General features: G+C 36.4%; 4 protein-coding genes across 6 annotated transcripts in view; 2 read left to right on the top strand and 2 right to left on the bottom strand.

The window, feature by feature from the left end:
* The first annotated feature begins 34,325 nt into the window (after positions 1–34,325).
* On the top strand, positions 34,326–38,325 carry LOC103952224 (beta-glucuronosyltransferase GlcAT14A). Of its 2 annotated transcripts, none has more exons than XM_048567774.1 (4): positions 34,326–35,249; positions 35,369–35,444; positions 35,556–35,671; positions 36,895–37,276. In XM_048567774.1, the coding sequence occupies exons 1-4, from the start codon at positions 34,538–34,540 to the stop codon at positions 37,128–37,130; spliced, it is 1,140 nt and encodes a 379-aa protein (XP_048423731.1). In that variant the 5' UTR covers positions 34,326–34,537; the 3' UTR covers positions 37,131–37,276. The 2 variants fall into 2 exon arrangements, with proteins under 2 accessions (XP_048423731.1, XP_009362054.2); XM_009363779.3 differs by lacking the exon at positions 36,895–37,276 and adding an exon at positions 37,567–38,325 and having other exon boundaries at positions 34,338–35,249.
* A 338-nt stretch (positions 38,326–38,663) lies between these two features.
* LOC103952225 (protein PAM71-homolog, chloroplastic-like) lies at positions 38,664–43,822 on the bottom strand. Its single transcript, XM_009363780.3, has 10 exons — positions 43,664–43,822; positions 42,802–42,955; positions 42,523–42,706; positions 42,097–42,144; positions 41,113–41,209; positions 39,828–39,991; positions 39,646–39,711; positions 39,265–39,315; positions 39,065–39,169; positions 38,664–38,968 (listed from the first exon to the last, which is right to left on the bottom strand). Exons 1-10 carry the CDS (start codon positions 43,761–43,763, stop codon positions 38,903–38,905), a joined length of 1,035 nt encoding a protein of 344 aa, XP_009362055.2. The 5' UTR covers positions 43,764–43,822; the 3' UTR covers positions 38,664–38,902.
* A 14,182-nt stretch (positions 43,823–58,004) lies between these two features.
* Positions 58,005–64,687, top strand: LOC103952227 (probable leucine-rich repeat receptor-like protein kinase At2g33170). Of its 2 annotated transcripts, XR_007252099.1 has the most exons (4): positions 58,005–58,495; positions 59,011–61,958; positions 62,646–63,138; positions 64,052–64,687. XR_007252099.1 is itself a non-coding variant. In XM_009363782.3 (3 exons), exons 2-3 carry the CDS (start codon positions 59,021–59,023, stop codon positions 63,047–63,049), a joined length of 3,342 nt encoding a protein of 1,113 aa, XP_009362057.2. In that variant the 5' UTR covers positions 58,005–58,495; positions 59,011–59,020; the 3' UTR covers positions 63,050–63,349. The 2 variants fall into 2 exon arrangements, 1 of the variants encoding a protein (XP_009362057.2); XM_009363782.3 differs by lacking the exon at positions 64,052–64,687 and having other exon boundaries at positions 62,646–63,349.
* Positions 64,688–69,887: 5,200 nt separating this feature from the next.
* The window catches only part of LOC103952228 (NADH dehydrogenase [ubiquinone] 1 alpha subcomplex subunit 13-B), a 3,017-nt gene continuing 1,052 nt past the window's right edge, over positions 69,888–71,852 (bottom strand). Inside the window, exons 2-3 of the mRNA XM_009363783.2 lie at positions 70,313–70,384; positions 69,888–70,197 (exon numbers count right to left, since the gene is read on the bottom strand). Coding sequence (XP_009362058.1) covers positions 70,053–70,197; positions 70,313–70,384 — 217 coding nt within the window. The 3' untranslated portion in view covers positions 69,888–70,052. The remainder of the gene's footprint in view (positions 70,198–70,312; positions 70,385–71,852) is intronic.

Below are 71,852 nucleotides of genomic sequence, written 5' to 3'. Positions count from 1 at the left end.
ATCAAATAAGAAAATACCAAGTACCAAAACTAATAAAATTATGCGAGTTTCTGGTCAAATAGAACCGAACCACACTAATTACGGTTTGATTCAGTTTATTAGTCCAACTGTTCAAGATTACACTTTTAGTGTTAACCACTTAGGTCTCATTTGGCACGTTGTATTAAACACCGGATAAGATTAATAGTACGATAGTAGTTGTTTGGTGCTCTCTCGTACTAAATAAGCACCCGCTTAATTATACCATCTATCAAATTTAGTATTGCTGACACCGGACAATTAATACAACCCAAAAGCTTGATATTAGTAGTCTGGGATGCTAACCAAAAACACGGTCGCTTCCCCTCTTCGGTTTCACGGATCTGCTCCTTGGCGAATTTGCTCCATCTTCACGAGTTCTCCACCTCGACCGCCACTCCTCTACAATCGGTCGCTGAGCAATTTCCCATTTCGTCCGTCGCTTCCTATTCTGTCACGTTTCAATCGTCGATGTCGAAGCACGACGACATAGATGAAGAGGTAGTTGAGATCAAGAAGCCCGATTGATCATCAACATCAATAGACTTAGCAGCTCAATCATCTTTTGCTGCTGACGGCGTAAGATCCAGCTCTGACGACTTTAGTTAACTCGAACCATGCCACAAATTGATGTCTTTTCTTCATCAATTTAGTTGGTGAATCGATGTGGATTTTGGGTGATTGAAGAAATGAGGAAGTGGATTCGTATGGGAGGGTGGAATTTGAAGCGTGGGCAAGATGGAGAAGAAGGGAAGATAGGTTGGGAAAGAGACCTGGATTTTTCACCTTCCTTTTCTTTAATTTTTTTTTTAATTTTGTCTTAATGATAGTTTAGTTACTTCTTCTTTTTCTTTCTTCTGTTTTTCTCCCCTTTTTTTCATTTTAACAACAATTATTATGTGATTGTTGCAGTCCTATTAGATTAGGAATGCGATTGTGCAAATCCTATCATATCTGGAATATCCTTGTAGGATTCTACCATATCTCTTAGACTAGATATTATCCTATTAGAGTTGTAATCCTATTAAGGTAAGGATTTAACCTATCCTCCTACTATAAATAAAGGCACAATAGGGTGAGATAACATACACCTCACAATTACACATCTCTCTTCTCTCTCTATGCCACACCCCTCTCTCTTTCTGGCCTCCATAATTGTTCAGTAAATTATGCCTACAACACGTTATCAGTACGTTATTGACGCTGCGCTAAAGAGAGTTTATTCTTCAATCAAGGGAGTATTACGTTTTAATAATTCTTTTATGGTTAATTTATTATTTCATTGAATTGATCTACATCCTATTGATTCAATTTAATTTTTTTTGTTTTTGTCGAACGTGATACAACACATTGGAGATGCAAATTCGGCTTTTAGAGTAGGATCTTCTATATATTCAAAGGCTCAGTTGTTTTCTGCCAATTAGGTTCTTTTAAAATAAATTAAGATATTTGAAACGACCATGAAGCAAGAAAACATTCTCCATGATGCATAAACCCCCTATATTTATATTTTCCTTTCGATATATATTTTTTATATGTTCATATACTTGTCAATATATATATACGTTCATGCATTACGTAATTATGAATTTACTATGTGGAATTTGTGAGTCAAATAATTGAAAGAAATTAGAAGCAATTAGGGTTTTTCAAACCTTAGGAATTTCGAAAAGAAAAAAAAAGGGAAATTTAAATTTGGGAAATTTGCGGCTGAGCCGCGACCTGGAGCTGTACTGCCACGTCAACCTGACACCAAGCCGAGCCTACAGCTTGAGGCTTAGGTGCTGGAATGACGTTTTATTGACGTCCCCGTGAAGTAGCAGCCCTTTAGGCTTTGCTGCGTTCATAAACAAAGCCCTCGGCTTGGGTTTTGAAATTTAATGGCTCGCAGCCCTCTAACACACATACTAGCATGTGATGGGTTTGTCCAACGCCTTCAGCCCACCAACCAACAAGCATAGCTTGCTAGGTTTATCTCGCGCACCAACCCATCAGCCAATCACTAAATGGGCTTCCTTCTACAATTGGCCCACGTTCCAACTGCAAGGCTTCAACTTGCTTTGCACGCTGGGTTTCTGCTTCCTGGCCCAACCTTGAAACCAGCACTGCTGGGTTTCCTCCACACCTGGGCCCGTCTCTTCCCTTCAGCCCAAACCTGCATCAAGCCTGCAGTTTGCCCTGCAGTGGACTGGGCTGTCTTGCAGTCGTGTTGTGACTACCTGTCCCAAATGTTACGATTTTATTAGTTTTAGAAGAGTGAATTGACGAATATGCCCTAGAGGTGAGATGGTTAACTTTGTTGACCGTCATTTTATGATGTGTACACGCTGCTATTTTAGTGTATTCTCGAAATACTCGATAGTACGAACGGGTAGGCGCAATTAGAATAGAAATCGGAGTTACGGTTAAAATTTTATGGAACTACAAATTCGAAAGTTATTTTTGAAGAAATTACTATTTTAATTATCTTATACTATTTTATATTTCTAAATTATTATTTTATTATTTTAGGATTGGATTTTTTATTACATTATATTAATTTATATTTAGCCGTGGGACCCATAATCACACCAAGTTTCATCTCCCCTCTCTTCCACGTGGCACTCTCATTACTCTCTCTGGAATCCTCCCGCACTCATCTTTCTCAGCTCTCTCTCAATTCACTCCTTGTTAACTTTCTTGTTTCCCATTTCCTTTGCAAACAACAACGAGGCACCACCTTGCCTCGCCAACTCCAGCATTCGTTCCCACATTTCCCATGAGCCAGTGCCACCATCGCCTCTTTCTTCCTTGTCTCGATCCCAAAATAAAAGCCTAGAACCTTGACAATGACAGAGGTTACTAACCTGTGTTCCTCTGACGAACCTACAACAGATTCTCGACGATTCCAACTAAAGTAAGCTTTGAAATGGATGGCAACCATCTTAGATCATTGTTTTTTACATGATCCTTGTTTTATTTGAGAGAAATATCGAAGTTTTGGAGCATATCAGTTTGGGAGAAACTCTCCCCAGTTTTTCGGTGACCCGAAGCCTTGCAGGCGCTTTCCCAGCGACTTTCCAACCACGGCTATGAGCTAAAATGGTATAAATCGAATCTCCTTCCTCCTAGCTTTATTTTGGCACTTAAATGGTGAAGTTTGGTTGAGAATGGAGCTCGGCTGGAGCTCTGGAAAACAAGCCCAATTCCGGCAGGTGCAACCTGAGGGTCCAATGGGCTTGACCTGTTTAAAAAAAAAGGGAAAGAATGGGGCTTCAGCCCAAACTCAGCCCAAACCATAAACCCAACCCTTTGGGCCTTTGTCCCAGGGCGACCCATTTCTGAATGGGCTTAGAATATTCTGAGAATATTCTTGGAATATTCTTTAGGTTGACTTTTCTGAAATTTTTTTAGGAACCTTCCTAGGCTAATTTCGACGCCTCGAGTCTATTTTTGATATCCATTTAGTGGAATTCTAAATTTTTAATGTAGTTGACCACCGAGGTGATTACTATCGGAGACTCCGGCTATCCTAGTTCGAACGGCTACGACTTCGCAAGTAATGTGAGTGGGTATTTTCTTTATATATATATATATATATATATATATATATATATATATATATACCAAATGGGGCGGAACTAATGGTAGGAGGCATAGCCTTCCATATAATTCAGAGTGCGGAAGTAAAGCATATAAAAACAAAGAAACATATCAATATATTGAATTAAAAAGAACAGCAGGAGGCATAGCCTTCCATATAATTCAGAGTGCGGAAGTAAAGCATATAAAGAAAATAATGAATTAAATGTAATGATGCAAATATATTTTTGAAAATAAGTTTTATTGAAAACTTACTGCAATGCAGATTACATACAGGTATTGCCTAATGGCAGATGAAACAAGTAAACAAGGTGGAGCTCGTAGGCATACTAAATAATATATGTATTACAAGTGTTTGGAAAATATTCTCTGTCATTTGTGGATAAGCAGAGAGATGATACTGAGCTGTTGAGTTAAAAAACTCGTTTTTTTTCTCTTCTGAAGATGAATTCCTCTTTTATAGAGGGAGGAGAACGAATGAGGAATGCAGTCTTGATCCGGGAATCCCGCTGGCATGAGGAGAAAGCTGGCAAAGCTGGCTGATTGAAGAATCCTTACTGTGGAGTCACGTTGTTTTCTTCCAAAAGTTGAGTGAATAGTAAAGATGCTTTGATTCTTTTACAAAAGTTAAATGAATAGTGAAGATGCTTTGATTCTTTTACAAAAGCTGGATGAACAGTGACCTTTTTGTTTTTCACTATTGGAGAATAATGCCTTGTCTTTTACGGAAGAGATGAAAGCAGCTACTGCTGATGATGTTGTTGGGCTGACACAATCATATGGGCAAAAAAGCAATTTCAAAAATCAAACGGATCTTGTGCGTCTTGAAGGTCCACTTGATCAGCCCAATTGGCGGGAGGTTAAGATCCTGCATCAGAAGCGTCAGAGTCCGAATCGGAACCTTTCTTTTTCTGGAGCATTGCTGCTTCGGCCATGAGCAGTTGGGCCATATCCAGAAGCTGGGTAGTCTTTGCAGATTTTTCTTTCTTCGAGCTCGAGGATTTGGCTGACTTGGACTTTCCTTTGAGGGAGGAGGATGGACTAATGTCTGATAGAGATTGAACTGGTTCTTGAGCTTTCGGGAGTTCAGGGAATTGCTGAGTGTCTGGCAAGGCCTGTGAAGAAGATGCAGCAATTGCTGGGGAAATTCTGCATGAACTAGATCAATAATCTTTTGGTAGTTGAATTTGTCCCACCATTTTACCCACCGGGTCCTGAAAATTCCTCCGTTGTCTAACTGGAAATTCCATTTTAAGATCCATGGAACTTTGTACTTGGCCATGAATAAAGAGAATAAGGAAACCCTGATGTCAAAACGGCTGCGGTCAAAACCAGTCTTGAAACTATTGTTTAGTGCTTGACGAAGATCATCAGGGACAAGAGAAATATTTGGGCCATGGGTAGCCCACCAGTCTGGAAACTATGCTGGGAATCTTAATCTGAAACTTTTATCAAAGGTCACGAACCATGAATGACTAAAATATTCCGTCTGATGAAGAAAAATATTAGTCCACGCTTGAATGTAATCATAATAATTATAATTGTTGTTCGGTATGAGAACATGCTGGGTGTGAAGGGGTTTGGTATGATAAAGGGGGAGACCCCAATCTTGTTCAATGAGAAATTTTCCAATATGAAGTGAATGGTATAAAATTTTATTTTGGTTAGTGGTGCTGTAGATTGGCTTAATAGCGATGCTTTCGGTCTCAGAAAGAATGGCCTGGTAGTATTTGAGGCTTTTGTATGGTGCTGCTGGGAGATAGTGAGAATTTGGGGGCAAAAGCAGTTTAGCAATGCGTTCTGGAGGTTGATTTTTATCAATGTCAAGAGGTATGCAAAAAAGTTTTTCAGTAGTGGAGTTTTGGATATATGGCGAGGTTTTAGCATAGCTAGGTGTTTTGGGTTGTGAAGGTGTTGGAGAGCGTACTGAAGAGTAAGGATCAAAAGGAGTAGCTAAAGCTGTTTGGTAATTTGGTCGGATATTTCCTAGTGTGGATCCTAATGGAGTGAATCTGTTTGTAATGGCGAGGGCCGATGAAGAGTCGGGAATAGACTCTTGTTTTACTGGTGCTGGGGTTTGGGTGAGAGTGGCTGGAAGCCTTTTTTGATTAGGATTGGAACTCATTCTTCCCCTGCAAAAATTCTCTGGTCAGAAAATCTGGTATGCAATTCTGGCTGCCTTTAATGTATTCAATTTCAAAATCAAAAATACTTAATATGGCTTGCCAGCGTGCAAAAATTTGTTTTGATGCAATATTTTGAACATCCTTTTGTAAAACATGTTTTGCAGATTTGCAATCAACACGAACTAAAAATTTTTGATTTAATAAATCATCTTGGAATTTGCTAATGTATAATACAATTGATAAAATCTCTTTTTTAATAGTACTATAGTTACTTTGAGCCGGATTCCAAATTCCTGAATGGAAACGAACAATTTGTTCAGGAGATTCGGAAGAAGTTTTTTGTTTGAGGATACCTCCATAACCGATATCAGAAGCATCGGTCTCGACTATTTTGAGAGAGCCGGGAGTTGGAATGCCAAGGCAAGGTAAAGTCTTGACATGATTCTTTATCTGTTTGACAATGGAAATATGATTTTGAGTCCATGATGGAGGATTCTCCTTGAGACGATCAAACAAAGGTTTACATTGTTGACGAAGATGAGGATAAAATTCTGAAACATAATTGAGAGAACCAAGGAATCTCTGAAGCTGGGTTTTATCAATAATTTGATCTGGAAATTTATCAGCAAACTGGATGACTCGATCAATTGGCTGAATGGTAGACCTGTAAATATGGTATCCTAAAAATCTAACTTTGGTTTGAAATAACTTAATCTTAGATGCCGAGACTACTAACCCATTAGACTTAATGATCCTAGCAAATGCATGCAAATGCTTCCAATGCTCATCTATTGATTTTGAGAAAATTAATACATCATCAATATAAACAATCGAAAAATGGCTGTATTGATTAAAAATCTCATTCATGATATTTTGAAATTCACTTGGTGCGTTTTTCAAGCCGAAAGGCATTACATTCCATTCATAGTGTCCGAAAGGAGTCACAAAAGCAGTTTTGTACTTATCAGATTCATGAATTTGAATTTGCCAAAAGCCTGATTTCATGTCAAATTTGGAAAAAACAGTTGCTTGAGAAAGTCTTTTTATCGAATATCTTTTGTTGGGGATTGGATATCGGATCCATTCTAAAACATCATTCAAAGGTTTGTAGTTAATAACTAATCGTGGAACGCCGCGTTCTAATTCTGCATTTTTCTGGACATAAAAAGCAGGGCAAGACCATGGAGATTTGCTTTTACGGATAATTCCTTTTTCTAAAAGTTGATTAATTTCGGTTTTACAAAACTCTAAAACTTCTTGGTTCATTTGAATCGGTCGTGCCTTGGTGGGGATTTTTGATTCAACAAAATCTTTAATATAAGGGAGTTTGACAATATGCTGTTTTCTATGCCAAAAAGCATTTGGAAGATCTGAACAAATTTCTTTGGTAAGTTTATCAGAAAAGTGGCGAATAGAATCTAATAAAGATTTGTTTGTTAACTGTTCTTCAATTCTTTTGTGAAGAATTTCTTCCTGTAAAAAAGCAATTTGTTGGGATTTTGCAGTAATCTGGTTGAGAGTTTTTGAAACACTATCTTTTTGTAGTTGTTTTAACTTTTTAAGATCTGTTTCTATGCAAAATTCAAAAGTAATTTTTTGGCCAAAAACCTTTGTTGAAATACAGTTGTGATGAACTTTAAAAGGATAAATTAATGCAATGAAAGGGAGTCCCAAAATAACTGGATCAGAAATATTTTTAATTAAAACGAATGGAGTTTTAAAACAAACATTTTGTTGACAAACATGGGCTTTGGAGATCTCATATTTTAAATTCATTGGGGATTGATTAGCAGCGCTAAGTACCTCAGTTGATTTGTGATAATACTTTGTAGGTATTAACCCTTCTTGAATGCAATTTAAATCTGCGCCTGAATCGATTAAAGCGATGGTTTCTAAGGAAAAATCGTCAATCATTATTTTGATTTTAGAATACCATTTTCTAATTCTAATTTTGTCTAAGAGACTTAAAACAAGGTCCTTTGAAGAGGAAGATTTTTTTGAGTGAGCGTTGGAATCGGAGTTTGAGGAAGAATTACCTTGTTCTTCTACAAGCGCTTGTGTACGTGTTCTACTGAGTTCTGAACGAATTTCGGTATTTTCTGATTTTAAAAACTTAATTTCTGATTTAATTTGATTAATTTCTTTTTGTAAATCCTTGATGGTTAAATCCTTTTTTGGTTTATTAAACCGTTCCAAAGTGGTGCTGAGAGAAATTTTTTGAGAAGAAGTTTGACTAGTGCCAGATTCATGAGAAGAAATCAAATTTTTGAGTTTTTTCAAATAAAAAGATTTTAAATCAGGATCATCGACTTTACTAATTAATTCCATTAAAAACTCTTCTTGTTCTTCTTGCTTATTAAGCACTGAAATTTTATTACAACAAGTGTCCGTGCACCCAAACTTAATGTTTGGCGAGGAGACGTCGCTAGAACTGCTAGAGTCAGAGACGGAAAAATCGGGATTTTTATCAGATTGACTGGAGTCGGTATTTCTAATTTCTAAAGCCTGAATAAGTTGAACCTTCTCCTCTTCAGAGATTTTTAGTTGGTTAATAACCTTTTTAGCTCTACATTCATTTGCATAATGACCAAATTTGCGACATTTGTAGCATTTTCCCTTTTTATTTTGAAAATCCTTTTTAGGCTTTCGAAAAGGTTTTTTGTTTGGAGATGGTTTTTCATAAAATTTATTTGTTTGAAAAGGTTTGTTGGAAGATTTTTTGTTTTTATAAAATCTGGATTGATATTTAGAAAATCTGCTGGTTTGTTGGGCTCTTTTCTTTTTATTCGAAGGAGCAATCGGAGGTAAACCATATTGTTCACAAAATGTTCCAAGTTCGTATTTAGCAATAGATTTATCCTTATTAACTTGTTTTGAAATCTTCATGTCAATACATATTTTCAATCCTTCCTTTTGTATAACATTAACTATGTTACCATAAGTAAGGGTATGATAAGGTATGACACCTTCTTCGTTTACTAAAACATTTCGGATTTTGTGAGCAAAAAGATTTGGTAAACCATTGATAAATTTTTCTTTCCAAAAGGGTTGATTACTATCTTCTCTAAGCATAACTCTGGATATGAAAACATCTTTATACCATCTGAAATCACTTAAGGTTGGACACCTTAAATTACTCAGTTGGTCGTGAATACGAGTAGTGACGTTGCTGGGTGTTCCTATAAAGTGTTCTATAATCGTATAAAGTAAAGTATTTACTCCGTCGGGTATTCCTTGTCCTATCGTTTCATCAAAGATGGGAAGTCCTTCCTCATCTTTTTTGACCGCAAAACGTATTTCATCTCTGGACTGAGAAGTTAAGTGCTTCTCCCACCAAGAATGAAGCATTTTAGTGAAACCAGTGACGAGAAGATCAACGATTTGTGTTTGTGTAAAATTGTGATTTGAAATGTAGCTATTAGCAACCATAGACATGTGTTGAAGTTTGTTCAAAAGTTCTTGTTCTGACAATCCATCTATATTTCATTCATAGAGTTTGTCAGCAGAGACTGAAAATTGATTTTGGATATTTCTTTCTTCAAACTGAAGATCAGGGGGAGTTGGCCTGGGATACCAGTTTTTTGTAAGAGAAGTAGGGTTGACAGGACGAGTATGAATGCGTTTTAAATCAAAAGTTGGCTGAAGATCAATGTTTTGAAAAGCATTTTCAATATTTTGGATAGCAGAACTAGTTTCCGTGTCCTGAGAAGAATCTGGGCCAGATGTGTTTTCTTCTTCAACAGAAACATCATTGTTTTGCAAAACATTGACAACTTTCTCTTTTTTGAGCTCAGTGAGCATATGATCAATTTTTTGTAAAGTAGTCATAGATTTTAAAGCAGTGGAACTTGAAGCGGTATCAGTAAAATTTACTAAAGGTTTTTCTTTTTGAGAAGATTTTGGTTGAGACAATTTGTCAATTTTTGTTTCTATTTTATCTAACTGTTTTCCAATAGTGTGAAGACTTTGGTTTGTAAAATTATTCTGCTCGAAGACAGGTTTAAAACCAGAATCCTCTTTTGGAATTTTGAAAGGGGTTGCGGGAATGTTGGTATTACCAGTGGAAATTAAAATAGTTTCTTTGGGAGGATGACTGGAAGAAATCAAAGTTTTGTCTTCCTTAACCCAATTTTCTTTGGTAACAACCGTAACTTTATTTTTGGTTTCATAATGTTTGTCAATAAAATCAAAGAAAGATATTTCAAACTGGTATTGTTCTACAAAAGCTTTCCATTCGGCATAAATGGCTAGCTTTTCTTCATCACAATACTTTTTTCGAAAAATATTTCTTCTGGGGATGTTTTCCTCAGAAGCGATGTCAGCTTTAAGCTTCCTCCATCGGATTTTATGTGGTTTATTTAAAACAAGTAATTGGTGATTCACCGATGTTGTTTCAAAATCAGAAGCAGTTGGAGAAGTGGGTTCTTCTTGGTTTGGAGGATGATAAACAGGATGTGCAACTTGTGAAGAAGTGTCGACAGACTTTAATTTGAGAAAATTATTGATTAAATCTTGTTGTTACCATTTTTGCGATGCGCTTTGATTTGTTCCGGAGAAAATAATTGACAAGTCTCATGTTCTTTGCTAAGAGCATAAGCCTTCTCAACTGTTTTGACGTGATGTTCTGATTTAAAAGAGGTCAAAGACCATTTTTTCTTGTAAATATTTTGGGTTGAAACCTTTGGAATGTTCCACTCAGAAAAATCAATACTTTCGTCTGTTTGAAAATCCAATTTTTGTTCTTCATTGCCAATGTCAGGTATAGTTCCTAAGTTGGATCTAGAGCTAGTGCTGGCTATTGAATTAGATCTAAATAATCTACTCATGATGCACACAAAAACAAATATGCTATATGCAAGACTTAAAAGATTCACCTTCCTCGTATGTCTAGACTCTTCCCCCGCTCATGCGCTCCGCTCATGCCTCTCCTGGGACTTATTGTTTGGACCACGTCTTTATATATATATATATATATATTGGTTAGTTCCATATATACATTTATTAAGAAGTTCTCTACGTGATTGCCATGATTAAATTAATGTTTATAAGGAATGCTTTATTGTTGGGAAATGATGAAATAATCCTACGAGATGCACATGTAAGCTTACTATAAGGGGATGCCTTAATCATAATTATGGTCATGAATAGTATGTTATTGATTTGAATTGTGGAATTGTGGTGGGATGATTATATTTAAGTTATTGCTCATCATTACTGCACCGATGTTAGTACTCGCCCGGGCCAGGGCCAAGCTTCACTTGTATGTTCACATCGTATCGCACGCTCAGCTTGGATCCATTGTAGGTGTCAGTCCTATCGTACAGGTTGCAATAGGCAAGGGATTACAATGTTTTCAGAAAGGTTTTTATATAACTTTATTTTAGGCCCATCACCTTTGTTTTTCGCCCCTCCAGGTTTAGTAGTTGAGCTTTCGTAACGATGAGGATTCTTGGCAAATCTCGGTATAGGTAGCTACCTTTGAGGGTATAATCCTTATCCTATCTTACTTACTTTACTTATACTCTGACATCACGAGTGATATGGGTTCATTCTTGCTCACCAGTGCATTCTTATACTTAGGCACTTTTAGGTTTAAATTTATTCACATTTTCCACATCACTACACCTTATGGCTTCATCACCTTCCATGTGTCAGTCAGCACAGCTCGATTCAGAGTCCTAGTGGACATTCTGGGTCGGGGTGTGTCACGTGTCTTTAAGCCCAAAGGCCTGCAACTTTTATTTTTTGCAGGTCCGTGTAATGCAACCAGCCTACATGTGCTAGGCAGCATCTTTTTTTCGATCTGATGCCATATTTTGACATCCCCCGCTTCTTAATCATGCCTATTTAATTTTTGGGATATTTGGTTAACACTAATCAAGCTATAATTTTATTGTCGCTTAGCCCAAAGCTAAATTCAAGGTAATACGACCTGAATGTCATTCTTTTGCTCCTACGATCAAACCTGGATGGTTACGTTGTATTGAATTAATTAAAGTGACCAGTAGTGCATTAATCTGACAAGACATCCAAAATTATTAGCCTGAAGCCCATTTTTGGACATTAACGATTCTTCTTTTCTTTGAACCGCTGACTCCCTTTCGTAGTCCCGAAGCACTCACACTTGAGTTCCTGAAGCTACCTAAATCTACTACACTTAATTGTATATTTTATTTTGTGTTCTTACAGGTACCTCCTTTTTATGAACCATAAGTTCATAACTAAACTCGAACCTGTAGTTTCAAATTTAGTGCCTTTGAAACCCGAAGTTTTCATAAAACAATACACCCATGAAAACCCGACATTTTTCATGTAAACCATGTCTTAGAACTAGAATGTTCTCACTTTGATGCTTATGGATATCTTATTTCCATAGCACCAATCACAATATTGTTCCCTCCATTTAGTGGATTATCGAACCGTAACAAGTTTGATTTCATTGATTTGGATGTTTCTTGACCGAAACCACTTTATGTGGGTATAAGACGTGAATCTCCACTTGACTATAAAGAAGCTAAGTAAGCATTGAAGCCAACAATGGCATGGAAGAGCTAAATAAGCCTCTACCATGATCTTCACTCGAAGACTTGTGCCTAAAGCATTACAAACGGAAATAACTCCCGAACAAGGATTCTATGGCTCTTTGGCTTACTCTACGAACCGTTTAATCATGAAAGACATTGCCTGAAGCACACCATAATTACATCCATGAATGAGTATAATTCTGAAGTTTATAAATCCGATTGAATTTTGACTAGAGAATATTTTTCTAGTCCTTCCATGTTTCTAACTTGCTCCTGAAGTAGTAGTGTAAAGAACGGACGTTTACCAAAATTCTCATATTTGATTACTATCATAAATGTGAGAAAACGGTATAGACTCAACTTCGACTGGAGTCTACTGAATGGTTGTGCCCTGCTTCAGCAGGGATGCACCGAAGGTCATGCTCTGATTCGGTAGAGGTGCACCAAACGGTATTGCTCTGCTTCAGCAGAGGCCTACCAAACAAACCCCTTCAGTTTTGGCAGGAGCTTATCGAACCCAAGTTTGGGTCTATCTTTCTCACAATCCAATTTTGAGGTTCTTTGTACAACATATGGTAGAATCAGGGCCTGGCAAGGTGTGGCATCACGTACGAAGCTTGATCCTTGGCACCTAAGACCTAAAACTTCAAGAATAAGGGATAATATTCCCGAACCTCAACCCTGTAGAATCTACTTCCCGTCTCTATGGAATAGATCGTTGGTTATGCACCTATTCGTGCCCCTACCAATGTTGTTGAGGAGTACCATTCTCGTAATTGGTATGTGAAACTAATTTTGCTCCATCGAACATTGTTGGAAGAGCAGAATTTTGACATGGATGGCCATGTTGGCCAAATCCCCTTAGTAACTTTGGTTTGCTTTGTGAACATTTTTTGTGTGTTCTTGGGCTCAAGTTTGGTGTTTGTTTTAGTTATGGATAATCTTATCAATAATGTCCTCAAATATAAGTTAATTGAATCATGTTTCTTGTATACATGTGACCGAATTCAATTAAACACGTGATTAGGTACAAATGTGGGAAAGTTAGTTGTTTGGATGAATGCGATACTATGCACACTAACTTTATACCTAAATCACCTCTCTAGCAACGACTTCAGGTCTATCCAACCTGATTAAGAGCATTAGCACACTCCTCGTTGTATGAATGGTACTAAATTACCCTTTAAAAGACCTTATATTCTCCCTGTTCCAGAAGAACATCGTTGAGTCTTAAGGATATTCGAGATGACAATAATCATGAATGAAACAACTAAAGAAAACAAAGTTAAATATCATTGCACCACCTCCAAATATGAGCCTGAAGCTTTATTTTAGGGCCAATAAGCTATTTCCCAACTGGGAACACGCCACATGTGGCCGGTCTGGAGCCTGGTGATTGAGCAGTTTACTTGCCTTGGCACGACCTTTTGGGACACTTAGGTCGAACAATGATGCGATGCCGCATCTCCTTACTCGAATTAAGGATCATGTGCTTATAAGCACACTTTGCCAAGCCTGCTTGTTAGGGAAATTGATTTTTTAAATCATCCCTAGTAAAGATACGAAACAACTCTTTTTTCACAATGGATCCAGGGGAATCTATATGGACTAATCCAACCAAAATGTGGACCATATAAATACCTATGGTTTTGGTTAATGAATCGACAAACTGGTCATATGTTTGTCCACACACATTGCTGCTAAACCTCCTGGCCGATTTTAAGGGTTCACCACTCTACTTATCCCATAAAGTCTGGAAGACTGGATAATGCCGGAGAGTTTATATTGAAGGTTTTCAATAAGTATTGCACGTCTTTTGGGTTTATAATTGAACATCGAATTCCCATGTTCACTCCAAAACAATCTTGCAAAGTGATCATAAGGCGCAATTTAAATGATCGGCCAGACCTTGATGAACGCACCAAGCTTTCAGTTTCTACCTAGGCCTATGCAATCTTGTATGCAGCTATGTTGGTTCACCTTGAGACCTATTGCCACCCAACTTATTCGACGTTACAATTGGTTCTTGGGTACGAACTTGATGTTACGTACTTACGCATTTGGGTGTGCATTCCATGTGCCAAGTTGCGTCGCCATAACGTACCAATATGGGTCATCAAAAAAGGATGTGAATCTTTGTCGATTATGATTTTTCTTCGTACTAGTTCTCTTAAAGCCCTTGCATTTGTGGATTATCACTTCAATGAGACAATCTTCTCGCCGTTAGGGGGAGATAAGAATATCAACGTTCCTGTAGAACACAGCAAATTTGCGTGAACGTTACCCACCATGTCTCATCTCAATCCCCGTACTGCACAAGTGTGATAAGCAAGTACGATGAATTCTAGCTTTCAAAATGTTGCTCTAGATGCATTTCTCTGATTTAGCTAAAGCGACAAGATCATATACCAGCTGTAAACATGCCTGCAAGGATAGAGGTACTTAACGAACGTCGAGTCAACATCCCTAAAGGATGTGTCGCCCATAGTGGATGGTTTGGCTGCCCTTGTTAGACGATCTGGTACACCGACGGATAACTAATCAATTTATCTCGGTTTGAAGCATGACAAATCACTCAGTTTATAAAATTCACCTCCCTAAAAGAGAAAGGTTACGGCACACAATGAATCCATACTCGATCGCTATCTCAAATCATTTTCATCTCATGAGATTAATCCGATTACTCCCGAGACTTGAAGTTCTTGGTCCAATATACTAGTTTGGATGAGATAATGGAATTGGAATGAGATTATCATCGATGATGTTTTCACTTATATGGTAGCTACTAACATAAATGAAAAGTGACAATATCGAACCGTGTTTCGTTGATTAGTGACAACGTATAACTGATTGGACAACCAAAATTACAATCCAGGTTTTAATTCCTTACCAAAGTGTGTTTGGATCTATCATTCCTACACTGTCCAAGGTAACCCTGTTGTGTTACAAGTGGGAAAGGAAACGTAATGAGATTAATGAAATAGTACGACATGATGGACGTCTTACGGCTTAAGGTTTCTCTTAAACACCCTGTGATTGATTGCAACGATATGAAATATGGTTAGTGTTTCTCCATGGGGATATTGATACGGAGATTTACATGTAACTTCCCGAAGAATTACATGGACTGGTTCAAATAGTTCCAAAATCATGAAACATCCTCCCAACTCGTTTTGAGGCGTTCACTTATAGATTGAAGCAATCCAGCGAATGTGGTATAGTCAGTCAGGGATATGAATGAATGCCCTTGCATGTTAAATTATGAAGTCTTATTCTAAATTGCTAGAGTTATAGTTTATGTTCATGACATGAACACTAAGACTCTAAAAGTGCTTAAGAAAACTGGCTCACACCTAACAACAGAATTTGAGATGTAGGATCTTAGGAAAACTTGTTTATGCCTTGACCTAAAGTTGAAGCATTGTTCTGATAGTACTTTGGTCTACTAGTCAAACTACACCCCAAAGGTGTTACCTTTGAGTATACCTATGATTTTCTAACGCTATATGCAAATGAGACCCTTAAAGAGGTTATGGAATCTGAAGTTCCATATGTAAGTTCAACTTTGCATTTTGTTGTATTTAGCTCATTGCATTAGATAGGACATCTCATTCATTGTTGATCTATTGGTAAAGATGCAATATCGCGCCTACACACATCCACTGAATTAGTATTAAAGATGTTTTTCTGCTACCCTGAAAAAGTACTACGAATTTGGGCTAATCCCAACGCATCCTGAACAGATATGATCCCTTTTGATCCTCTGAATGATGTTTGCCTTGTTTGTTAGGCTGACACTGGTTACTTATCAAACCCACATAAGGCACATGTATCAACCTGATCAAGACATGATACATCAACGAAGTCAACACCAAGAAATATTGTGTCTACATCACATCAACAAAGCATCAGGAGATCGAAGTCATGCAAGCCGATCCTAGACAACCTTGCTGACCTCTACACGATGTCACTGTTGAAGTCAACCTTCTAGAAGCTTGTCCAAGGAATTGGTATGCTTAACTATTCATATGCAATGCTTGTAGTTCTCATTTAGAAGTTTTGTCAAACTCAAGGGGAGTATCTAGAAGTATACTTACTTGACCTTAAAGTACTCTTTTTCCCTACACTTAGGAGCATTTTCCCCATTGGGTTTTTGCTACCTGACTAGGTTTTGACGAGGCACCCATCCTGAGTTGGTCATACCCTTGTGAGCTTTTTTACTTACGTCCAGAAGACGCATAATTTTGACTTAAAGCAACTTCTCACTTTTCTCCTTAGTCTATGGGTTTTTATTGCACCTTGGGTTTTACAATAACGAGGTTTTGTGAGTTTTACATTTTTTGCATTCTTCCATTGGTTTGAGACTCACATTCGTTCATTGTGCCGACGACTTCATCAACTGTACTTACTTCATCGCTGAAGACATGATGCACCATTTGTTTAAGTATTTGCACACTCAAGAGGGAATGTTGCAGTCCTATTAGATTAGGAATGTGATTGTGTAAATCCTATTATAGCTGGGATATCCATGTGGGATTCTACCATATCTCTTAGACTAGATATTATCCTATTAGAGTTGTAATCTTATTAGGGTAAGGATTTAACCTATCCTACTACTATAAATAAAGGCACAATGGGGTGAGATAACATACACCTCACAATTGCACATCTCTCTCTATTATGCCGCACCCACTCTCTCTTTCTAGCCTTAATAATTGTTCAGTAAATTATGCCCACAACAATGATTTAAAAAAAAAAATTATTATAGTCCGACATATTATTTGATGGACAAATTAATCTAACACAACACCAAACGCCCAACTAATTTAGTCAATACTATCCTACTTAAAATATATTAATAAAAAGGTAACAATAGAGAGACTAGAATCTTAAACCCAATTTGTAAATCAAATGATGTGTTATCAATAGGAACTAAGCACGTTAATTAATGCTAAAGTAATAATCCAATCATCAGCAACCACATCATTTGGTTTAAAACATTTAGTCTCTCTAGCATCATCCTTAATAAAAATGAGGTTTATTAGGAGAGGGAGCTAGGCGAAGGCAATTCGATAAAGAGCGGACTGGACAGGGGGATGTGTGTGGGCATTAGGGTAACTAGACGGGAAGGTGTAAGGGGCAATAGGTATTAGATGATCGATTGAAGGAGAACAATTTGTAATAATATGGGCTTATCGTCATGGTGATGTTTCGTGCCAATAACACAAGAATATGTAAAAAACAACTAACACATATCCTTATATATACTCTTGCCATGCAAGTCTTTCTCCAAGACAAAAATATGAGGAGACCCTTTTGGTGAAAAAAAAGGGATTTGCACTCTTTTCAGCTTCTCACGCACAACTCTTTATTTTGTAGTCATTAAATTGAGTAAATATAACAAAAACAGCAAACATAACAAAATAACAAAAAAGTGAAGCAATCTTCATGAATAAATATATTAAAATGAGTAAGTCGTGTGTAGCGCGCCGTGATTAAGAAAAGGTGTTTCGCATGTGCAGAAACGCATGTAGGAAGACTAATTCCTAGTAATAGCTCACAAAATTAGATTTATATTGAATTTACCATTTGGCTTCAAACAATTTGAAAATCTTAGGGAGGTAGGTTAGAAAACTAAAACCTCTTAACCAATATAAAAATCACTTTAAACTTTAAAAGTGTTAAATTGAGTTAGCCCAAAATTAAAATTGCGAGCAAACAGTGTTTAAAATATCCATGAAATTCGATATTTCCATCGAAATATTCAAAAAATCAAGGATCGATATGGAAAGCAGAGGTGAAATGCAAACTTCACCCTATATCGACGAGATATCGAAAAACTAATATATATCGACGATATTTACCGATTGACTACAGAAGTTTTGCCACAACTCATTGTAATTTTCAAACTTTTTATTTCTTTTGAGAAATTTTTCTCTAATTTTCGACTAAATCCGAATGAGTTGATTGTAAAACGTGAGTCAATGTTTAGGGAGAAAAAGGAATGTAAATAGGGTAAATACTAGGAATCCTTTATTAGGTAGGATATTGTCTATACCCTTTAAGGATTGTATATGTATATATTTCAAAGAAGTAGTACAAGAAAGTTAACCTCGTAAAATTCTATTTGGCACCAGAGCCTTGTTGCTGTAACCCTTGAAACTATAAACCCTATTTGTTCTTCCGCTGATGTGCTTGTCTGACGTGGTCCTGCGCTACCTTGGGCAGAAACTAGTTGGACTGTGACTGTTGGAAGTATTGCAACACCTTTTTTTTTTTTTGTTGCTGTGCCTATTGAAATTGCAGCAGTTTTTGTCTTATTACTGCTACCGTAAGTTGTGCTCATCAACATCATGGGAGTCGTAAGTTTCTTTCCTATTTGTAAGTTGAGATGGCGAATCAAGGAGAGTTTCTTTCCTGTTTGTAAGTTGAGATAGCGAATCAAGGAGACGACTCTACTTTAAAGTTGGAAGGTGGTTCCCGCAAACTAACCAACAATACGGTATTGAGTCCCGTAATCATTCAGAATGATGCATCTGTTGTACCGAACACTGTGCAGTTGAATGGATCAAATTACCCTCTTTGGTCCAAGGTATTGGAGATGCATATTGCTGGATGTGGTAGAAAGGGCTTCGTGATAGGGAGTACCAAAGAACCTGCTGAGGATAGTGCTGAGTATGAGCCGTGGGAGACAGGGAATGCAATAGTAAAAGCGTGGTTGATCAATTCCATGGAACCTGCTATCATGGTATTTTTTATTCACATGTGTACTGCTAAAGAAGTTTAGGAGGAGGTGGCTCGGACCTATTATGATGGTTCAGATATCTCTTAAATTTATGAATTGAAGGCTAAGTCGTTCAAGCTTCGTCAAGAGGGCCGACTTGTTGGTGTGTATTACGCTAACCTCAAGTCCGTTTGGCAAAAGCTAGATCAATGGAGACCAATTAAGATGGAATGTGCTGCCGATCTCAAGACACTTCGAGAAGAAATTCAAATTGATCATGTGTATGCCTTTTTGGCGAGTTTGGATGACATTTTTAATAAAGTACGTAGTGATATTCTCCGTACTCAACCATTACCATATGTCGAGGAAGTGTTTTTTGTTGTTAGGCGTGAAGCACAACAACATGCCACTATGATGAGTGAGAGTAACAACCAAGGGGGGCTGCAGTCCATGGTCATGGTCTCTCGGCCACCAGCAACTTCACGTCTCAACAATTCTTCTAGTTAATCTTTCAATTCTTGTCCCTTTACTCGAGAAAACAAAGATGATTTGAAGTGTACTTTCTGCGGTCAAACTTGCCATACTGAAGATACATGTTTTACCAAGTATGGGGTACCTGATTGGTTTCCAAAATTTAAGGAAAAATTGCGTGCCAAGGAACATGGAGCAGCCGGGTCTAGTGGAGGCCGTGCCTCCCTTATCGTAGCTACACCAACAACCCAGGAGGCCGGGGCTAGCTCAAGTGATCGTAGTCAAACTTTGTTGACTCGTACTACTCCTGGTGATTCGTCCTCTAATACAGGTACTATGGGGCGTGTTTTCTTAGCCTCCGAAAGTGAGCAACATACAGGTTGGATTCTTGATTCTAGTGCAACCGATCATATGACATATGATAAAAATATGTTTCAATATACAATGTATCACAGGAAAAGCATAGCAACTGCCAATGAGACTCTTGTACCCATGTGTGGCGCGGGCAGTGTGCAACTCTGCTCATCTCTCCCATTACATCGTTGCTTATTTGTTCCGTCTTTGTCCCATCATTTATTATCAATACCACAAGTTACTGAACAATTGGATTGTGTTGTTCTAATGTATCCGTCCTTTTGTCTACTTCAGGATATTCAGACCAAGAAGATAATTGGGCGTGGCACTAAGAGAGAGGACTTGTACTATGTGGATGATGTCGTTCCTAGCAGGGCTAATGCAGTTCGAGCATCATATGATAGTAATTTGCAAAAAGTATGGTTATTGCATCGTCGGTTAGGGCATGCATCTTTTGGCTATTTACGTCATATATTGCCTAGTCTATTTAGTAGAATAAATGAATCAGACTTACATTTTGAAGTATGTATTCTTGCTAAAAGCCATCATGCTTCGTTTCCTCCTAGTTTGAATAAAAGGTCCTTGCTGTTTGAACTTGTGCACTCTGATGTTTGGAGGCCTTCTCTAGTTATTGTCCCTTCTGGTATTAAATGGTTTGTTACGTTTGTTGATGATTATACTCGTATAACTTGGCTATATGTGTTGAAAAATAAAAGTGATGTTGGTATGGTTTTTCGCTCTTTCTCTCAGATGATTCAGACACAATATTCATCTGTGATTAAAGTACTTCGTTCTGACAATGGTGGTGAGTACATTAATTTTGAGTTGTCAGAGTTTCTTAGTGATCGAGGCATCCTCCATGAAACGACTTGTCCTAATACCCTGCAACAAAATGGGGTTGCTGAATGAAAAAACCGCCACATCCTAGAAACAGCTCGTGCTTTTCTGATTGGAGCCTCTATTCCTAAGGTTTTTTGGCCTGAAGCAGTCACTTATGCTGTATATGTGATTAAATGTATGCCATCTCGGTATCTGGATTTTCAAACACCTCTTTAAGTCCACACTCAACATGCTCCTGTGGTGTCGACTCATACTCTCATTCCTCAAGTATTTGGGTGTGTGGCTTATGTGCATATTCAAAAACTTCATCGCATAAAGTTGAATCCGTGTGCCCTCCGGTGTGTGTTTGTGGGTTTCTCATCTCACCAAAAAGGCTATAAATGTTATCACCCTGAGACTCGGCGTATGTATGTAACCATGGATGTGACCTTTTCTAAATTAGAGTTTTTTTATCATTCTGTGCATTTATCTTCAGATCACCAGGGGAGAACCTTATTGGTGATCTGGAGTGGTTGGATCTAGAGGGAGACACCATTTCAAATAATACTAGCACCGAACCTGCCACTGAATCGGTTTCTACCGAGAATACTAATGTTGAAGTTCATGCTAAGCATCAGGAGGTTCCTGCCGAGGAACTTAATACCCAAGAGACTGTTGAATTGGCTTCTGAATAGCCAAGACAGAGCTCTGCCGAGCCCAATACACAATTGCAGCAGCCACATGCAAAATCTACTCATGTGCCCCTCTCTCTCTAGCTCCAAAATGTCGCCCAATGCATCTTCTTTGAATATACCTGAGGTAAGTACCATGGATGATTATGTAATTAATCCAAGTGATAATGTAAATGCATATAGGTTGCCACCAAGACAAAATCGAGGTATGCCACCTGATAGGTTTTCTTCGGAAGGGAAGGTAAAGTATCTAATAGCCAACTATGTCTTATGTAGTGGTTTTGCACCGAAACGCCAAACCTTGGTGAACAATATGGAGTCAGTTCAAGTACCAACTCGAGTGGAGGAAGCTCTAAATGGTCCAAAGTGGGCAAAAGCAATGGAAGAGGAAATGTTGGCGTTGCAAAAAAATAATACCTGGGAGGTGTCGTGTTTACCCAAAAGAAAAAAGACAGTTGGATGCTGGTGGGTGTTTACAATTAAATACAAAGCCGATGGATCGATAGACAGGTACAAAGCAAGGTTGGTAGCTAAAGGATACACTCAAACATATGGTGTAGATTACCAAGAAACTTTCTCTCCAGTTGCCAAGATAAATACGATACGTGTTCTGATTTCTTTAGCTGTAAATATGGACTGGCCATTAAAACAGTTTGATGTGAAAAATGCTTTTCTCCATGGAAATTTGGAGGAATAAGTATATATGGATTTTCCTCCTGGGTATAGTGCTTATGGGAATACCAGAGTATGTCAGTTGCATAAGTCACTTTATGGACTTAAGCAATCACCTCGTGCGTGGTTTGACAGGTTTACCCAAGTTATGAAAAAGAATAGGTATCGTCAGAGTCATTTTAATCACACATTGTTTGTTAAACGAAGACAAGGTAAAGTGACAGCCCTAATCATCTATGTAGATGACATGATTATCACTGGAGATGATCGTGATGAGATTTTGAAGTTACAAAATAATCTGGCAGTCAAGTTCAAAATGAAAAACCTAGGAGACTTAAAGTATTTTCAAAGTATTTTCTTGGGGTTGAAGTTGCTCACTCTTCAAAAGGTATTTTATTGTCTCAACGTAAGTATGTTCTGGATTTATTAAAAGAAACTGGTATGCTGGGTGTAAGCCGGTAGACACTCATATTGTTGAAAAGTATCATTTGTGTTTGGATCCAAATCAGAAGTCAGTTGATAAAAGGAGATATCAAAGACTTGTAGGAAGACTAATTTATTTGGCTCATACACGTCTAGATATTGCCTATGGTGTAAGTGTGGTAAGTCAGTTTATGCATTCACTGAGTGTGGATCATATGACTGCTGTTATGCATATCCTAGAATATTTGAAGTCTGTGCCAGGAAAAAGAGTTCTGTATGGGAAGCACGGGCATTTGACGATTGAGGGGTTCACATATGCTGATTGGGCAGGAAATGTCAGTGATAAAAGATTTACTTCTGGGTATTTTACTTTATCACGGTCTTCAGCTGAGGCTGGGTATAGGGGCATGACCCACGACATTTGTGAAATTCTTTGGCTTCGAAAGCTTCTTTGGGGTCTTGGGTTCAAGCCAAAGGAGACCATGAAACTATATTGTGATAACAAGTCAGCAAGAGATATAGCTGATAATTCGGTGCAGCATGATAGGAGAAAACATGTGTAGGTTGATCGACATTTCATTAAAGAGAAGCTCGAGAAGAAGATTGTGTCTATACCGTTTGTGAAATCGGATGAGCAACTTGCAGATGTTCTTACTCATGCGGTGTGTAGCCGAAAGTTTGATGACTCACTTGTCAAGTTGGGCATGTGTGACATCTATGCACCAACATGAGGGGGAGTGTAAAACGTGAGTCAATGTTTAGGGAGAAAAAGGAATGTAAATAGGGTAAATACTAGGAATCCTTTATTAGGTAGGATATTGTCTATACCTTTTATTATTTGTTTCCTGTAAAATTTTATTTTGATATACCCACCCCTTATAAATTTTTATAATTTTCATCAAAGACAAACAATATCAATATATCTATAACTTTGCGTATCGATATTTTCACATGTATGCATATTTCAAATTAAAAAAAAAGAGGAAAAAAATAGGGAGTCTTAGTAAAAAGGGTCTAACACTATTCATTCTTAATCAGAAGGACATTTTGTGTATGAAAGGTCTTTAACAGGTCAAGTTCTTTTTTTTATTTACTCTTCTGCCATTATTTCTTTATTATAGCAGGGTCCACAATGATGTTGACATTTTTGTCTAATCAAAATACATATTTTGCATGATATTATTCAACTTATGCTAATTTGCTGCCAGTTCTTCATGCTTCCATCATGTTGTCGATGTTATGCAGCTCTTCTTCTGTCAAATTGTTCTAGTACTGTTCATAGCTCTGCATCTCTTTCTCTATCTTCTTTTATCTTGTAATACATATCTTCTGTTTCTCCTTTGAATTTTTGAGGCTTCCAGTATGGCTGATGACGGGCTTTTGACTTGCTGTAAATATACATTTCTTCTTCTTCTACTACTAATATCATAGCATACCTAAAATCTTCAAACTCGTCTAAGGCTAACATTTGAATCCCTCGAAATCTTAAAATATTTTTGTATGAAGGAGCCCACCTGTGTGGGGAGATAGGGGATAGTTTAAATGATTCTTCATTAATCATGGCTATATGCCTAGCTTTCTCCTTATGCATATATGTACATACCAATATGGAAAACTACTAATAAAAACTTATGCAAATTTCTTTCCACTTTTCTAGATAATCTTCTGCTAGTTTTATAAACTTTTCAGGAAATAATTCTAATTGGGAAATATAGTTGATGAATATTTTATCAAGATAGCCAAACTCTAATAGTAAGGCTGGGGTAACTTCTACTACATTATGCTTTTTCTTATGCTCATAACTAAAATTTCATGGTCTAAAATCTCTCATGTTAATTCTAGCCACAACTATGCTAACTTCTGGTTTACACATACAACTCTCTGTACTATCACTAAGACATTATGGATACATTTTTGTAATAATATCCATCCTTGGTTTTGGATCAAAGATGGACTGATACAAAGCACATTTTAATTGTAATTGTAACTCTTTCATGGACTGTGATGCACTGCTCAAGATCTTATTTTGCATATTTGGTGGCATTATTCTTAATTTTGCTTTTGAAATTTTTTCTAATAGGATGACATCTATAATTAAGTCTAAAGCTATATTCCTAAGAAAGCTTTCATATCTTTCTTGTTTTTCTTTGTCACTCAGATGTTGATGTTGCTCATTATTTTGATGCTGCTCCATTTTAATGTCTTATTCTAAGAGCTCAATCTTAATCTCTTCTATGGCTCATTAGCCTCTTGTTCTATGGGTTCAATAACTTTTTTTTCTTTATTCTTATGTTGATCAATTTTCAAACCTATTTTCTATTGGAAGTATACCCACAGAGTTACTCATTTGATGTAATAGCTTTTGGAATACTTATTGTGTTAAACTATTATATGTTTAATGAAGGGCAAATCTTATTGTTAATCACTATTTATTGTATTATGTGTTTAAACAATAAGGGAATCCAAGGAATGTATTTAATTTAAGAGAGAAGTGATCTAAGTAAGTTAGATTAACGAGATCTTTCTCTTATGTTCATTCCTAAAACATTCCTAACCATAGGATTGCCAATTGGGCATTGACAATCTGCTAAGGTTAGTATGTGTTATGTTAACTCAAGTATAAGTATGACTAGTCTCAAATCATTTAATGTTGGACACTGAGAGAAACATATAGGTGCTCAAAAGGTAATCAAGTACACTAAACTACGATCAAAAGAGAGTTCGAACATACATGTTATGTAAGAACTCGTAAGTTGCAATATGCAAAGTAGTCATTTGACCAGAGGCATCATAGATGTCTAATGGTTGGGTCCTTGATCTTTGATCATGTCAAAGGCATTCCATCGAGAGTGTCCACTATATTATTGGGGTCAAGTTATCTAGTCATGTAGGCATATGAATGCACAACAAGGGATCTCTAACCTTCTATGGTAGAAGGAGAATACTCTGAGATATGATTCGGGAGTCTTTGGCCAAAGCATACGAATATGACTTAGGAAGTTTGTTCCAAATCATATTCAATTGAATTATATAGAGAAGTATCACATTGGACAGTAGACATGAAACAAACTATTACTCAAACAATGTGATTAAGAGTATTGTATTAGAGAATGATCGAATTGCATTGTAATTGTAACTGGTTAGGTTCTCCAACCACCTATACTTAGCTTGGGTAGCCATGACATACTGCTAGGTGTCACTCATGGTTTGTGGAAGCCCTGAAGATTAGCAAACACTAATTTTCATCAAAGGGAGAATTGAAATGTAGTTTCAATTCACAATCGATAGTTAAGAGTAACAATTGCTCATTGCCTCGCTAATTGGAACCTAATGGATCGTACACCGAGTAAGGATGAAAATGAAAAAATATAAATGAGATGGATAAGCAATTAAATAGTCTAATTGAGAATGGTCAAAATTAATTAATTAGTTAATTAATTCTACGAAAGGTTCGTATGGGCTTTTAAGTTAGTTTTGAGTTTCGGGGCCCAAAAGGGCTAGGCCCATTGAGTTTAGGTTGTGTGACAACTAAAACTAAATGGAAATTAACTCAAAAACAAAGTCAAAACTGGCCAAGGGTGAGTGGTAGCAAACTTGGGTTAATTACAAGTTTGCCACTCACATGTGAGGTGGTATAAAGGCAATTTTGTAGCCATTCTCTCACTAGGGTTTTCTTGAGTCAAAGAAAAAAAACTTTTTCTCTCTTTTTCTCTACAGAGGCCGGCCATTTAGGGAAGGGATAGCTAGCAATCTTTCTTCCTCTAAGTCATCCATTTTCATCTTCACAGCTCATCCTTGGTGTGAAGACTTAGAGACACCAAACCTTTTGTGTTCTTGGAGATCCTTTCCTCACATCCTCAAGGAGCAAAGGAGTATCAAAAGGAAGAAAATCACAAGGAAGATCTAAGGAGCTATGAGGTGACTTGAAGGCCCTCCACTTGGGTGAATCCCTTGTGTAAACAAGGATGAGCTTCAAGGGTAATGAATCTCAAAATCCTTCCTTCTCTTTAATGTTGTTAAAGAGTCTTGTGGTTTACCATTTACTAGGCTTTGAAAGTCATGGGTTTTAGAATTGTTTTTTAATGCATGCCTACTTTAAAGTGTTATTAGTTTGCTTATGTGTTCAAATGTTCTCACATGTTCTTAGCTAGGACCAAAAATTTCCTTCATTTTCAACTCTCTTTTCAAGGTGTCACTTGCCTTTTCCTGCATTCTAATATATTGGAGTTCTTGGTTCATTTTGGTAAACTCACTAAGTAATGACTCATGGTCTCTAGAAATGACTTGAAGGTTAAGCTCAAGGGAATAAATATGACGCTAGCTTTGATGGAAATTAAAATTAAAATGTTAAAAGTAGGTACTGGTGGTGATACTAGTCTGCTTATACTATTTTGGAGTCCATTGAATGATGGAGGTCCATGGTGCATCATTATGTTATTGAAATGTGCTTTTCTACCTTGTGGTCTTATGCCATTTGAGGATGATGGTCTACGATATTCCATTCATGTTCAACGAATTAATCTTGATAAGATATCAGCTAATGTATTGTCACTACCTTTTATACGTTCAAAAATTGGTTTAAAAGCATTTCCTATAATTGAATCAATAAAATTAACTCATCTTCGGGCTGCTTATTTATTAGCATGTATCTTGTTATAATGACAAACTATATTTTGACAATCTGTTCTAATCGTAAATACTACATTATGAAAAAATAAAGAGAATGCTTCAAGTGAGTTAATTATTCCTAAAATTTCTAAATCTGTTAATGGTAATCTTGATTATACATCACTAAATTTTCTTGATGAATATCTACAAACTTGTTCCTCAGACTTTGGTGAATCATTATACTTTTTCTGTTATAGTATACATGCCCATCCTAATGATGAAGCGTCTGTTTCAACTATTTTATAACTATCATCTAATGGTAATGTTAATGGCTTAAGTTGAGTAATTTCTTCTTTTATATTTTTGAACTAATTTAATAACTTCACTATTAAAATATTTTTTATCCTTTTTTATTAGTTTTACTATGTAATACTACTAATTTTATTCCTAAATCAGGGATAAAATTTCTTATATAATTTAACAATCCTAAAAATGCTTGTAACTATTTTTTATCTTCTAACTTATATGGAAATTCTAAGACTTTTTTAGCTATATGACCTAGTAATTGTATTGTACCTAACTTGATATACATTCCTAAAAACTCTATATCTTGCTTTTCTAATTCTATTTTATTTTTGCTAATCACAATTCCATTATTAATAAATTCTTGTAAAACTATCTCTAATTGCTTCCTATGTTCATTTCTATTTTTACTATGTACTAAAATATCATCTATATAAACATTACAAAAATTATCATATTTCTTAAAAATTTGATCTGTCTTTCTTTGAAAGATTGATGGAGCATTTTTAAATCCAAATGACATAACAAGCCACTCAAAATGTCATTCTGGACAAGTAAAAGATGGCCACTCAATTGATTCTTCTACTAATCGTATTTGCCAAAATCCTGATTTACAATTAAATTTACTAAAATATTTACTCTCTTGAATTTTATTTATAAACTCATCCTTATTTGGCAACTTATAACTATCTTCATATGTATTATCATTTAATCTCTTGTAATTATAAACTATTATAGCCTTACCTCTCTTTAGCTCTGAATATTTTCACAACAAATGTTATTGATCTATGTCTAGACTTGGAGGGTCAAATTATTTTAAATTTAACAACTCTTTTATTTGCAGCTCAAATTCTTGTTTATCTAATAAACTACAAGACATATCAGTTGTCTTAATGGTTAAATCTGGATTAATTATATCTAATTTTGCTAATATTTTATTTTTACTCCAATGTAACTTTGGATCTTCTCCTATAATTCTAGTTTGTTCTGCTAATTGTAATAATTCTTCTAAACTCTTTAGTCTATCTAATTGTAATATTTTTTTAGGGGTTCCTTCTTCTAAAATCGGATATTCATGTTCAAATAATTCTTCATCAAACTCTTCTATATTATTATGATCATCATTTTCTTTTGAATTTTCTAAATAATGACTATCTTGACCACTAGACTCTTTTATACTTATACTTTTGTATACTTCTACAGTATTACTTTGATCAGTTATTGTAATGCCTCTTTTGAAAAATGTTATGTTGGGATTCATAAATAAAAAACCTGGCACACTTTTCAAAAAAATTAAACCTAAAATGAATGGGTATGATCCTACTAGTGAAACAAATGTTAATGGTAAATTAAATTGTTGTTTTTCTACTTTAATAGACTCATTATTAATACAGTGTTAAATAAACTGGTCTCTCATCAAACTGTGTTATTCTCACTGGTTTTGCTAATTTTTGTCTATATTGTTCTGGTACTAACTCTTCTCTTATGACACTCTTTGTGCTTCCTGTATCTATCATAGTTGTTGTTTGTATTTTGTGTTCTTTTGCTATTTTTATTTCACAATTTATGGTAATTAAAGAACTATTTTTTTGTTTTTCTATACTATAAACAATATTTCCTAATATTTCAGTACTTTCTTGTGATTCTGCTGAATTAATTTCTAATAGGGAAGTGTTATTGGCACTCCAAAAATCTCATTCTATGCTCCTCACAAGTGCATTTTTCTTTCCTAATATAGAAAGTTTGGAGTGTAGAATGAGATTTTTAGAGTGCTAATAACAATTCCCTTTCTAATAACCTATTACTATAACATTTTTCACACAATATTGAATATGTATTATAATATTTATTTGCGACTAACTTGCTACACTTATGACATTTTTCTGGCCAACCTAAATTTATATATTTATATTCTTCTTCATGTTGTTCTTCTATGAATGCACACATATATTCTTCTAAATCACTATTTGAACAACTTGAATCTTCCGAGTTTGAATCTATCATATTTATACTTTCTATACTATAAATACTCTCATTATCACTTAAATTATCTAAACTATATATTGACTGCATATCCTCATCATCTTCTAATTTAAATAACTCCATCAAATGTACTTTATCTCTCGGTTGTTTTCCTAATTTTGGACATTTAGTTCTAATATGCCCAACTTTTTCACATAAATAACATTTACAACTACTCTTATCTTTTGGTGCTTTATATTTTATAATCCAAGGTCTGCCACTTTGTTTCCTAAATTGTTTTGGAATATATTTTCTCTTCTTATATGTTCTTGAATGTCTTATACTAAAATTGTTATGTTGTATATATGGTTTATATGACTTATATTTCTTTTTGTATATATTCTTATGCTTATTTTTTTATGACAATCATACTGTTATGGTAAATCTATATTTTTATAGCTCATTAAAATTGTTTCCTAATTTGTCTCTTAACTTTTATTTGATTACACTTTTGTCTAAGTATATCATATACATGTTGAATTCTAGATCCTAGTGCAATATCATTTTTCTTTGGGTGCTTTTGTCATTCATTCCAAATATTTTCAACTATTGGTCCTTTTATTTTTGTCATAAAGGTGTCTAATAAATTTATATCACTAATTCTACATCTTCTTCCTAAATATTTAAAAAATCTGTAGTATACTCAGCTATATACTATAAATCACAAATTTGTAATTGTTCTAAATTTGTAATTGCTCTTATTTGTTCTTGTTCTATCACATCCCGGCCTAGGCCCTCACCACATCCCAGGCTCAACTTCATCGTAGCACAATATTGTCCGCTTTGGGCCCTTATCACACCCTCACGGTTTTGTTTCTAAGAACTCACACAAGAACTTCCCAGTGGATCACCCATCCTAGGAATGCTCTCACCCGAACTTGCTTAATTTTGAAGTTCTGATGAACTTCGAAGCTAGTGAGCTCACAAAAGGCCTCGTTCTAGGTAGAGATGGGAATATCCATATAAGGCTTACAGGATCCACTCTCTTGGACGATGTGGGATGTTACAATCCACCCCCTTAGGGGCCCGACGTCCCTGTAGGCATACTTCCGACCAAGGATACCAAATTGTCACATCCCAACCTGGGCCCCCATCACATCTTGGGCTCGACTCCACCATTGCACAATATTATCCGCTTTGGACCCCTACCACACCCTCATGGTTTTGTTTATGGGAACTCATACGAGAACTTCCTAGTGGATCACCCATCCTGGGAATGCTCTCACCCGAACTCGCTTAATTTCAAAGTTCCGACGAACTCCGAAGCCAGTGAGCTCCCAAAAGGCCTCGTTTTAGGTAGAGATGGGAATATACATATAAGGCTTACAGGATCCACTCCCTTGGACGATGTGGGATATTACATGTTCGCTTCTGTCATCTAACCTATTATGATCTAAAAATTCTTGTTTAATCAAAGTAACAAAACCATCAATATTAAAATGCGTTTTAGCTACCTGATGTTGTTCTGGATTTTGAACTTTCCATGAATGGAAATAATAAAAAACCAAACCATCTAAAGTATGCTCAAAATAATCTAACATATTTTGTGAATTACTAAAATCTAACATTAATGTTGTATGTACGCAACATTTTTCTCATCTCTCAATTGTTCTCTCTTGTGGATCTACACTATCTAAGTTTAATATATTACCTGCTATATTAATTTGTTCTAATCCTCTTAAATATGAAATTCTATTTTTTTTTAGGTGGTTTCATTATACTTTCTTCTATGTAATCTACTCTTGTTTGTTCATTATATTGCTCATTTGTTGGTCTAAAAAATTGTTGATTAGTTCTGCCTATGTATCCTGGATTTTCTACTCCTGATGTACTACTTTCTTCTGCTGGATTACATTCTACTTTCCAATTCTAATAAATTATTATATTCTTTTGATCCTAAAATATGTTCTACTCCTATTTCTAAAATTAATTTTTTCATCTCTTCATATGAAATTATATGTAGTCCTAAATCGTATGTCTTATATTTTTCTAAGTATTGTTCTTCATCTAAATGATCAATATCTTCTATAAGCTTATCTACAATATGATCAAAAAAAATTTCAACTAAATTAATATCTAAATTATCAAAAGTCATATGAATACTCTCATTTTCGATCTCACTCTCATCCTCTTCTATATTTTCTAGTTGCTTGTAATTACTAAACCTAATTGTTGCTTTACCTGTACTAGTTTCATATATTTGTATTCTATCTAGTTATCTATCTTTTGTTACTTGTAAATTAGGTAATATCCACTGAGTTCCTTCTAAAAAGTTATTATCTATGGTTTTTGCTTCTATCATATTTATATGCTTACTACCAAATATTTAAACTAAATTTTGAAATTCTAAATTAAACTTATGATTATATTTATCAGACACTTTTCCAATATGCATTAAATTAATACACAAATTTTTATACTCTCCTTTAATATTATAATATTTTGTTCTTATGCTCACTTTAATATATTTACTAAATTCATTTATTGTCATAACATAATTTGGAATACATCCTATGACTGCTAAGTTTGAACTTAAATCTACTTCAGCTGTTGCTATTGCTGCTTGTTGGTGATTATTTCATCTATTATCATATATGTATACTAAAGCTTTTGTGCCTACTTGTGCTCTGATTAATCCTGTTATTCCAATTAATATTGTTCATATGTAATATGACTGAAATGTGATTTTTTTAAATGGATAACTGCTTCTTACTAAGTAAATTAAGTGTAACTTCTTTATCAATACAACTAACTTCATGTTGACTGATGCTACTTACAATTCTACTTCTATTTTCAAATAATTGGTACAAATTATATTTATTTTTCTATGTTTTCTCAAATCCTCTTCTAATAAATTCTTGTGCTTCCTCATTATTTGGGTAGATATCTTCGGCTTTAACTATTTCTTTTCCTTTTCTCTTAAAAAGTTCCATTTTCTGTTATCAAAATGATTTATTTTAGGTTTTCTAACATGATTATTGGTACTTAAAGCTAAATTTTCTAATTTTTCTAACAAAGATGGTGGAAGTGATGAAGATGTGTTATGTAAAACTTGGTTTATTTCTACTATTTGTTCTTCAACTTGATCTAATTTTTAGCCAAACTTAAAACTAATTGAATAATTAAATTATTTTGCCTAATGAGAATATTAATACTAGCTACTTGTGTTGAAAAATCTGTTAAATGTACTGGTTCTTTATTTAACTTACTAATTTCTTTCAAAGCTTGGATATATTTTCTACTGGTTCTAGAATCGGTCATTAACCTAATAATCTATCTATTTTGTTATGCAACTTATCTACTTGTTCACTCAACTCTTTTTGCATTAATTGAATTTTTTGAACTTCCAATTTTAACTGCTCAACTATTTCTAATGATTTGAGTTCTACTTGCTTAGGCTTACTATCTATGAGGTCAATAAGCTCTTTTATCTCTCTTTTGCTAGGAAACCTTTGAATATTTTTATTATTATCTTCTAACTGAGATGTAATATAATCTAAATTTCGTCTAATTGTTTTTATGAAATTTTTCTAAAAATGCTCTAACAACTAGTTCAACAAATGATTATGCTTACTATTTTCTAATTTTATACTTTTTGCTTGACTAATAATAAGATCTACAATATTATTGGCTTGTGGATTTTCTTTACTATGCAAAATATGATTATGCTTTCTCAATGGAAAATAACAAACTAAACTATTCTGGTCTAAGGTTATTTTTCTTTTTTTGAGGTTCACTAATTTCTAAATTAAGGTAATCTATCATAAGCTACAATCTACCTTTCTCTAAAGTTACCGCTAACTAGTTTCTTAGAAACTCTCTTTCTTCTCTCAGGGTCTCTAAAACTTGATATGTTGCTCTTTTTGCTTCTAAAACTCTATGCTGCACTTCTGTGTTATTGTATTTACAAATAAATGAAGGATGTTCAAGATAACCAAGATAAAACTTTTGCTTCTTCAAAGTCCTACTAGTTCTTTTGGATATATATGCTAGTTATAGTCAGGTGTCTAGGACAATAGATACCTAGTGGTTGTGGTTGACAAGGTCTACAAAGATAATAATATTTGTTATTCATGCAAAATAAAAGAGTGTGATATCAGTTGTGTTAATGATTTCCATCCTCAAGGTACTTTACTATTATATTTATACTATTAAAATACTAAACTTGGCTCTGATACCAAATTCGATAAGCAAGCCCAATTAAATAGTCGGATGACCATTATAACAACTAAACATAAAACCTTGCACAAGGAACTCGAAATGTTTCAGCATGATGACCACTCACAATGCAGGTATAAAGTCATAACAGCTGAAATCAGAGGTATGAAGAACTTAGATGTGCACTGATTAATGTCCAGTTATTTATATGGCAAACATTCAACTATAACAAAGTGCTCGAACAAAGTAGGATTGTCAGTTTAGCAGGTTAATAATATAACTACAATAATGTTTCTTTGTTTTGGACTAAAAGTTTAATTAAAGAAACACACTAAAGAAAGAAAGAAAACTTACTTAAAACTTAGAGATTGCTTGAATCTGTGCACTTGAACTTTTATTGATATATAGAATGTTTACAAAGATAAGTGTTTACAAAGAAGTGTTTACAAAAATTCTAGGAAGGTTTTGGATGCTTGAGTGTATAAGGATTGAAGTATGGTGTGCGTATGGTGTGAGTACGGTGTCTTTACAATGAATGGAACTCCTCTTATATAAAGTGGGTGAGGATACTACGGAAAAAAATAAAAATAAAAAATAAAAAATAAAAAAATTCTTTAAAAATGAATAATGTGGACATCTTTTTGGTATTTGTCATTTTGCTTCTACTGTTGATGAAATTGTCAACATTGTTTTTTAAATGTGATCTGACTTATTTGTCTTCTTTTGCATATGAACTTGCTTGTCTTTTTTTGCTTTATCTTGATAAATGCGTGAATTCTGCTAAATGTTGGAAGTTGGAACACCTTTGCCTTTTTAAGGCTTTCAAAGACAACCTTAGCATTTTGAAAATTATTTGTCCTTGTGATTAAATGAAAGTTTTCTAAAGTGTTTTGGCTAGTTTTTCAAAAAAAAAAAAAAAAAAAATAGCAAAGAAGGGGATGAGAAAGTAAAATCAGAAGGAAAAGGAAAACAGAGTAGGTGGGCGGTGAGAATCAAATCAAGTGAACTTGAGAACCACGTAACACCCAAGGATCGTCCTCAATGTCATCAGATCCTCCTCCATCCACCACACTGTCACAGTACCTAGCAATGCAAGACTCCACCCCATCGCCACCAACACAAACACCGTCTCCATTTCTCTCCTCCACACCCACCACCGCCTCCTCCGCTGCTATCCCCATCCTCTCAATCAAAGACCCCAAAGCCCTCCTCTCAATCATCATCGTCTTTTCCATTTTCGCCCTCCTCATCCTCCTCTTCTCCTCCTCATCCTCCTCCTCCTCCTCCTCCTCCTCGTCATTCTCCTCCTCCGCTGCCTCCCGCCATTATCGACCCGACCCATTTCTCTTCCCCAACCAGCAAGCCCACCGCATCATCTACCACGACAACAACTCCTCAGATCCCACGCCTCCCTCCATCGCCTACCTCGTGTCCGGGTCAAAAGGGGACTTGGGTCGGATCCTGAGACTTCTCCACGCCGCCTACCACCCCAGAAACCAGTATCTCCTCCACCTCGACCGCTCTGCCTCCGATTCCGAGAGGGAAAAGTTGGCTCTCAGAGTCCAATCACTGCCCATTTTCAGAGCTGCCCAGAATGTCCATGTCATTGGTAAGGCCGATTTTGTGTACCCAACTGGCTCTTCTGCTATCTCCTTTACGCTCCATGGCGCCTCGATACTGCTGCGTCTGTCGCCCAATTGGGATTGGTTTATCAGCCTCAGTGTTCGTGATTACCCACTAATCACACAAGATGGTTCGGATGCTTTCAATTCCTGGCATTTAATTGGATTTCAATTCACAGTTCTGGTGTTTTGTTCGTAAATTTTGATTTTTTTGTATGGTTTTCTATATTGGTTTTTCTGGCTTCTGCAGATCTTCTTCACATTATGTCATTCCTGCCGAAAGATCTAAACTTTGTGAACCATTCAAGTTATATCGGCTGGAGAGAGTGCGAACATTTTCCTTGGTTTATTGATTTCGAGTTTTATGTTATTGTTACTCGAGTTTTGTGGTGGATGTTGTGAATGAGTGTGAGGTTTGTATTTATTTGGTGCTACAGGTCTAGGAGATTGAGACCGATAATTGTTGACCCGGGGCTTTATCTTTCGGAGAAAACTGACATGTTCTATGCTACACAGAAAAGGGTGTTGCCTAATGCTTACCGGTTGTTCACAGGTACATTTCTTTTATTCTTTTTGTTGACTAATTTTTGCCTAATTTCAGTCCTGCATTTCACTTATTAGAGCGGAAAGTGTAATGTGGAAAGAGCGATTGCCTGTAAGTTAGTTTGAGCTACAATTGCATACAATGTGTTGTTTAGGAACTGAATGAATATCAATAATCTATCTAGGTTAGCCTTGCAAAAGTTAACTGAGATTTATCCATCTACTGTACTCCCATCAGTTAGTGTTATAATTTTAAAGTGGTGGGAGCTTGTAGAATTGTATAATTAGGCTATATCAGCAGTCCCACTACTGGATTCTCAGGTATCCTTATGGTAGTTAAACATGGCTGGTCATGTCAATTAACGTTGGTTGACTTAAGTAATTAATAGTTTTAGCACAATGTCGTTTTTTGGAGGATGGGGCTCTTCAAGCATTTATTAGATTAAAGCAAACATTCCCTTGAGCCTAAATGGTTTGTCGGTTCCGCTTGCATTGCTTGAGATGGGAACAAATCCTAAAGGAAACATCCTTCCAGTTTGCTTACCCACTGTCATCTGTGTAAAGAATGTTGAGGAGATATGTTGTAGACCCATGTTTTGGTGGTTTAGGATAAAACTAATGTTGGCAATGAAAGAACCAATTCTTGAACAGCAATCTAGTGGTTTTTCCTTTGGTGGTGGAGAACCTTGAGATGAACAGAGAGGACCTAGTTTAAGCCCTGCAATTTCCACTCCTACAAAGTGAGTTTGAGTTCCCAACTTAAGTAAACAACTTGGTGCTTTATCTTTGAGTTCAGAACTAAAATTTGATTACTGGTTACGGACAAACATAGAGTTGGTTTCAAATCAATAGCGTCAACTGCCAAAATATATTAGGAAGAACTCGGTTTCCCCCTTGTTATCAACAAACATAGAGCTAGCGATTATCTTTTTTCATCCTCATCAAATGCTATACACTATTCCTTTCCAATTAGACACCAGGTCTCTCTCTTTCACATACACATACGAACACAAACATCTCTACATTTATTTTCGCATTAAAAAAAATCATGAGTAACTGTATCTTTCACACCCCTATTAGCTTAGTTGGTTAGAGCAGCCCTTCCGGGTTTGGACACGTCCTCACTCGTTCTTTTTTCAAGATCTTTAAGCCTCTTCCTCACTAAAGTTTTGCATCTTGTCCCGCAGCTCATAGGCTAACCTTGTACCCTCCTTACCATTATCCTTTTTGTAGTGACGAATCTTGTATGTGTTCCTAAGAAAAGGAAGTTGTCCATTTTTCGGGGTCTCAAAGGGGTGTGGAAACACATAAGAACTCTTGAATGGAAATGCAAAAGAGATGTAACTCCAGTTTCTTCGGAAATGGCAAGATCTTTGGCACGAGCAGGAGTTGACCCGTATCATTCTAGTATGCAACATAGAAGGAGCTACTTAAAAAATCTTGATGGTGTAAATATGCAAGATCCTTAAAGTTAACTGTTGAGTTGTCACAAAGAGACAGTGTATAGAGGTTAATATCATGTTTATACCTGGGTTGAACTTGTGGATAGATTCAAGAGTAATTGCCTATATGGCAATGACCTATACGGCAATGACTACTGTTTTCCATTTATTAACTTGTAACTTGTAAAGGCTTTTGGAGGACTGAGACCATGGAAAAAGTGATACGTGCCAGTTATTGCTCCCACGATGCCCGTAAGCTATCCTGAAAACACTATTACTTTGGAGATTTAAACTGTTATGATAATTCACTCGTAATTGTTTTCTTACCGCTGTTATGTAAAAGCTACCTTTCTCTCTTTTCTGTATGCGCTAGGGATCGTTTGGAAACCAAGAAGTAGCACTTTATTCTAGTACAAATGAAAAATTTGTCAAACTAACTGCTATGATCATTTTTTTTCTGCAGGTTCTTCTTTTACGATTCTAAGTCGTAATTTCATTGAATTTTGTGTTGTTGGTATTGAAAACCTGCCAAGGACTTTGTTGATGTACTTCTCAAACACACCTTCTGCTCTTTCGAATTACTTCCCCACCATTCTTTGCAACTCCCAGCAGTTCAATAAGACTATCATAAACCACAACTTAGTATATGCTAATTCCGACACACCCCCTAGAGAGAAGCCCCAGCCAATCAGTTCCACTGGTTATGATGCTATGATTCAGCATGGAGCGGCCTTTGCCACTGGACTTCAGTTAGACGATCCAATCCTTGACCGAGTGGATAGAGAAATTTTAAAACGCAGACGAGGAAAAATTGTTCCCGGAGGCTGGTGTTTAGGTGGGTTTGCAAATGACACATGTTCAGTGTGGGGGGATGCTGATATTTTGAGGCCTAGTCCACGAGCAAGAATACTTGAGAGACTTTTAGTCAGATTGCTCTCAAATGGCACATTCCGGTCTCATCAATGCATATACGAGTGACTTGGATCCTCAATCCCACGGGACACAGAGAAACAGATAATGTAAGCTACCCACCCCTTCAACATTTGGAAATTTTGGAAGAGTACTGCTGCGGGCTGATTTTTTTAGCGACACTAGCCTCGTTTATACTGTGTTGTAAAATGCATTACAAGTCATTGTGCTAAGAGTTGACCAAGTTGTCCTGTTGTGCAAGTAATGTTTTGCCTCCACCCTCTACAAGGAAAGTAGTTTGTGTTTCTTTTTATCTCTCTTGATTACATTCTTTGTTGGAAGTCAATTGCTTCTGAAAAAGAACTTGGAAGTGCTTCTTGAAGAAGTATATGTTGGGCACTTCATCCAGAAACCACTAAAAAGTGTTCTTAGTACCCTTAACTCGCTGTCACCACTCACCGTAAAACACTACTACGAAACATTAACAGCATCTGTAACATAGCTAGCACTGGGACAACAGCTGCGATTAAAAAGTGATTAAGACCGTTAATTTTGTTGTTCAATTTCTAACAATTGCGTTCACAGGAATTGGAGGACCGTTATATTATATAGTACAAAGCATCCAGAGAAGCCACTGAGCAGATGAAAGAACATCTGCCACTGCCCCCTGTCCCCTGCCAAACTTCTCAACATTTCACTACAAACCTTTCAGATTCGAGTAAAGTTCCTCTACAAGGCTACCAGCAATGCATGTACTCCACTAGCACATCCTCAGCTCTTCTATAAGTCTTCCGATTACTACTCCTCGGCCGCCACATGTGCAGCGATGTTTTCTCAATGCACTGATATCTCTCTCTCTCTCTCTCTCTCCCCTAAGCTAGCAAGAATTTTCAGAAAACTCCGAAAAATGTGGCTACTGCAAAAACTAGAAACAACCCACCTCCCACGTAGCCAACCTGATTGAAAATACGGTTAGTTTGCACTATTGTGACACGGCATCAAACCGCAAGTTTTCAAATTTATTAATATCATGGGAAAGTTGTGGTTCTTACCAGTTTTTCGGAAATGTAATTGGCGAGAAATGCACCTCCTAGAACAGCGATAGATGTCGCAAGTACGTGTCCAGCACTGGCTCCACTTGCCACACCCCATGGAGACTGTATTCAAGAAGTGTTAAGAGGAAACTATCATCAAGATCCAGTAGAACATGGAAGAAAGATTTATGCTTTTATGAAACTAAACAAGGTTGAACCTGTGCAGCACCGAGAGCAATTGTGGCGAGCATTGAGCGATCTCCCCATTCCTAGAAACAAAAACAATATAGTCAGGTTTGAAATCTGTTGTTATGAAACAGCTGGAAAATTACAGTTTCCTTTTAGTATAAAAACTGGGACTGCCACAATTGTTCGTTCAGCAGACATAAGTTTCCTTTTAGTACAAGGGAACTTCTGCCATTTTATTGCATATGAAGGCACTGTCATTCACATTGATATGCAGTTAAAGGTTAAAGATCACAAAAATGTTGGAGAACAAAGATTTCCATGATGTCTGACATGTCTGGGAAACTTGATAGTTAAGTAGACATTTGATATGCACGTTAACATGTTGCTGCAGATAAGGGAAATATGCTTACGGCAACAAATACAAGGGTGAATGATTTCCAGACAATTTCAAGTGGATTAGTGAGCCGCTTTGACACCTGAGAAAGTACAAAACAATAAGAATGAATAAGAACAGAATAGTCTAAAATGGACTTGGAAAATTATACGACCGCACAAAGCCTGAGACATGTAAACTTGTGAATAACTAGACTACCTTCTCTTTCACAAGCTCCTCAGCTTCGGTGTATTCATTAAGCTCAGGGCTGCTTTTATCACCACTTTTAACATCACTGGATGGCAGGTCCCATGCATCTTTTATTGATTTGAGACCAAAGAATAGCAGAAGAGTTACAGCAGCATATTCTCCAATTGGCAAGGCTGTTGGCATGACCACGAAATAATAAAACGATGAGGAGACTGAATGTAAAATAGAGTTTAGATTTGTATAATATTAAAACATCAAGTACAAGTATAGTTTAACTTGTTCACACTGGAAATACCCACAACGGAAGGAGTTCGGAATGGAAATGTATGACTAATCATCCATCTCTTACCATCCAAGCGCATACAAATTCATAATAATTCATTCATCAAAAGAGGAGAAAGCTTTATCTAAAAATTTAAGTTCTGTACAGAAAATCTATAGGCACCTTTGATGATTTAACACTGGCTTTAATGCAGCAGCGGCATGTATGGGTAATTTGGAACTTTGCTTCTCTGACGTGGTGGGTTTCAGGTAGAATTATGGGTGAGAACTAGGATTTATTGACATCAAAGTCGATGCAGATGATGTCCATTTGGTCTTTTTACAAAATTACACCCTTTTTTTTCATGAAATTTAGCACTCTGACATCATTTTCTGTTCAAACTTCATTTATATTGAGTTTGTGATTTTACCCAAGAGAGAGCCATAAGTATATGTGTAGGGTATTACATTTCCTATGAGCACCTGAACACATGTAATCCTCCTGTTTACGTATACCAAGTACCAACAAATACTAGAAGGAACCCCAATACCACTAGGAGAGTCCCCAAAAGGACGGCGTGGTTGAACTCAAGATCATTTCTGAGTAGATCAAAATTGAGTCACGAGAATAATGTTTCTTTGTTTAAGAACTTTTTAGGCTATCTGGTAGACATTATCAACTAAGACAAGCGAGTAGAGAACAAGACACGTTGCATGCAATGCAACATAGACAACAAACCAGCTAGCATTGTATTTGAAAACAATGATAAAGTTGGTAAACACCATTAACGATGTTGATTAGGGACCTTAGGATGGGGGAGGGAAGTCATTTAGACTAAACCTTTATCTTTATAAAAATGTTGACTGGGAAGCTGATTAGCAGTGAATATCTAACTGATCTGCTGATAGCAGTACATTAACATCCTTTCACTGGATACATATCAAAGATAAATGTCCTACATAACTAACATTCGGAAACTTACTTGTCAAGAAAATATGTTCTGGATGAAAAATGCCAAGAATTACAACTTACTTGTCTGGAATTGAGCAGGGACCGAGTTAAATATTCGCCCAATAATGACAGACAGGACTGTCATAAGTGTAAGAGCACCAGTTGAACCCAACAGAACCTGTTCAATTTAAGCAAGAAACCGAGTATTCTTCAATTAAAACTGAAGAGCAAACTAGCATTTGCAATCTAACCAACACCATTTAACTAAGTTGTTCCCATAATGATGCCTCGATTGTTTTGTATTAAGGGCAGTGAAGATCATAAACAGAGATCCAATTCAACAATGGAACTCGAAACTCATGTTCAAGATATCAACAGGTGATTACAGATCACAAAATGAACAAAAGGATCTTGTGATAAGTTTTCAAGAATTTTTCATCTCCTAACAGAGTAACATTCTAGAGTGAATAGGGAGGGTAACATAATGCTTGAACCAATTTAGATATCAACTTAATAGGTTGTTGGAATTAATTTGATCTTGCTAGTTTTATCAAATTACAAGTTGTCTCTTTCTCTAATATACATATTGGAGTTAATATACTTGAATTACTTCAGAATATTCCAAGATTTATTTTATCCTAACTGTGTTTAAGCTCGATAGATGGTGAAAATACCATTAGCTCGACTAGAGCAAACTAATGAGCGAAACATTGTTTCTGGTTTCATTCCAAAATAAAGGCAGCACCAGGTTGAAAACAACTTAGATGTACATAGATGATTTTGAAGCACAATGTCCTTCTCCATAACATATTAGGGGAAGAAAAGCAGAAAATAAAAGATCTTTTGTTGCGAGGAGAAACACCGCATTTTGTTTCCATAGTAGAAATCAAGGGTTTGTCCGTATTTTAGAATATATTCATATGTCACTAGGCATACAAACTCATTCAACAAATACTACATGTACGTATGCGCATCTGTAAAGATTGGCAGAATAACTGAAGAAAGAGCACAATCAATCTTAATGGATACGTGGTGAAACTTCAGATGAGTTAGAAAGAATCATACCAGTACTTTTTCATATTGCATGGCCAGGAGTGCAGCAATAAAGAATGTCTGGTCAATGGACAGAAAGTATAACTTTAGGTCCACTTTCAATTCTTGTAGCACACACAATGGGAAAAAATTACAGAGAGTTCGTGTATTGGAAACTAGAATTATGACATAGGTTTTAGGTTCAATCGTTTGACTTGTTGGACCTGTCATGATGGTATGTCCAATCTCAGCCAACACAATAATCAAAATAGACTTCCTTAAAATAACAAAATAGAAACTATTGAACCTAAAGAGGATAAGGGATTTAATATAACAAAATGGAAACTACTGAACCTAAAGAGGATAAGGGATTTGATATATCAAAATAGGTTCTGGTTAAATTTAAAGAGACTTCCTCAAAATAACAAAATAGAGAAGCCAAGGCGAAAAATTAGTTACCTTGTCACCAATTTCAGAAACAAATATTAGAGAAAATGCAGCTGTAAAGCCTGATTTTGCGATTGCCGCTAAAAGTATTGAAGGTCCTCCTTTCACAAATGCAATCAGAGCAAAAACTAAAGCACACCCAAGCAGCACAAGACCCACGGAGAAAGGATAAGGGATTTGAACTGGAGGCTTCTCACTGCCAAATCATGAAATATAAAGTATGGCTCAGGTGATGTTAGCAGTTTAACATCCAATGATTCGAAGGAATCTAATCCATGGACTATATCTCACATTTCAGATGAACCATTACTGGGTGCATCACTGGGAAAGATTTTCTTGTTCCTGTTTTCCTCACTGTCTTCATAGCCTCCAGATCCGATACTAACATTAGATGCTTGGACTTGTACTTTTCTGCTGGCGGACCTCGATATCTGTCTACACCTCACTATAAATAAGTCAGCCAGTGTAGTACTCAGAACAAGCTATAAGCACACAAAAGAATGGACTTCATGGATCACATAAGAAAGGTAAACAGTGTAGCCTCCAGCGTTGGTGCAAAAATCACCACCTCAGAAACCAGACAGAGTGAAGCAAAAGAACAGTGTAGTACTTCAACCATTTCGAACCAGTCACATAATTTGTTACTAAATATGCTGTATGCACCCCGATCCACTTTAGTAATGAAAAAGCAGCAACTTGCAAATAACCTTTGGGAGAGTTGCACATTTCATTTCATCTTAACAGAAGCAATTCATGTTCTACCACCACTAACTGAAGAAACTGGCACCCTGAACCGACTTCAACGCACACTCTAATTCTACGCAAAACTGTGAGAATTACCATGATTCTCTCAACCCGGATTGCAAACCTTTCACAAGGGTCAATCTACAAGTACAAGGTCAACCCAGACAGGCAATGACTCTTGTAATTGACTTTAAATTATCAGAAGCATGATAACCCAACTTCCAACCAACAAAACTAGCAATTAACCAAACTGTATACAAAAAAAAAATATAATCCCAAAGCCAATTAAGCAATATGCAACAAGTTCATCTTTGAATTACAGTTAGAGAGTAAAGGTTAAAACTTCAAAATTGAAGTAGTGATTTCAAGGGAGCAAAAAATAAAAAATAAAAAAACGATAAGAACTTACATGAGGGTTTTGTGGAAGGGGCGGGACAGCTTGGAAGAGTTGTCAGCTTCTTGCTTGGATTGAATGCCAATGGCGTATGAAGAATCCCCAATCCCTGCATTCTTTCTTTCTTTCTTTCCTTCTGGGAGTGTTTTTTTCTACAGTTTTTCCATCTTCTTTTTTCTGTTCAAGGCTGCAAGTGCTCAGATCAAACCAAAAGAATGAGCAATATTTCCTGAGTTGGGTTTTGGGATTTGGCAAAGTACAAGGTAGGATTGATTGAGCTGAGAAAGCAAGTTCTCGACCAATTTCAGTTCTGAGGGTGGGGCTTTTATAGCCTGCCACGTGTGTCTTATGGAGAGATAAAATGGAAGCTTTCTAACGTGAACTCCACAAGACCATAGATTGGCTATAGTTGGTACTCGTAGGAGAGATTTTTCAGTGCAATCGTCATACACATATCACTATGTAAATGGTAGAATATATGTGTTAAAAAGTTAATAACATAAAAAATAAAATTTTCCACCATTTACATACAAACACGTGGTGCACCATCTGTGTTTCCGTCACAACTAAAAATTTCTCCAACCCCAGGCCTTACTAGACCGAGCAAAATTTACTTGGAGTTAAAATTATGGGTAGTGTTATACTCAAGGTTTTAAAAAACATTAGGCGCTAGTCAGTTGACGGGTTGGTGCCTAGCGCCTAGGCAACTAGGTGGGGTTCTAGGCGGCTTAGGCAGATTTAGGTAAATTTTTTATATATCTTGTAAATAAGTGCATATTGGCACTTACAAAAAAATTATACTTGTATGACAAAATGCAAAAAGAGTATCCAACAAGTCCAAAATTTAAAAACACATTAAGCATATATGCCATATAACCATAGTGAGGAGTATTGTAGGATAACACACGTACAACAAGTTCACAATTTAAAACAACATAAAATGGAAAATAGGAGGAAAATAAGGAATTGAAGAATTTGAGAAATGGGTAGAGAGGCGAAGTGACGACGGCTTGGTTTTGTATTTGTTTGTGAAATTAGAGTAAGAGAGAGTTGTAGGGCACGGGTTATAACTTAGACTTTAAACAAATTAAAAAAATAAAAATAAAAAAAAATAAAAAAACCCACCTAGCCGCCTAGAGCCATCCCGATTTTTCCAGCCGTTATGCACAAAATCGCCTCGGTTCCAACCTGCCGAGCCCCTAAGCCGTTTTTTAGAACATTGGTTATACTTATCATTTATTTGTACAATTATTTATATTATCTTTTTAATAGAAATAAGGTCCATCAAATTATTTGGATCTCATCTTTTTAGAGAGAATAACGTTACAAATAAGTGGTAAGAGTAGCATGTTTGTAAAATTATTTACTCTTAGGTTCTAGGGTTTTTGAGTCCAAAACCTACTTCTAACTGTTTGGAAATCAAATCAAATTTTTCTGCTCATAACTGGATTTTGGCTCCTTATGTGCAGTTTTCAGTGTTTTTGTTTGCCCTGTTGTTGGGTTTGTTTTTCTTGTTTTCATCATGGTTTATTGTTCGGTATGATTTCTTTGTACTACACATTCGTTCTCTCAATCTTTTTTCCTGCAATTACTCATTGATTGAAGGTCGGTGAACACTATCAATTAATAAAACATTTATATTGACAATCTTACCTCCCCTCCCCCCCCCCAAAAAAACTTTTTTTTTTTTGTGCTAAAAGCACTTATAGCACTATAACTTACCAAATATTTACCTGCTTTTTTCACAGCTATTTATTTTCAGAGCTATTTATTCTCACAACATAATAAAAGTAATTTTGAAAAGAAAAAAAAAAACATTGCAATCCCAAATTAGCCCTTACGCAATTTTGAAAATAAAAATGTATGTATATTTGACTTGTACTAGTAATTAGGGAATCAAATATAAAAGCATTTTGGTTTATGTAAATAAAATTCGTATATCCTTTAAGGTAAAGGCAATATCAAATTAAAAAAAAAAACCAAGAGATTATGATGACGATGAAGTACTAAGAAAATTTAAAATAAGAAGACTTGTTTTAATTATTTTGTTTTAAATGGCTTGGTTCAAATCGACGTTTTGGCCAAGTCTTTTAGAAAAACAGAATAGTATTTTTCTTCTTCATTAATCATTTATAGAATTTGCACTAGCCAGTGCACCGATGCACTCTTCTCCTCCACCATACACCCAAACTTGAGTGGTCCTCGAAGGTTTTCATAGCCCACTTATTCGGGTTTCCAGGTGGATGCATCCACCACTGGTTAGGAGAGCTAGTAGGATCCATGTAATGGGACTCACTTAGGAAGATGGTTAGGGTTAGCTGTGTTTCTTTTGATAAATTGACCAAAGCTAGGAGAATTTTGGGATTAGTGTGTTTGGTTATGCTACAGACTAGGAAAAAACACGATAGTGTTAGGTTTTTGTCAAATTTTGATTCATGAAATGAGTGTTTTGGTGAATTTCCTTTTTCTTTACTATTGTTTTTCATAGTTTTGATCTTTTGAGAGAAGCTTGTAATAATGCATTTTGTTTTTTCTTAGATAAAATTTAGCCCTATGGATAGTGGTGGATAGTTAGAAGGTGATTTTCAGGTCTCATATTGTTATGGAAAATCTCTTTTGGTTTGCGATTCATGAAATTGGTTTTTGTTGTCAATTTTTGGAAGGTTTGTCAAATACCGTTGAAGTGTGGTTTTCTCTTCACAGTTTTATGTAATATCATGTGTCTACTTAAATGCTTTGTGTTGTTAAGAGGGAAGTGATTCTTACTACTATTTTCTTGTCATGCACTCCTCTATTTCGTTAGCCTTGGAATTAAGTAAATCAAAGCAAAATCAATGGATAGAAACAAGCCGTGGTGCAAGGGCATTTGTTAGTTGGCGTGATTCATCTATTTTAAAAGAGGTTGAACCTCAATAGTGAGAAAATTATTAAAATATTTAGTATTCAAGTAGGTACTTTATGTGTCAAAAAATAATTAGAGATACATAAAAAAATATATTGTTTCATCTACTTGTATTAGAACATGTGAAGTACCGCTTGATGTTGGCATCTCTGATCGACCGAACCTATTTGCATTTGTGTTTGTTTGGTTTATTTTTTGTTGTAATTTTGGGCCATGTCTTGGGTCATTTGGTTTGTTGTTGTTGGGCTGGTTTAGACGCGTTAGTTTGGGCTTTACCAAAAACAAGACTTGTTAGTTTGGGATATAGACTTTAGATGTAACGCCAATTCTCCTGTACGTTCCAACCTTCACGGACCAACGGTGCGGATCATGACACAAATTTGGTATAAAGTATTGTTTATTAAACTTTAAACTCAAATGCTAACCATACATTAGTGGGTATGTATAGTTTTAAAAATCCAAACGACGATGCATCTATCGTCGAAACACATAGAATACAATGAGTAGCGTTTGCATTGTTTTTCACACTTTTAAATTAATCATTAATAATTTTTAATATGCTTTTGGTATTTTGTAGGAAAATAAAATTATATGTGAACTTATCCTGGATTTCCAGGTGCCCAAATCTGATGTAAAAAGGGAGGGCGGAAAGGAAAATTTTGAAAAGGAAATTTTCCTCCAAAATTTTGGCTGTGGCTGAGCAGGAAGACACAGCTTTTCATAAACCCACATAAATCCTATAGACATCTAATGCGACCAAATTTTAGTAATAGAAACCTTAATAACCACTGTTAGTCTTAAACTACATCCTAATCCATGAAGCAGTCAACTCTTAGGTGGAAGAATTAAAAGATGAAAATAGAATCCCTTAATAACTTACGAAGTTAGTAAGAATAACAAGCGTAAATCCTTGGAGAATAAAATTCTGGTGTTCACCAGTTTGATACAAATTCCAAAGGATAATTTGATTAATTGATTGAAAGATGAAAGATGCTCACAAATGAGAAGCCAAATGGCTTAAATAAACAGATTATAACCCCCTGAGACATCTCAAAAGACATAGAAACCCCTAAAGACAAACAATAAAGAGCTGAATTTATTAGTAGACTGCTGTTTTGACGGATTTCTACAAAAGATGGCTCAAATGGCTCAAGCCACTTTTGTGTGAGATTGAACACCTCTTCTACAAACGCATCAGAAATGAAAGTAGCGTTTATCCAAACAACCTGAAAAGTTCAAAACATCTACTTTCAAGATATGGTCATAGCAAATAATCTATTAACATGTAAATTATCAATTTTCCAATCACTTTTCTTTATTGCTCGCTGTTTCCTTCTTTTAATTTTATTGCATGTGAAATAATCGAATTTTTGAACTATATCAGCCCTTCAAGTAGCCCAACTTTCTCGTAAATTTCATTTGAACAGGTACCGGAAGCTGTCAGATATACAGAGGAAAAAACAAGAGAGAAAGATCGGCGCTAAAGCCCGTGGATAAATGGTAGGCTAATGGTGAGTAAGGCTAGGCAAATTTCGGAACTAGGGTGTTTGGTCATGCTCAATTAATAATTGGGTTATTACACAAATGGTCCCTAAGATTTGCATGATCAATAGAAATGGTCCATAAGATTGAAAATCAATAGAAATGGTCCCTGTGATTGTCCACTATCCATGATTTTGGTCATTCCGTTAAAAACAATTTTAGGTAATTTTCAAAGCTTTGTAACTCAATCGTTTCTTAACCAAATTCGACCCATAATATATCAAAATAAAGATAGGGAAGTGTAGAATAAAATTATACCTATTTGGAAGCCCAATGGTTGTTGGAAATGGCCGAAAAATAGCCTGAAATGTGACTGGTCTAAGGGAAAACTGGGAAACTCTCCGGAAACTGGGTAAACTTTAAACGTTCAGAACTTCTTCAATACTCAACCAAATCAAGTGATTCAAAACGAAAATAATACTTCTTGACGAGACGAAGAGAATGGTACCTTTTTCAAAAGCTAACTCGCCGTTGTTTGGTCGAACAACGGCTCGAAAGCGGCTACCCATTTTCGAGTTAGTCATTTTTGAGAAAATTTTCGGCCAAACTACGGCAAGTTAGCAGTAAAGAAAAATACCATTCTCTTCGTCTGGTCGAGAAGTATGATTTTTGTTTTTGAATCACTCGATTTCGTTGAGTATTGAAGAAGTTATGAACATTTAAAGTTTACCCAGTTTCCGGCGAGTTTTCCAGTTTTCCCGCGGACCAGTCACTTTTCAAGCTATTTTCCGGCCATCTTCGAAAATCATTGGCTTCCAAATGGTACAATCTTGTTCTATACTTTCTTATCTTCATTTTGATATATTATGGGTCGAATTTGGTTAATAATCGATTGAGTTACGAACCTTTGAAAATTGCCTAAAGAGTTTTTAATGGAATGACCAAATCATGGATGGTGGACAATCTCAGAGACCATTTCTATTGATTTTCAATCTCATGGACCATTTCTATTTATCATGCAAATCTCATGGACCATTTTGTATAATAACCCTTAATAATTATAGACTAGAAAACGTGTTAGTTTTCGGTTTGCTTGATTATGTATATATGTGACTGAATTTAGGAGCAGAGGAGTTGGAAACATGAACCAAATCAAACGGCAAAATGGTCACCCGAGACTTAATCACATTTCACAAACTACTGTTCGTGCTGAAGATTTATGTATGTGATCACTTTGCTAAATGGTATTGTTCTTGTGTCGACGAGGCTGACTTTTGTAAAATGTTCAGAAAAACCTACAGATTTCCTGAATTAACAATTTACTGCCTAGACTTTGCTTAATGTGCGACTAATACCCGAATCTAAAATTTTAAATGCATGTACGAAGTTGATGCAATTGAATAAACTGCCTAGCTAGGTGCATATGTATGCAATTTGAGCTGCTGCTGTTGAGTGCTGAGTGCTGATTACTATACAAAGCTAGTTCCCACCATGAAAAGCCATTTTAGTGTCTCAAATTTGAGACTTGTAGCCATGTTATCTGGTTAACATTGTATTAGAGGGAATCTAATTGGACTTTTAGAAGGAAATTGTAAATTGTGATTGTTGCAAGGCATATTCAATGGTAGGCTTTGCAATAGGTGGCTATATTTATTTTCAACTTTGTGAGGTGACTAGTGTTTCTCTCCATATTAACCTAGATGAATGAAAAGTTGGGCCCTCCTCCTTCGGAGCTACAAGAACTTACCTACGGCTGCACTTGGAATGTCAAAGTGCCAGTATTCACAACCAACCACGTATTGTTATATGAAAAAAATTAAAATACATAAAAGTATGTGATTTAAAATAATATTACCGTAGCATTCCTTCATCAGTGTTGAATAGTAAAAAACATAAGAAGCAACCTGTGGGAATATTGTCATGTCAAATTTGCGTTGTATTGTGTTTCCCTAGCTTCCTTGTGGCTCTAGCAATCCTATGGACACCACAAAAAATGTTTTGACGACTACTTTGGCATGCTAACTTGCACAAATTTAATTTTTTTAATCAATACGAAGCAAAGACATTGGCTAAAGCATAGTAGTGCGCGCGCTCTCTCTCTCTCTCTCTCAATAATCCCCTCCACATAATTTTATATAAAAACAAAATAAAAAAATAAAAATAAGAGAACAATATTTGACTACTTTTGAATGAATAGAGATTTCTACTCAAAATACTTGATGTCATCGAAATCGATCATATTTTAGATCACTTTGTAAGACTACTTTTGCAAAAAAAATATCAATTAAAACAAAAAGAATTTAATCAATCAGCTATAATAAATATATATACACGGTTTGTAATAATATTTTGCTGACTTCACCATGATTGGATATATTATCGATTTATTTTTCTACGCATAAAATCGTGCATTCTATCCGATCGGAGATTCGGAGGGTCCAGCCCCACCGCCCAATTAATCTCAAATTACAGTCACTGACAATGACTGTTTAATTTGTTCATATGCAAATTTGTCTAAGCATACATTACACGCAACACGCAGGGACAAGTTGCTAGGACATTTCTAAAGTATTACTCCCTCCAATATTTATTAAAGCCCAATATTTGTTGCTTTTTTAACTAAAAAAAGACCAGTAGTATTCACTAGTTAATGATAACGGAAGTGCATAACTTTGCTGGCTTTAAAACAGTTTCTTATTAGGAAGAAAGCTAAAACGACCTCTGTACGTATCAGTATGATCTTTAAGGTAAAAAGGCAATGCAAAGACATTAACACAAGTACGCATACTTTCAAATAACACTTAAAAAAAATGTCTTTGTTAGAAAGTTCTCTCAAATATGTTGCATCTAGCTAGTCATTTTTAATTTCTTTTGTCTAGTTTTTGCAGTACATTTCTAACTAATTTGACCTAAGTTCCATGAAAAACTTTTTGTAGTCCCTCATCCAACTATAAATGAATCAGACCGCTGAATCCAAACCAACAACCCCAGCGAAAAAGAAATGATACCCCATCAGTAGCTGCTTTGCTCAAAATCTCATTTAGGAACTGAAGACAATCTGTATTGGGAATATCTGTATGAGTAGGTAGCCCCTTTTGTTATGGAGATTAGGACTTAACCTAGGTCAATCTTGATACACGTCTCGAAACTAATGCTCGCATGTAAAGCTTTAACCTAGGTCAAGAATTTACATCAACCCTTACGGTATGTTTTCGAAGGTTAATTTCAAACTGCAATAATGCATATGACTACTCCTTTTTTCTAAAGTGACGATGAAACAAACTACTTCTCCACAACTTGCATCGGACTCCTCACGTTTTTCTAATCACAAACCCCAGCTGATAGAGATGCTTCCACATTTTTTCCAGATATATCACAGTTTTCACGGAGAAAAAAAGATTTGAAAATGATGGCATCCTCCCTAAAGATATCCAGAGCTGCCAGATCTTGACGATGACATGCGAAGAGATTCTCTCTGTGACATAAATTATACGTAGGATTTGTACAAAAAAACCACTCTCCATAAATTTTAGGTGCAATTACAATCTCACATTTTAATTAACTAAGGTAGAGTTTTTAATTTTTTCTTAAATCTATTATTATTAAAGAAGAAGAGGATAATCCAAAACTATTACACTAAATTAAAAGAAAAGAGAAATTATCACAAAGAATTTGAAATTAACAAATACTCCGCTTATGAGATTTGAACTGAAGATTGAATACCATTAAACCAAATCTTAATCATAAACAAAAATATTAGAACTTAGAACCGTGAGCCCTTAAACTAGCTCCTAGCTACCATTCCAAAAGCGCCCTTAAGCTAGCAAGTTAAAATAAGCAAGCACTACATGATTTAACTAGTTACTGGTGCCAGAAACATCATACATGACATAATCTTAGCTGCTGTAAATTATTTTCTTAATCATGCCCTATATAATACAACTTTTCGCCCATCAATTCTTTTCCCCAACCTTGATAAAAGATTAAAATATAAAATAAAAATCTCCACGAGGGTGACGAAAGGCAATGCAGTACGTTATTTGCACGCATCAGGCAATGCATTTGGCCGACACAAATTCAAAGGAAAATAACAAAGAAATTACAAAAATGATTAAAGGGTTTTAGACGGTGGAGTCAAGCCTCCTAACTTAAGGGTCAATGCTAATTAAACAACTAATTAAAATATATAAAAAAAAGAAGGTTTTCTTTTCTTGCTAATCAAATTTAGAGATGGCACTGACACCAACAAAAGCACTGCTTCCAATCAAATCAAAAACCCGATCACGTTGGCTTATGTTCAAATTAAATGGTTCTTTTTTCCTAATCATGTTGATCGCAGCATGTTCAGTGGTGGGCAAGTTTTTCAATTGGGGAATTGAAGAATATTTTCAAAAGGAAGATATCATTGATATATATAGGAGTCATCACTGACATATTAAATTACGATATAGCTAAGGCATGTGGCCATTTGAAAAGAAAAACTGATAAAAAGGGACCGAGACTAAATAAAAAAAGTTTCTGGGACCTGAACGTTTGGGAAAATTATTGATTTCTTACATCTATATTTCATTTAAAATTTATTAATTTCTTGCATGGATCATAAAATACGTGCAGTACCATGAAAAATCGAGGTTCATGTGTTCATTTCAACATGCTAGGGTTCTCCTCAATAAATCGTATTCATATTTAAAGTGACTTGGTTTATACGAATTTATTTGTATTTTATTTCTAGAAACTGAATGTTTACAAAAGAAAAAAATCGTTTGACTTTAAGCTATAATGTTAGTTAGCCCCCCGTTGAAAATTTCTGTACGTAGGTATTTGAAGTGAGGACTAACATGTGGATATATTTTGAACATATGTATTACGTTGATTATCATTGAACGAAAAAGAACATTAATACGAGCATCCTAGAGTATACAAATCGTTATTAACTTATGTTGGTGTCATAAATTTTCTGCGTTTGCGATTAATTCTTTGTTAGTTTTAGGGGGCCTTTGAGGGGCCTTGAATAGGCTTTCATGCTATCTTAAACGAGTTTGTGATGTTTAGGCGAACCATTGTTGGCTGTACCAACAAACTGATTAATTGATTGGTTTGCTTCAAGTTGCTTGCTTGTGCCACAACTGATTCAACTTCATTATCAAATGGATTGTGCCATACAAGAGTTAAATCTATGTTATGTACATTTTTATGTCTTGGTGACAAGAACTTTATATTTCTTTGTTTTGCTACCCAGGGAGAACCAAAAACTGATCGAACTGTGCTCGAATTGGTTCACAATTCTCGTAAGGACAGTAAACAAGACAAATTGACTTGAAAGATAAAGTATTTAAAGCGATGAAACATAAAGGCAGGTTAAATGTATTAAACAACAGAGCAATAACTTGCAGGAAAAGTAAATAACTTGGGGACAAGCAATCAATACAAGCAATTGGGCAATTTAAACATATTCAGACAAGACTGCTCGCCTCTCGGACAAGTTCTTGTAAGTACAAAGTGTGTTTTGAGAAGAGATTCTAATATAGGAAATCGATACTACAAAGGAAGTAGTAGAGCTATCAATGTAAAGAATGTTTGAACTACATTGAATTTATAAAATGTAGGCTTTGCAGAGCTTTAAAGTCTTTTTGTATGTTGAGTTGAGTGTTTTTTCTTCTTCCTTTTATAGAACCACCTCTTTCTTTCAAAGTAAGCCTTTCTCTTTTAGTTTGTTCCCTCTTATCCAAGTGGCTGAAGTGATTGCTATTAGAGTATGAGTTTTCACCTGGATACTTGAGATTTTATCCCCTTAAAACTATGAACTTGCCACTAGAAAGTGTTTTTCCTCTATAAATTTGGACGGAATACTCCTTCTATGTGAAAGAGGCTTTTTATCGCCTACAATTGCTACGTCATAAAGAACTTTTAAAGTTTGAGCCATGCTCTGTTCATTTGCGCATAAATCAAATACTGATTAAGCTTTCAGACAAATTTCAGCATGATAGGCCTTGGACAAACCAACAGTCTATTTTTAATCCAAACAATTACCAAACATATCAAAATTTAACCTAGAAACTTTTATTTTAAGAAAATTATTGATCTAAATACAAGAATGACTACAAGAATTTACTGCAAATGTTATCAAATATTTGTTTACAATAGATAGAACATGTCAAGGAGCTAAAATATCTTGCTTAATGACATATATCAAAATCTTTGAATCACCTTCAGTGGCAATGAGATTTCCTCTATTGAAAAACAATAAGGAAGCGATAAGTATGGTTTAAACAGGTGCATGTAAATAAAACAATACTTGAGAAAAAGAATGAAGTAATACAAAATCCAGAATATTACTTGGTGAAGTGACATTTTGAACATAGACCTTTGAAAATATTTGGAAAAAAACCTAAAATAACAAAAGGAGCTTTTATAGACTCAGTCATTGGGATGAAATATGGAGAAAAAAAAACCACATATTTACCCTAGAGGATATTATTCAAATAAGCAAATTATAGCCCAATGTTTTCTCTGGAAATTACGAGAATTGCCATTATTTGCGTGATAGTTATAAATTATGTTTTTTTTTATTTTTTATTTTAACCAAACGATATTATCTACATTAGAAAGAGGGGTGAGCTTAGCCTTACAATGAGCTAACAATAATATCGTTCAAATTTGTCTTTGGTGAGAATCGAACTTAAGACCTCTTACTTACAAATAAAGAGGAATATCACTAGACCGTAGTACTAAGTAGCTACACTTGTTTGTTTTTGAATTGAAATAAGCAAGGCACAACCTAATCACTTGAATTCCTTTAACTCTATGTCAAGTAGACTTTTTCTTTAAAAACGCTTTTATTGGTTTTGAAAGCATTTCCAAACAAACTTGAAATCAAGTAATGAATTCTAAAAATGGTAACTAAAGAGGAAATTTGTCTAACTCTTCAAAATAAATGGTAAGTGAAATAATCAACTTAAATAGCATTAATTACATGAAATGATTAATGAGTTGCAACGTGGGAGGGTAGAATGGGCATGCCAAAAAATTGAAAAATGGTGCCCTAGCTCAAATTTGGAAATTTGATGACGTGAAGATATTAACTACATTAAGGAGTGGGAGAGTAAGTTAAGCTTCGCAATAGGCTAGTAGTAATGTGATTCAAATTCGTCTTTGATGAGAATCGAACATAAGACCTTATACTTGTATTCATCTTCACTTGTGTTAGGTTCGATTCTTGCCAAAGACGAATTTGAACCACATTATTGCTAACCGATTATGAGGTTTAGCCCACTTTCTCACCCTCTTAATGTAGATAATATGGTTTGTTAAAAAAAATAATTGAGTTTTACTTAACAAACCCTTGGATTGATAACCACTTTTCTAAAATAACAACAAAAATAATTAAACTTGTTAGGATTACAAATTTACGAAGATAATATTTTTAATACAAATACACACACATACATACATATATATATATATATATATATATATGTATGATATACATATACACACACACACACTGAGAATATTAGAGATATGAGTAAGGACAACAATGAACCAATTATAGACGATGATTTAATCTAAGACCGTACACGTATAATTTAAAAATAACATCACTAAACTGTAATGCTATTGTAATAAAATGTTTTTGAATAAGTCAATTTTGTTCTAACGAAATAGATGGGGTTTCGTAGTTGAGTGGAGATGAGCCAACCCACAACAATTGTCCAAGTCAGAGAGATAATATGGGCAGCGCATAGCATGAACCTTACCCCTTTGCCTTGTGCGGGACCTCGAATTCACCTTTCAACATGTCTATGATTAGTCGTCAGACTTATATATAACCCACAACTATGGACTCTGGCAGCTCATGATATGGACGTAAAGCTATTGCCTGCCTCCTACCCTAGTGGTTGGGCAACCTATTTCTAGTTTCATTTTCTATGGTCCATATCTCCTCTACCGTTTCGTCAAGATAAAAGTCCGTATCCCTGAGATTTCTGGACTATTACTATGATATACTCGTAATTTGCCTATGCATATTTTGGATTATGGTGCTGATTAAGCAAAAAACAAGAGAGAATGATTTTCGAATATTCATGTTCTGCTTATATATACATTGCTTGATTAGTTTTGTTCTTGGATTATGTTTGTTTTATTCAAATTGTATGTCTGAAATAAACGGCAACATGCAGATGATGAAAATGAGTATGCGAACACCAATTTCTTAAGTGAAAGTAACACGACTCAACTCGTCTATCCCTTTGTCGTATCTTCTATGTACATAAGGAACAAGATTCATAGTTTCCTATCATGAATTACGATGCTAAGTTTTCATTTCATACGTAGAATGCTACACTGTATTCAATGTAAAATCAACGACTCAAATTTAAAGAAACATAATATCCTCCTCATCTTTATATTAGATGCCTCATTTTAGACTTTTGTAGACTAGACATTTATGTTTTTTGAGTTTTTGATTAAGCTTTTAAAACATTTGATTAAGATTCTCATACTTGAACTATTTTAGATTAATTGAAATTAATTTACATTTAAATATCTGCTATATATTTTAAATAATTTCAACTATATTTAAATCTAAAAAATTTAAACTTTTGTAATCTAAATGTACACCCACGCCAAATGGAAACGTATCAACATTAAATGAAAACATACCAACGTCAAATGAAAAATGTACCAACCCCGAATTAAAACGTACCTAATTATAAACTATATTAAAATGAATATTCACCTTTTTGAAATGTTTAAAAATATGTTTGATTCATACACAATGCTCTAGATGATCTTGTTTTTTGTTAGATAAGTCTATGGAACAACTTTTAGTTGATCATAGATAAATCCTTATTATTGTAGATAATGCTAAATAATAACAATAAATCATATAATTTTGAATTAACAAAAAGGCTATTGTCCGTTAATTAATGACTCTTTCTATAAAAAAAATAATAATTAATTAAAGTAATTTAAACTTTTATATTGTTAATGATTCTTTCTATAAAAAAAAAAATTAATTAAAGTAATTCCTCATTATCAGGACAAAAAGTAATAAAACTTATATTTTGAAAACAAACGTACCAAAGATTCAAATGTATCAAAAATTCAAATGTACCAAGAAGCCAAATGGACCAAAAATTCAAAGGTACTATTATAATCAAACGTACCGATATACCAAACGTACCTAACAATGAATTTTGTTCCATTATATTTAATTTACTAAAATAAATATTTTAATAAAAATTAAAAAAAATCTTAAATCATCATAATAAGAGATGCATAAAAATAAGAGGAAAAAATGGAATACTAACGTGAATAGACTTCTAATGAAATAAAATTAAAGTACCAAAATTGTAGGGAAAATGTTTAATCAAATTTGCAAAAGGAATAGATGTTTAGTCTATGATATTTAAAAACAACGCGTTTATATCAAAATGTCCCTTCCGATTAATCTCGTGATACACTTACAACCACATAATATTGTAACTAAACTCTTCTTTTGAAGTAACTGTGGCCAATATTTTATCTTTATCTAGTCTTTAGTGTCTTCGAATGCATCTTCTAGGTTCCATAAGTGAGAATCATAAACGTAAAAGAGTTAATTAACTTCGACAGAAAAAAAAAAGTTAATTAACAAAAGATTCTTCGATAAATCGTATCTTAATACAGAATTACAGATAAATACGAATCATAGATACAAAAAGAATATTATTTGTTATAGAGTTTTATTACTTACCTACCAACTCAATCCATAAAATCCCAAGGCTTTTTCTCAAAAGATTAAAATTAAAAAACAAAAAAAATTCAAACTTTTTGGGTTGCCCAAAAAGTTCACAGTTCCCCTCCACCCTTTCCAAGCACTAAAAGAGAGGAAAACCGAGTCCCCACAATCATCCATCTTCTTCTTCGTCTCTATCTAGAGAGATAGAGAGAGAGAGTTAAGAGAGACTCAGCAGCTCAGCACAGATAGCACACGCAGCGAAAGAGATAGAACAGATGTGAAAAATGATGAAAGCATGCTTTGTCGGCCATTAAAGCTTCAACCCAAGAGCTCTGGTCCCTTCTCCTCTCACACCCATCATTCCATTCACGACAGTCAGTACCCCCATAAGCTCCAACTTAACTCCAGCACTTGCCTTTCCCCTTCTCTCTCTCTCTCTCTCTTCTGGAATAAAATATTCCAAGAAAGATCTTTCTTTGAATCTACTGAGTTTCTTGCTGCAAAAAGGGGCAATAAAGGTGTGGGCTTTGAGATATTTCTGCGCAAATCTTGGCCTCTAGACCGGAGATCCCCACCATTTGTCGGAAAAGGCGAACTGGGTTTGTCTCACTTTTTTCTTCTGGTTCATAATTCCCATGGTTTTCAGTTTGTTACTTGAGGAAGTTACTGCCCCCCACTGCTGCTGGACTTGCTGCTTACATTGCCACTTCTTTTTTCTATGAGCGTTCTTAGACATTGAGAGGTATGTTCTCAGCTCTAATATGGTTAATTTTGGTTAATTTACTTTTCAGTTTTGGTGCCTTTTTTTATGACTGATTTGTTAATCTTTAATCTTGTCTGGTTAATTTTGATCATTCAGTTTGAGATAGTAATTTGCTAAATTAATTTTTTTTTGTTATTGGGTTGCTTCAAATGACTCTGTTATTCCTGCCCCTTTAGCATTTAGGTGTCTACTTCACTTTTAGTCTCTTTCTGTCATGTATTTATATTGTTGAGTTATCGAAATATCGAAGTTTGTTCTTTCAAATGGATGGTTTGATTCCCTAATGACTTGGTATACTTGGATTTTGTGCTGTGAAACACTCAAACTGGTCTGTTTAAACCAGGTTCCGAATTATCAAATTCTTTTATTATTAGAAATCTGGTTGTATTTTGCTTGGTGTTGAGGATTAGTTTATGTGTATTACTTTGCATCTGATGAGCTTGGATGAGCAGGTGTTTAATTATCTGATTATGTTGTGATTGTGCTCATTTCAGTGTTACTAAAATGACGAAAGCATTTGAGGTGAGGAGGGCTTTGGAACTGCAGTTTGCGAGAATTTTACTTGCCTTAGCCCTACTTGCTTCTATTTCAGAGGGGTTGAATAATGAAGGGCTCTGCCTTTTAGAGCTGAAGAAAAGTATGCAGGATGGATTTGATTTTTTGGGAAATTGGAACTCCTCTGATCAAACACCTTGCGGATGGATGGGTGTAAATTGCTCTTCTGGTTACGATCCAGTGGTTAAGGGTCTTGATTTGAGTTCCCTGAATCTTTCGGGAGTCCTCAGTCCTAGCATTGGTGGTTTGGTCCACCTAACTTCTCTTGATCTTTCAGACAATGGTTTCGTGGGAGGTATTCCTAAGGAGATAGGAAACTGTTGGAGTTTGGAAAGAATTTATCTGAACAATAACAAGTTCACTGGCCAAATACCTTTGGAAGTGGGTAAGCTGTTAAATTTAACAGTTTTGAATCTTTGTAATAACAGAATCAGTGGTCCGATTCCAGATGAGATTGGGAACTTGTCTTCACTGGCTGAGTTCGTGGTATACACCAACAATATTACTGGTTCAATACCTCATTCCCTTGGGAATCTCAAGAATCTGGTAACGTTTAGAGCTGGGCAGAATGCTATTTCTGGTAGCCTACCGGCCGAAATAGGTGGATGTGAGAGCTTGCAATTGCTTGGTCTCGCCCAAAATTCTATAGGAGGGGAATTGCCTAAGGAGTTTGGGATGCTTCAAAGCTTGACAGATGTGGTTCTGTGGGGTAACCAGGTATCAGGATTTATACCCAAGGAGCTTGGAAATTGCTCTAGCCTTGAGACTATTGCTTTGTATCAGAACAATCTTGTGGGGCCTTTACCTCCAGAAATTGGGAACCTCAAGTCATTGAGGAAATTGTACATTTACAGGAATGGCTTGAATGGAACCATTCCAAGGGAATTTGGAAATCTTTCTTTGGCATCTGAGATTGATTTCTCGGAGAACTATTTGACAGGTGAGATCCCATCAGAGATAAGTAAGATAAAGGGTCTAACCTTACTGTACCTGTTCCAGAACCAGCTTACGGGTGTGATTCCAAATGAACTGAGTGGCTTGGGGAACCTGACTAAGCTTGACCTTTCCATTAATAATCTCAGAGGTCCTATCCCCGATGGGTTTCAATATTTGACTCAAATGTACCAGTTACAACTGTTCGACAATTCTCTAAGTGGTAGCATACCGCGGGGGCTTGGACTTCACAGCCGACTGTGGGTAGTTGATTTATCCGATAACTTACTGACAGGAAGAATACCTCCATATATTTGTCGATATTCCAATCTAATTTTGTTGAACCTGGAGTCTAATGATCTGATCGGAAATATTCCGGCTGGAGTCTTGAACTGCAAGTCCTTGGTGCAACTTCGTCTTGTTGGAAACATGCTTACTGGGAGCTTTCCTTCGCAACTATGCAGTTTGCCAAACCTTTCTGCGATTGAATTGGATCAGAACAAATTCACTGGTCCAATTCCTCCAGAGATTAGGAACTGCCAAAAGTTGCAAAGGCTTCATATTTCAGACAACTACTTTACATCTGAGTTGCCAAAGGAAATAGGATATCTGTCTCAACTGGTGACGTTCAACACATCATCCAATTTGTTCACCGGGCGGATTCCACCAGAAATCGTTAACTGCAAGATGCTTCAACGACTTGATCTCAGTCGAAATAGGTTCATGGGTGCTTTGCCAAATGAGCTGGGAACACTTCTGCAACTAGAGCTTCTCAGGCTTTCAGAAAATAATTTCACGGGAAACATACCAGCAGAATTAGGAAACCTCTCCCATTTGACTGAGTTGCAGATGGGTGCCAACTTGTTTTCTGGTGAAATACCACCAGAATTGGGTTCTATTTCAAGCTTGCAGATTGCAATGAATCTGAGCTTTAATAATTTCAGTGGGAGAATACCGCCAGCTCTTGGAAATCTTAATATGCTTGAATTCCTCTTGCTCAATAACAACCATTTAACTGGTGAAATTCCTAGCACATTTGAGGGTCTGTCAAGCTTACTAGGGTGCAACTTCTCATACAATGACCTTACTGGACCTTTACCTTCCATCCCATTGTTTCAGAACATGGAGATTAGCAGCTTCATCGGTAACAAAGGGCTCTGTGGCAGACCGCTTGGTGGTTGCAATGTTAATTCATCTCCTCAATCTGTTCCATCTCTGGCAAGTGGGGGTACTCAACGCAGTAAAATTGTTACAGTAATTGCTGCTGCTGTGGGTGGCGTTTCTCTTATTCTAATTGCTGTTATCTTATATTTCATGAGACATCCAGGCCAGAGAGTTCCTTCCTTGCAAGATAAGGATGCTCTATCTCCTGATACGGATATGTACTTACCTCCAAAGGAGGGATTTATGTTCCAAGATCTAGTTGAGGCGACAAATAACTTTCATGAAAGCTATGTTATTGGAAGGGGAGCTTGTGGAATTGTTTATAAGGCAGTAATGCGAACTGGACAGACTATTGCTGTTAAGAAATTGTCATCTAACCGAGAGAGCAATAACATTGAAAACAGTTTTCAGGCCGAGATTAAGACCTTAGGAAATATAAGGCATCGGAATATTGTGAAGCTATATGGATTCTGCTATCACCAGGGTTCCAATCTACTTCTTTATGAGTACATGGCAAAGGGTAGCTTGGGTGAATTGCTTCATGGTGACTCTTGTAGCTTGGACTGGCCAATGCGTTTTATGATTGCTTTGGGAGCTGCTGAAGGTCTTGCTTATTTACATCATGACTGCAAACCGAAGATTGTCCACCGTGATATAAAGTCCAACAATATTTTGCTAGATGAGAACTTTGAAGCCCATGTTGGTGATTTTGGTTTGGCCAAAGTGATTGATATGCCTTATTCAAAATCAATGTCAGCAGTTGCAGGGTCGTATGGATATATTGCTCCTGGTAAGCTTTCCTTTTGGTCATCTTTATTTACTTGAATAGTTATTGAATTGCCTTGTTCTCTGAGAATACTGCCGAAGAAAAAATATTCTTTACGGATGAAACAACCAATTTCTAGTATTTCTCATTTTTCTTTTAAGTGATTCTATACATGTTCTACAGTAAAAATTAAATCTTTTAACCAAAAAATGTAAAGAGGAAATCTTTTCCTCCATATTGATAAATAAAGTAACAATCACACCTTGGTTTTGAAGAGATATGTAACAAGAGGGAAAAGAAAATCAAGCATTGAATCTTAAATTCTTCACGTTTTGGAAACCACCTTCTTAACCCCTCATTTTGCCATCGGAAACCTTGAATAAGAATGTTGCTGATGTAATTAATTTTGAGAAAGATGACTGAATAATGTATATAATTTTGAGAAAGATGACTGAATAATGTATATTTTGAAAGGGAACCAACACCCGAGCACAAAATTTGTGTATTCATAAACAAATGCATATATGTTAACCTATCTAGGAAGTGCTTGCCCTGATGGCTGGCTGATTTTTTGTTTGATGTGAACGTGTTGAATTTTTGTTTGTTTACTTACCTCTTTCTCGCTCTGAAGCTGCTCAGTTCGTTCTTGCTTCTCATTTCTGTACTCAATTGTTTATTGAATGGTTGATAATGTACTCTTCTTCATGGCAGAGTACGCATACACCATGAAGGTTACAGAAAAATGCGACATCTATAGCTATGGGGTTGTTCTGTTGGAGTTGCTAACTGGAAGAACTCCTGTCCAATCACTAGATCAAGGAGGCGACTTGGTCACCTTGGTGAGACACTATGTTCAAGACCATTCATTGACATCTGGGATACTTGATAGTCGGTTAAATCTTCTAGATGGACTTCTTGTTGATCACATGCTTAATGTCTTAAAAATTGCTTTGATATGCACAAGTATGTCCCCTTTTGACCGTCCATCGATTCGAGAAGTTGTCTTGATGCTTATTGAGTCGAATGAGCAAGATGGGGACTTTTCTCCGTCTCCAACTTTCAATCTTCCTTTGAAAGATGCAACGGATCCTCCTTTGAAAGATGATAGTCGGTGAAAGCATACAACACATCCGTAGATTATAGTAACTCCGATGATTTTTTTCGGGCTCTGATTCATCCTCATATTATTTGCAACAAGAAAATGGTAATATCTTGTACATCTTCTTTTTCACTAGAAAGATGATTACTGGAATTTACTTGTTTTTGAAACTCTTATGAGGGTAAGCCGAAGTTCCAACTTCCGCAGTCTATACATTATAGTGAAAATCAGTGTACAGTTAGCAGTATGATAGTATGTGCTTCTGAATCACAATCCATTGAATAATTGTGTCATTTATGGATTCTTTTGTTTTCTACTTTCCCGGAGTTTTGATGAATAATTAAATGTGAAATAAGGATGCCATGTTAGTTTCTTGGTCTCAATCCTATGAAAAGGATTTTTTGATAACCCCCCAAAAAAAGTTTTTTTTTATTTTTTTTTTAAGTCAAAATGGTCCTGAAATTGACATAATTCTTTACTTTTTAAAATTGATAGAACTAGTCCCTAAGTTTGTTCACCATTAATTAATTTGGTTATTTCATGAAAATCTTTGTTAAATAAGGATTAAAATGACAAAAATACCCAATTTTTGTCATATCATTTTGAACCATTGTTTATTAAATTGAGGATATTTTTGTTATTTTGGTTCTTACTAAACACAGATTTTTCACAGAAGGACAAATAATTGATGGTGAACAAACTCAGGGACAACTTCTATCGATTTTAAATTTCAGGGATCAAAGTGAGGAGTTATACAAATCTCAGTGACCATTTTGGATAAAAAGCAAAAAAAAAAAAAAAAATTCCTATGAGAAGGATTTGAACAAGTTGTGGCCCTTGTGGGGATGGTTTGTGTCCTGTGATTGGGGTTATTACTATATTATTATTATTTGTAAACATGAATTTTCCTGCGATGAATGAAATAAGAACACGTGTACAAAATAATATTTTGTATTAATTTTGGGGTTGCAATCTCTTTTACAATTTGATCTTCTGATTCTATCTTCGTAAGGTGTAGATTTGTGGATGAGCTGTTGATCCAAAGGACCGTCGGGGCTTGGTCTAGGGATGAAGCGTGGTGCAAATTTGTTGATATTGTTGATCCAAATGGTCGTCGGGGCTTGATCTTAGGATGAACGGGTCTTCAAGGGCCTTTGGGGCTTGATCTTGATGAACGGATCTTCAAGGGCCTTCAGAGTTTGATCTTGATGAACAGTTGTGTGGATTTCTTCAAGGGCTGTTGGACTTGATCTTGATGAATGAGGATGAACAGATCTTCAAGGGCCTTTGGGGCTTGATCTTGATGAACAGTTGTGTGGATTTCTTCAAGGGGGCTTTGGGTTTGATCTTGATGAATGAGGATGAACGGTTCTTCAAATTCTTCAAGGATTTGACGAAGAACAAAGAGAGTTTTCTTGATCCTTCGGGATTCTTGGGAATTTGGAAGGTTGGATGCTTGAAAGCTTTAGAGTTCTATAACTTCAAGGATTTGGAGATTTCTCTTCCAATTTGGGAGTAGAGAAATGCATATGTGAATTGGTCCCCTTAAATGGATGAAATGGCCTTATATTTATAGAATTGTTTCAAGGCCTAATTTTGAATATAATATTCAGATGAAATAAATCATTTCTATCAGGTGTTGACATGTGTCTTATTTGATGACTTTTCCCATTTTTCCGATTTTTCATTGAGTCACACGCTACGTGTAAAATTTATGTGACACGTGAACGTTGAAATTTTAATGCATTGGTCAACATTTATTTCACCAAAATTTCGATGTCTACAAATGCCCCCACTTCAAGGCGCGTCGTATATATGTGCTTGTCACGTGTATAAGATGTGTTTTGAAGTCCCTTAATGTAGATGTCGATCCAAGGACCGTCGAGGCTTGATCTTGAATTGGGCTAGAAATTTCTTTGAGGGCTGTCGGGGCTTGATCTTGAATTTGGCTGGAAGATTATCTGGTTTTCTCCAATTGTTGATTTTCCACAGGCTTAATCTTGAAAAGGGTTGGAACGTTTTTTGGATTCCTCCAAAGGTTAATTTTCCACAGGCTTAATCTTGAACCGGGCTGGAGGGCTTTTTTTTTTTTTTTTGCCAGACTTCCTCCAAAGGTTTGAATTTACTTTTTTATCTGGAGCTGAATTTGATTCAAGGCTGGTGGACATTTGATCATGATTCGGACTAGTGATTCCCCCAAGGGCCGTTGAGGCTTAATCTTGAATTTAAATGGGACCACGAGTGGTTTCACATGGCAAGTGAGATTCGACTTTGTTGGGATGAATCAGCACGTGCAGTTGTTGCGTTTGTTGATTATCCACAAGCTTGATGTTTCATTGTCATTTGTCTTATCTGTTCTCCAGGCAGATGTGGCATTTTCTCTGGAAGTACATCAGTAGTTAAAGGTGAGTACTTGAGAGCGATGCTAGGTAAGCAATCAGGGAAAGGGTTCCAGGTAGTCGGTTCTTGACTAAAAGGTTGATTCTAAGTGCCGACTGATTGCTCTCCTTCTCATTGTCTTGCAAGTAAAAATAATGACAAAGAAAAGGACGGGGAGAAAACATGACATGAGATACTTTTGCTTTTGAAGAAGCAGTGGTGATTTGACGGCATTGCACGGCAAGGCTTTGCTCTTTGGTGATGGTACCAGTGAAAGGCTATTGAAGCTTCTCGAGCTCTTTGATTAAAGCACCGACAATGGCCTAGGATTTGACATAGACTCATCCGTCTAGATTATGCGGTTTTGCAGGGAAGTGAGTCGTGCTATGGTGATTTGTTCCAACTTATCTTGCCGCATTCTTCTCTGCTTGTTTCTTTTGCATAGCAGAAGTGGTGCGTAACCTTTTGCATTTTAATGGTCCTTCAGAACATCACTTCTTAGCAACTCATCCATGCATGACAGCTTTAGTGTAAAGAGCCGATATCATATCAATTTTTTTGATGTATTTGTTGAGGAAATTCGAGACCTAACAACAGTTGAAGACGGGCACTCGAGAGCAATGTTAGGTAAGCAACCAGGCAAAGGTTTTGGGTAATTAGTTCCAGACCGGAAGTTTGATTTTGGGTTCCAACTGATTGCTTTCTTTCTCCTTGTCTTGCAGGTAAGAGCAAGGGCAAAGGAAAAGATAGGGAAAAAGCATGATATGAAATACATTTGCTTTCGAACCTAATGATATGAGATAATTTTTCTTTTGAAGAAGTAGCAGATGAATCAGCATATGTATTTGTTGCGCTTGTCTCCACATGCTTTAGTGTATCATTTTCACTTGCCTCATTTTTCAAGTGCCTGTCCGGATTTGCTCATGTTGGCCACGTCTTTACGAAGGTCGTCGGTAGTGTTAACGCGCTGGAATCTGCACAGCTGCTCTGCTATGAGTCTTTGTAGTTCCTCATGGATTTGCGCCTGGTGAGGCAGTCGAGCCTCCAGCTGCCTTAGGTGTGATTTACTAGTCTATGTTGCTCTTAGGCATATCCTGCTCGTCTGTGTTGCGGTTACTGTGCATGTAGTTTATGTTATGCTGCTCGTTGTCGCTCTTAGCGGAGGTTGCCAATGGAACTTGAGTTGAACTACTCACGTCCTTTTCTCTGGGCGTCAGGTGGTTGCCTACTCCGTTGCCATGTAGGAGGATCTCTTTATGGGCCTAGCCTCATGTGGACGCTTCGCCTGGAATGTCCTGAGTGCTCATCGGAGTATGGACCCAACATCGAATGTACACTGACTCATGAACCGAGTCAGGAATGAACGCTTCTCTGCGTATTTAGGCAAGAAAAGACGTTTCCCCGAGGGCCCAAACGAGAGTGTACACTACCCGAACACACGATTCGTGGCAGGTTGAGTGGCTTTTTGCTGGGATGTCACTGGAATGAGTCACGTTCTTCCGCCCTTGTCTTGCTTTAGGACACCTTGTCTGGGGCGCACTGCATCTTGATACCCTTGAGGAGTTGGTTCACCAAGGTGGTCTGCTACGGGAGGGCGTTCGTTGAATTGGCGATTTGCTAAAGCAGGTGGTGCTTGCCATTTGGATTGGAAGAGCTTGGATTACAGGTACAAAGCTTGAGCCCAAAGTGAGCATTCTTGTAGAAAAATGGGGTGTAAGTAACCTTGAATTGATCGTGGGACCTGTGGTCAAAATCTGGACTGCTGGAGGTGACCTCGGAATGGATTGGGCCACGGGCGAGGTCGTCGGAGCAGGTCGCGCGACGCATTGGACTGGCGCCTGCTCACCTTGGGCTTGCATGGCCATAAGCCCTTTTGGCTGTTGGGCTGCCACATCATGGCCTGCTGGCTGAATGGCTTCGGCCTGGGCTCGTTGAGTTGCCTGGCTGGCAGTAGTTGCCGCATTTTGGGCTCGGGTTTGGGCTTGCTGTGGAACAAGGCCTGCTACTACAGTGGGCTAGGCCTCTTGCCCAGGGCTTGCTATGGTAGACGCCAAGTTTTGGGCCTCCTGCCTATGGGCTTGGAAGTGGACCTGGGTCTCTTGCCTAGGGTTTGGTAACCTAAGGTTTCGTAGAGTGCGGCACTGTAAAGGTGGAAATGGTGTCGTGGCCTGGTGGGTCACGATGATGGTGGTAGCGGTGTGGCTTCGCGACGGTGGGGCTCTTCCTGTTGTCACGTTGAACCTTGAGGACCTCTGACGTGGGGCTATGTCCTCGTCTCCATTTTTCGGTTGAACGTACGAGGTTCTGTTTGTTGTAGTTTTTGAGTTTCCTACCATTGTATCCTTTCTCCAGGGATTGATCAAGAAACATTTGTTGGAAAAATTATTGATATGACGTGTGAGAAATTCAATGTAACAAAAAATTTAAGAAACAAATGCGAAAGGCTTCTTTGAATGTTTTGAATCCGCTCTCAATGAAAGCACAAATTTGTCAATGCAAATTTCCGCCGTCTTCAGTCTTGACGAAAATGCACCTACAAAAGGGTTAGGTCAACGGATCTCCGATGCCTAAGTTAGTTTCTCTGAGAGAGTAAAGTGTTTAGTGTTTTTTTAAGGTTGCAAAAACTCTCAAAATTTGGTAGAATATGGGGTATTTATAGGGTTAGGGCCGGCCATATAGTGTTTAATGGAGAGACATTATCTAAATATATCCAAGATGTTAAATAGGAAATAATATTTTGATATAATGGTGTAATTATCCCTAATTGATTTAAATTGGGATTACTTACTTGATTGGAGTCAATCTTCAATAAGGAATGTATTAAAGATAGGATTTGGGTAATTAATCCTTATCCTTAATTCTTTGTCAAGGGCAGGTGAGCTATGGGCAGTCGTATTCAGCTGCTGAGACCTCCAGGGGTGTAAGCTGTGCGTGGGAGCATCTGAGAAGCCTGCCCATTTATTGAGGACAATCTTATCTTTCTTAAATAAAAGTTCACGTGTCGCCTCTAGAATATTTGGGATTATTTTAGGCTCCACACCAGCCTCTTTAACTAACCAAAAATACCTCTCTGTTCCATAGCAGCTTATGTGTTTTTTCATCGAACCCCCATAGAGAACGTCAGAGTGTTGCTGCTGTGAATCCCATACAAAGTCGCAGGAGCAGCGAATGCTCTTCCAATGCCGATTCCGAAATCCCAATTGTACTCTCGATCCTTCCAAATGGTATGCACGCCAAGATAGCCATCTTTGGACAGACAATGTATGATCAATGGCTTATCGCTGTCGGTGAAGCCATTGATGACGTGAATCTCGTAATGGCGATTAGTAACTTTTTCTGCTAGAGTAGGGGATGATGTAGCAGCAAGTGTACTTATTGTCAAGATTGCCAGAACAAAGGTGACAAAAGAGAGACTGGTGTAGGACATGGTGTTAATTATGAGGCTTACCGCCATAAGTTTATTATCTTCTATATGTGAAAGGAAGGCTTAGAGAAACTTAAATGCGGAGTTTGTTCGCATCCAGTGGAACTATTGTTTTGGCCATTTCGGCATTGAGTCCAGATCTTGTTAAATGCATTATTCCTGGATTTTATGTAAATGACATTTTCCATTTCCTTGGAATGAAAGTTGAAGTTATGGAGATTGGCTGCCAGACTCGATATTCCTCAATTAAATTGGGAAGGGGTGAGGGAAGGCTGTGGTTTCACAAGGGCTGGAAAGAATTCGCCAAGTTGTTCTCCCTCAACCGCGGATAATTCTCAACCTTCATCTCTCAAGGCGGATATTCGCATTTCTGTTTTGTACGGGAACTTTTGTTATGTCAGTATTACTGTGCTGATATGCATTTAGAACCTCTGTGATTGTTTTACCTTTTGGAATTTATCATCAAGTTGGATCGTCGGAATTAAACGGGAAGTGGCGGAAGCATATCTGTTGCATAGAGAACAAGTCCGTCAGGATTTGAAGGCTAGAGCCTTTTGTAGAGCTAAAATGTTCACATCTGACGAGCGGTTTCTCGTGTGATCAGCTTGGTAAACTTTTTTCGACAACCCTAGTTCACGTAACAAGTAATCAATGATCTACATTGGATTTGTTTATATAAGTTCTTTTCTTGTGTTTGCAGAAAATACGTGAATCCTCTGCCAAGAAACACATCTGCCTAGGAGGCTCTTGTCTGCTTGAATTTTTCTTCCTCCCGTCCCGCGCCTTCACGGGCTCGGTTTCTCCTTTGCATTACTCATTGATGGATCCAATCCGCTATCGGAGTTTTCCCGGCTCCACTCATTCTTAGGTAACAAGTAACTCTTAACCCTTTTTGAAGTAAAATTAATCCTCATAAAATTTGTTCAATACAGTCAGATAAATTATCACGGGTTTTAGGCATCGTCGAATAGCACAGTGAACGAAAAGTCTTCCTTGTTCTAACTCTTAATCTTAGGTAATGAAGAAGAGAATGATAATAAGGGGGGCAAAATAAGATAATTGCTGTTGTTGTATTTGCAAACAAGAAGAATAGGTTTTCTGCTGCATTTTTATTTCACAAGAACAAGGCAATGGCATCGCACCAAAGCAAACATGCAATAAGAGAGAACAAAACAACTAGAGCCGATCACGCAAGCAACTGGAGTGGAAAAAAGTATCACCAAACTTCAGGGCGGAGCTCGCCCGTTGCTGGGGGCATCCATTTTCCAGAATTGTAGACACTCTCGCCAACTTTCCAATTAGGCACATCCTTCATTACTTCAGCCTCGTACTCAAGATACTTTTTCCACTCTTTGACATATCTGAAGAAACAGAACAGACAGATAAGTGGATTTGTTGACTTGCAATTCTGGGAGATGAAGATTACGCACATGAGACATGACTGTAAGGAGACAACCAACAAAATAATCAGTTTACCTTTCATCTTCTTCAGCTTGAAGCACTGGCAGTATTGCTCTGCGAGCAGCATACTTTTCTTCCTTGAGCGCCCTATATAAAGATAATTTTTAAGCTTGTAATATACATTATATTCAGGAACCGATCAATGAGAACAAATAGTTGGCTCCGCTTACCCAAATAATTAATTACTTGTTACTATGACAGGAAAAGAAAATCAAGTATTCTCCTAATGATGTAAAATTAAAATTGAAGCAAATCACAGTAATATTTCCATCTTCCACCCCAATCTCATTCCCAAGGAAAAATAAAAGTCAAGGGCATGTAAGAAAATACGTGCAAAAAACAGATAAAGCAGTAGCTACCGCTGTCCAAATAGCCACCCCAATCTCGTATTTCAAAATTATCTATTAAAAATCAACATATACACATCTTCGGCTTTTCTATCACCATAAAGTCAATGAAATGTTTCTATTAACCATGAAGACTTAAAAGCTCATTCTAACATTTTCATCCCAAGGAACCAAGATCACCATTTCATAAGCATCATAATAAATCATAAGAGGACACCTATCATCTGCTTATTTTCTTACTATTACCTCATGGCAGCATCCAATTTGACAAGTGAATGAAGACGTAATTTAATTTATACTAGCCTTGCACATCAGTTGGGGATAGAGCTTTAGGTGTCACATAAAAATGGATCACACACGATAACCTAGAGGACTAACCTAGCTGAAGGTTTGATTTCAAGAAAGGCTTCAAATAAGCAAGGCTATAAATGCTGAGGAAAGCAGATGGATGAACTAACCAAGAACACCTGCCGATTGTCTCCAAAGCTCAAAACTGACACCTCAAATTAAAAGGTACCATGGAACAAGTAAGAAACTGCATGAAATGAAGGCACAAGAATATCCACTATCTGGGTTAGTTAAAGCATCAGCACCCCGCATTTCAGGGATATGCAATTGATGCATTCAGGGTCGAACTCTGCCCAAGTTTGGTTCATTTTTGGAACATAAAACCAAAACATCCTTATTCTGGTATAGAAAACATAGACTGAACTGCATAGTCCATATCGCCCAAACAACATGACCTTGAAACCAAAGTAAAAAATAAAGGGTTTAAACTCTCCATTGCATTCCTCGTCATTCTTTAGCCCTAAGCAAGAGGAGCAAAAACCATCACCTTTCAATCTTTTATTCTTTGTTTTATATGAGCAAGCACACGCATAAAGAAACAAAGGAAAAATATCAACTCTGATTCTTCGTCTTTATTCGAACACTTGTCTAGCAGACATTTACGACATGCCTCCAAAGTTGATTCCTTTTGGGTGGTTATGACACACCAGATCAATCCGTATTCTGATTGTGCAAGCTGAATTAGGACGGTTACTAGAGGTGGGATGGTTGGTTATGCTGCCAATCTGGTGAGTGGTGTGTGGAAGGAGATATGTGGGAGGCAGAGGAGGGGGAGCAGAGGTCACAAACATATGTGAAAGATGAGGGTGAGGCTTAAGTGGCTGATGGAATGAGATGATAATCCGGAAATAGGGAGCAGA

The sequence above is a fragment of a genome, unplaced genomic scaffold, assembly GCF_019419815.1.
Source record: "Pyrus x bretschneideri cultivar Hongxiangsu unplaced genomic scaffold, Pyrus_bretschneideri_v1 Contig46, whole genome shotgun sequence".
NCBI lineage: Eukaryota > Viridiplantae > Streptophyta > Magnoliopsida > Rosales > Rosaceae > Pyrus > Pyrus x bretschneideri.
The sequence above is the reverse complement of the archived record's forward strand: the minus strand, read 5'-3'. Positions and strand labels throughout refer to the sequence as shown.

Excerpts from the sequence above, each read along its gene's own strand:
- LOC103952227 (XM_009363782.3), top strand. The coding sequence starts at position 59,021 with ATGACGAAAGCATTTGAGGTGAGGAGGGCTTTGGAACTGCAGTTTGCG. Across the intron at positions 61,959-62,645 it reads GTATGGATATATTGCTCCTG|AGTACGCATACACCATGAAG; the intron begins GTAAGCTTTCCT and ends TCTTCATGGCAG.
- LOC103952224 (XM_009363779.3), top strand. The coding sequence starts at position 34,538 with ATGTCATCAGATCCTCCTCCATCCACCACACTGTCACAGTACCTAGCA. Across the intron at positions 35,250-35,368 it reads CCCACTAATCACACAAGATG|ATCTTCTTCACATTATGTCA; the intron begins GTTCGGATGCTT and ends TGGCTTCTGCAG. Across the intron at positions 35,445-35,555 it reads AGTTATATCGGCTGGAGAGA|GTCTAGGAGATTGAGACCGA; the intron begins GTGCGAACATTT and ends TTGGTGCTACAG.
- LOC103952225 (XM_009363780.3), bottom strand. The coding sequence starts at position 43,763 with ATGCAGGGATTGGGGATTCTTCATACGCCATTGGCATTCAATCCAAGC. Across the intron at positions 42,145-42,522 it reads TTTCTGAAATTGGTGACAAG|ACATTCTTTATTGCTGCACT; the intron begins GTAACTAATTTT and ends TCCATTGACCAG. Across the intron at positions 39,316-39,645 it reads TCACCCTTGTATTTGTTGCC|GAATGGGGAGATCGCTCAAT; the intron begins GTAAGCATATTT and ends TTTTGTTTCTAG.